Genomic DNA, 72,089 nt, shown 5'->3' on the forward strand with positions numbered 1-72,089 from the left:
AAAGGTTCAGGTTGGGGGCAGATAATTCTGGAGAAGGTCTATCTGTGTTGTTGTTAAGAGTTAACTTGATGGCACATAATCATTTAAAATATCTTTTAAGTATTATTGTATATTGATCTTCCCTATCTTTATTTAATATGACATGAATAGAGGAAGCCATCTGACAGTTTGGAGTTTGGTCTCATCAGTACATACATACACACACACACACACATCAAATTTGTCACTGCCCATCTCATTGAAATGACTCTGGGCAGTTTACAGCAAAGATAAAATTCATTAAACTACAATATAAAAGAATCCTAATAATAACTTCCAAGAAAGATGGAGAGTTGATGAATAACTCAAGGAGTGTCGTCAGGGCACTAACCGCCCCTGGGGGACAGTTAGAGCTCATGTCACCCATGTACACTGACAGGTCCTTAATCCTTTTCAGAAAGCCGGGATGATAGGGGCCCGCTGCACCTCTGGGAGGAGAATATTTCAAAGGGCAGGGGCAACAGCAGAGAAGGCTCTCCTCCTGGGCCCTGCCAGCTGACATTCTCTCTCTGACAGTGTCCGCAACATGCACTCTCTGCCTGACCAGGTGGGACCAGTTGATGTAATGGAGATGAGGCAGTCCCTAAGGTAACCTGGACCCATGCCATGTAGGGCAATAATAATAATAATAATAATAATAATAATAATAATAATATGCTAATAATGTCCACTTATTCATCTCAATCCCAGGCCATCTTGGAGAAGCACTGGAAGTCTTGTCTCAAAGTCTAGATTCTATAAGATTCTGGGTGGGGAGAAACAGGTTAAGATAATTCTAGCAGGATGGAGTACCTATGGATTTAGAGGTCAGCTGACTCTGAGACAAAATCAATTCTATTTGTGGTTGTGCTCCTTGGGCTAGGTCATAATCAGGATGTATTTGCCATGCCAAATTAATACCTATTACATTCTGGAACCATGGTAAGTTCAAAGCTGTGGATTAAAAGTTATATCCTGGAACTATGGGAAGTGCAAAAGTTTTAGAAGTTAATCTTGTTTGCTGGAGTGACACCAGACAAGGCTGATAATTGTAATTGTCAATGACATAAATATAAAGACCGAATGATTAGGGGGTAGTGAGGGGCAGTATGATAAACAACCACAAATATTATCTGAAAACTTAAGATATAAAAATGTTTTTATAGCTATTTGAGAATATGATGAGGAACAGTAGAACACACTGGAAATAAAAGAATTTGCCATGTCATTTTCCTAAAGACATAGTTGTACATAAACAATATGATCTATAATTGGTAATCTGCAAGGCCAGGGTTGGGCTATAGTGACCTTTGATAAAACACCTCATCAAATGTTTTAGAATTAACACCACACTGACAATTAAATTTGTCTCGTACATCCGTAGAGAATCACATTCCTGGGCTTCTTGATTGAGGTGTCAGAAGGTGTCTTAATTAGTAGAGAATATAAAGGCTGATAGTGGCAGATAAACCAAGAGAAAGAAGGAACAATATCTCAGAAGAAAGCAAATAACTGGTAGAGGAGAACTTTCTCCCCAAAAGTTATATAGCAGGCATTCAAAGTTAGAGAGTAAGAAGGCAGAATAATGTTGAAGCAACTATTATTTTTCATCATTAAGATTCCAGGCACAATTTTTTACTTTTTGAAAAAGTTAAGCTCACGTGAACGCAAACGCTATCCACCAGGACCTTTTCGGCTTCCTTTCATAGGAAGCCTGTGGCGGCTTGGGATTAAGCTATCGGAGAATACTTTCACAAAGGTACGTCTTTCTAAATGCTTGCTCCATCAGGAAGCAGAGGAGGAGGAGGAGGAGGAGGAGGTGTAAAGCTTTGTTTATTCTTTTCATTGATTCCATGTAGATGCTGCTTTTCTACGATAAAGCACTAAAGGCAGCTAAGAGTCACAAGGAAAACCATATGAGAAAGAATCAAAACCAATCCGTTCAATACTTATTAATCCATTTCAGAAAGGCTGTCTGAAGAGAAAGGCTGAATGTTAGAAAAGGCTTCCTAAAGCCAGAGCAGTCTGACCTTATGATTGCTTAACTAGAGAAAAGATGGGCTGGTCTTCATTGGGTGTGTTCTAGCAAAATTTGAGAGCTATCTGTCTGAGATGCTTTAATCTGGATTCTACACTGAGGAGAGGACTGGATTCAATGGCTGGTCTGACAACAGTTTGTGAAAAAGTAGATTTCATAGGTTGGGCTTTCTCTGTATATCTGAAAAAATAAAAAATATGCAGAAAAGCAGACATATTCCTAGCAATAAGAGGAGTTTGAGAGTGGAACTACTTACCAAGGGAGATGGTGACTTTTCTAGTGGATGTTCTTCAGGCAGCAGGTGGACAGCCATCAGGGATACTTAAATTCTTCTTGAACTGAGCAGGAGGTGAGACTTCATGCTCTTAGTGCCACTTTCCCACTTCAGGTAGCTGAGTTTGCACAATGTGCTCTGTTATCCCTCCCTCGTGATGGAATGGGATAGACTTCCTGTGAAAATGGCTAGGTTCTTCTTTTTTTCCTTTTTATTATATTGTTATAAATCTTTATACATTGTATTGTTTCAATACAGTGATGCTCATATGATTATTAACATTCTATTATTTAGATTGCTTGAAGTATTGAAAATAGAGAAAACAAAGGAAAAATTCTATCAATATTAATTACAATTTAGGGTGTCAACATTGCAAGCATAAATATTATTTGGCTTTTTCATCCAAAGTTAAATGTAGCATTAAAAAAAATGCTGCAACTCACATCAAAGTATTGATTTTATGATAATGTTTTCAATCTTATGCTAATTACTTAATATTAAAATCTCCATTGTACTGCTATTACATTAAGAAGAAGGAGGGAACTCCCCCCCCCCGAATTTGAAATGCTTATGCCAAACCAGCACCACCTACTAAGGTGCATATAGAAACTCTTACTTAGATATACAGAGACAAACAGAACAAACAAAAAAATGGATGCAAAACTTTAAAGAAACAGTTACAATACAACAATGGAAAGAATTATGGAAAAGAACTATGTTCTGGCTGTTGGAATTAGAGGGTGATTCTCACTTCATTCAGAGACAATTCAGATTTAAAAGGAGAATATCCTCATCTGGTTCAACATCATTATGTAGGTTACATAGATGGAGATTATTTTAATTTATATTAATTTAATTTATAACCCTGATGGAGTTGGATTCTAGAGAGTTCTGAGAATCATCCATCATGTTGGAATACACATGTCTGAATATAGTTTTATTCTGAGTGTAGTTGCCATTCCAGTACTGACGGTACACTCAGGCATAAGCTACTAATCTCATTTTATCTTAGTCTAAAGGATGGTGTAAACATGTTGTCTGTAGCAGGTATCCTATTCATTTAAACTCTATGATTTGAATAAAGTAGAATCTGAAATGTAGGTTTTAAAAAAAAATTTAGATGATGATGATGGTTTGGCTTTTGTGAATTTTAAGCTTTTTTGCAAGAGATAAAAATGGAATATTTACTTGGCAGCAAGAGAAAATAAAATAGCTTTACGTACCTAATTACAGAGGTTTAAAAATAATTGATCACGAGGTTCTATCTTCTGTGGCTTCAAGAACAACTACAAAGACTACCTACATATATTAATCAGCTCATTACATTTTGTGCGTTGCTATTGTTAATTAAGATAATAATCACACTTGTATCACGTGTATTTCACATACTGCTGATATTCTTGTTTACAATTCTTCCTTCTCCTCAACTATTGGTGTGTTATCTCAGAAAAATATTCCATGTATCTGGTGAAACAAGTTACATGGAAGATTATGCTACAATGATTGGGGGAGGCATTAATAGTTTCTAATATATAATATTGATCGTTGCGGATAATGCCTCCTGGATTTTTTCCCTTTTATTTTTGTGTATTATAGGTTTTAATTGTATATTTATTTATTATTTTAATGTGTTGTGAGCCACCCAGAGTCCCCCATTGGGAGAAGATGGGCGGGAGACAAATTTAATAAATAAATAAAATAAATAATAGCGACCAAGGCTTTTTGCAGCTGCAGGATCTGTTAAAAGCTAAAAGGTAACATTCTGCAATTAACAGTAATATCTGTTTTAACAAATCTGACAATTTGATATTTTAGTGCCCAGATTCCAACCATTATAGATAATAGGCAAAAGTGGAATCTGAACTTCATGAGCTCTGTATTAATTCAGCCTGCTTAACCAGATTACAAAAAATGATATACTCCCATATCTTACCACTCTAGGTGATTAACAATAAATACAACAAAGAGAACCAGCCAAATAATTCCTCAGCCCCAAATATCCACCTGAAAAGCATGTTAAAATCTCTGTTTGAAAGTAAAAAATAATTAAACAAACTGACAAATAGGGAGAGCGTGACCGCCAATTAGGTTCTGAGCCCTCAGTGAATCAAAACTATGTCCAATGGCTTCCAGACCCACAGACATGGTGGAGACACCAAAAGGGTCACTTCATGGACTGTGGGCACACGGAGTATCCCCTCTCAGATGAAGTGCACACATGCACACACACACACACATTTATGAGGGCTTTTGGGTTCATAGGATTTGATCCAAGATGCAGCACGCTCATTTCTTGTGATTCCCCCTTCCCCCTTTTTGCTTTTGCATTAACACAGCAGAGCAAAACAGGTTTCCGTTCCAGGCAGTGTTTCATCACAGCATCTTAACTAAACAAGCCAAATTCCTTTCTCTCTCCTCTCCATCCTTTCTTACTGATAAAAAGCCAAGCGCCAATAAAAACATAAAGCAATATAGAACCAACAGATAATATACAGTAGTTGCCAGAAATTGAGAAGCAAAATTTCTTTTCTACAAGCAAAATGAAGCTTCCTTCTTCTGGTAAAGTCTAACTTGTCATGTGTGCAGTCTAGAATGTTGGCTAAATCTGAGCATTGGTACTTCTGTTCTGTATTCCTAGTTTGTACTTAAGAAACAAGTAAAGGGCTTATTTGCGGTGGCTGGCATTTTTCTCCTTTGGGTTGCAAGTTGCTTTCTCTGGTTGGCAGGATGTGCTTGCCCTCTATTTTCTGGCCATCAGCACAGCATTCCTTTGTCCCATGTGGGTCTTTGGACCTTCCCTTCACCATCAACTCAACAGTTTTCCCTTAGGCAGCCCCAGAAACATCAAACAGTCAATAGCCAACGCTGGCGAGAGACCTTATTGGTCAGCCACCCAGAGCACTGCCACCTCTTCTCTTTCTTCTTTCCAGAAGACTTTTATTTAAGTCACCAGCTTTTTTCTCCTTTGCCAGCTCAGTAATAGCCCTCTTTTCTTATTGCATAGTTTATTAAAATGTGCTATATCTTTCATGCTCAAGGTTGCCATAAACTAGAAAGAACAAGAAATCTGTCTGGGTGTATAAGTGACAAGAATTTCATTCATTCATTCATTCATTCATTCATTCATTCATTCATTCATTCATTCATTCTATCAAGTTTATATGGCTGCCCATTTCACAAAATGTGACTCCGGGCAGCATGCAACAATTAAGGAAAACGATAAGTATAATGCAAACAATCATTATTAAAAATATACAACAGTCATTATTAAAAATTACAAACCACCAGGCAACAGGTGAGAGTAAATATTAATCACAACGATGGAGCCATCTTAGAATGTCATTGGCCCCTGGGACCCTCAGGCCTGATGACATAGTCAGGTCTTGAGAGACTTTGGAAAACTAACAGGGATGGAGCTAACCTCACTTTGGGGCAGGGTGGGAGGAGAATGTTCCATAAGGCAGGCACCACGGCAGAGAAGGCCTGCCTCCTGGGACCCGCCAGGTGTAAGTCCCTAGCAGATGGGACCCAAAGCATACCCTCTCTGCCGGATTTGATGGGACAGGCAGATATAATCGGGGAGAGACAGTCCCTCAGATAACCTGGGCCCATGCCATAAAGGGCTTTAAAGGTTAAAACCAACACCTTGAATTGGACCTGGAAGCAAACTGGCAACTAATGCAGCTTGTGGAGCAGAGGTGTGACATGTGCTGTTCTGGAAGCTCACATAACTGCATTCTGCACCAGTTGAAGTTTAGTTAACCTGGAACCATGGGTGATTGTATGCTATCACACATACAGTATGCACACAAAGTACATGAAAAACCAATACATATGTACCCCAAACATCTCAAACACAAATGCACCTAGAATACAAGCAAAGGACCATTATCTCTCACTACATGTGTGGTGGCTAAATGTGATGCATCCATTTATATTTTCTAAGACTGGAAAGAGAACTGCTATCATCTTTCTTCACAGTATTCTTTCTCCCACGTTTTTAAAAAAAAGAGAGCAGAAAGACTAGCAGGTGCCAAAGGAGATGCCCAAAGAGACATAAGTACCTAAGGAACCATATTCATCATTAGTGAGAATAACACTGTCCCCAGCCAAATCTAGATGAACCCCACTTACTGCACTAACAAACCACCTACCAAATCTTCTTCTGTTTTCTCTGGAACAATTACAAGTTATGGGCTCTCTTATAGTCTATTAGTCAAGGACTGTTGCATTCACATTTGCCCAGGGCTAGGTAGGATAGAAGGGAGCCCAGCAAATATAAAAGTATGGAGAGTTTATGTGATGTTGCAGTGCTGTGGTTAAGATACATGGTGGTGTTGTGAAGTACGGCCTGTTTTATTTATTCAATTTTTATTTAATATTATTGTGAGTCACCTAGGATTATCTTGGGGAATTTCCCAATGATCTAATAGCTACTGTACACTGGAAATCTGATGGATGGCTGTAAGAGGGAAGTGGCCAAGGCTTTCAACATGGTTTCTCTTGAGTAGCCTTTTGCTATTGGCTGATTCCAGGGAGTATCCCTGGTATACTGAGGGTTTTCAGGAGATGAAGCAAGAGAAGATATGCATACAGAGTACTGGTGGAGGAAGATGAAAAGTGAATCTGACTGAGCACAGGTACCAGTTGATGTTTGTTTATTTCATTTATTTACTTCAAACGTTTATAATGTTTCAGCCTATGCTGTGGTGGTAAGAGCAGTGAAATAGGCATACTTCTCCATTCTTATTGCACCAGAAGTTTGCCATCCAGCAGTCTTCTTCAAAGTTGCCTATTCCCTCTCACAGAATCCTAGGAAGGAAGAACTACCATCTGATTGATGTGCCCAGTTAATGCAAAATTTTGCTGATAAAGTTGCTATAATATTGATTCCTCATGGACAGAATGTGATATAGTGCCTGGAGTAATGTTTGTAATGGCATGTGAGATTCCTTTTGGCCTCTGATGAAGTAAAAAGGGTGGTCTAGTAAGACCTCCACCACCTAAGGGGTTGATACATGCCTCTTCTGGTTCCTTCAATGGGCTGGAGGGGGTGTGATAAGTTGGATCAGATAATTAGCCTATGCTTCAATGGGGGAACCGGTATTCTCACCAACCTTCCAGAAAGCCATCTGCGGACCTGACATTTTAGATGACTATTGCTATCAGGGAAGCTTGTTGAGAAATAGTGTGGAATCAGCTACAGAGCATTATCTTTTTTTTACAAATATAATTTTTATTAGGAAATTTAATTATAATAATAAAAACTAATAAAAACTAAACTTAGAGAAAGAAAAGAGAATGGAAAGAAAGAATAAAACGTGAAAGAAAGAGAAAGAAAGAAAGAAAGAAAGAAAGAAAGAAAGAAAGAGAAAGAAAAGAAAGATTATATATATATAATCAATCCCTTCCCACCCCTATGGGTGCTATGTGTCTACCCTCAAACTGGTAGAGGCCTCTGGTAGAGGACCTGAGATTGAGGAAGACACATAGCACCCATAGGGGTGGGAGGGGATTTTTTTTAAAACATGACTTCCAACCTTCATCACAAGTATAAACAAATTTAATAACTCTTCACCCCTTATAATGAATGATATCTCTTCATCCCATCTCCCATCTCTTATTTATAAGCAAATCCATAAAAGATCAACTTTTCAATCCTAGTGTCAGCAAAAAGTCCATAAAGGGCTGCCAGAACATTGCAAAATAATGTCTTATTTGAACCTTGATCAAATAAACTAACTTTATATTCCTTCCTTTTACTTCTAACAGTCTTAAACTTTATTTCAATCAAATATTGTCATAGGATTTTATTTCTTTTCAATTCTTATTTATCCCATAGCACAGATTTATTCGAGGCTTTAACAAGCCTCTTTTGTAGATCCAATAAGAAAACATTTTCCAGGTCATTCTCTTGGTTTATCATTTGTATTTCCTTTTTAATTTTTAAAACTTCAGCCAGTTTCTTTTGTATATCCAGTAAAGTGTCCTTTTCCATATCATTCTCTTAGCCTGTCATCTGTAATTCCACATTCTGGACTTTCTCTGTGTTATCAGATAAAATTTGTTTCACATCTGTCATTCTTCATTAACATCTTTTAGGCATAGTCTATCCATAAAAGCAGACTTCATTACTGAGAGTGTTGATATTGTAGTTACTAACTCCTGGCTTCATTCTTCAAAGATGTCCTTTAATATTTCCACTGTTATAACATTTTGTTATCATTCTGTAAGTCCCAGTATTAACTAACATCAGGTTTTGTATATTTTTTCTTCTGCTTTAGTCCTCTCTAATGTCTAGTTTCTAAAATCATCACTTATCTTTTGTTGTCGCTTGCAATTACCAGGAAAACCAAAATAAGTCTGTTTCCCATGAGAAGTTGTTTATTTTTTATAGTTAATTCCAAAATCTTATAGTAAAAGTCAATATTCCAAATGTATCTGGACCCTTAATCCATTTATAACTTTCTTAGATCAAAATCTCATTTAGCTTTTTGCTGTTTATTTTAAATTATATAAGTTCTTAAGCTTGTATGTAGTTTTTCTTTTGTTCAGAGTTGAAGATAAACTCACCTGATGAAGACTTTTTAAACCTGTCATTCCAAAGGTCTTTAATAGCTTTAGAATAATCAATTGTCAATTTCCGAAAGAGATTAGAAAGTGAGGGTTGCAAAGTTAGTGTCCTTTAAAAGGTTCCACTATGGTTGCAAGCAAGATCTTGTCATCTCCTGGTGCTCAAACCCATGGAAAGCCGCTGTCCTGTGGTCTCCTCGTGAGAAGCAGCCAGCCAGAGCACATGTGGCTGATCTCCCATCCTCTCCTTATCTGGAGAAGCTCCAAGGAACTGGTCTACTCACTGGTTCCTTGGCCTTTGCTGTGGCTGTCGGCTCCGCTTTTGCAGAGCTGCCTTCTTTGTCCCCTCCCAGCTACAGAGCATTCTCAAAGAATCAGATTATATAGATCTATTTCAGCTTGGATTTAGATCAGTCATAGGATGAGAACAGCATTAGTTCTTCTGGTCAATGACCTGCATTGTGGTCTCGATATGGGAAGTGCACCACTCCTGCTTCCCCCCCCCCAGACATCTGCATGGTGGATGATGAAATCAATTATAGTATGCTCCTATACCTCCTGTGAGGGTTGGGTGTTGGCGGCATGGTGCTTCAGTGCTTTTGCTCCTACCTGAGTGGGCAGTATTAGTTGGTGGTAGTGAGGGAAGAGAGGTTAGCCTGGTGGGCCTTCACTTGCAGAATCCTGTAGGATTCAATGGTTTCTCTCTAATATTTAACTGATAAAGAGGACATCTACCTCTTTATCAGACACTCAGCTATTTCTAACCTGGCCCAGTCCAGTAAGGCTGCGGAAGTCCTGAACCAATGTTTGGAGGTTCTTCAGTTCTGTATTGAGAACAAAAAAGCTGAATCTGTGGTCAAACAAACTGGAATTACTGTTTATACAGACGAGATCTCTGTAAATTTATTTATTTATTTATTTATTTATTTATTTATTTATTTATTTATTTTCAGACTTGTATGCCGCCCATCTCCCCCAACAGGTGACTCTGGGCGGCTCATAATAATAAAAAAGAAGAAAAAACACAGGTCTCTCCAAACATGGATACAATCTATAAATAATTAAAAAACATATATTAAAAATGCCCTAAAAACCTCCTATGATTTTAGCCGTAAAAAACCTGTAAGATGCTGGGGGCGGGGGGGACAACCCATCACCCCACCAGCCATCTCCACAGGTGCGGGTCCCCCTCTGGCCCCCAGGCCTTCTGGCAGAGCCAGGAATTAATCCCTTTCCTGAAGGCCATGAGGGAGGGGGCACACCGCACCTCAGGAGGCAGGATGTTCCATAGGGCGGGTGCTGCAGCAGAAAAGGCTCTCTGCCTAGACCCCACCAATCGAAATTCCTTGACTGGTGGGGTCTGCAACCTGCCCCTTCTGCTGGACTGAGTGGGGCGGGCTAAAATGACCGGGGCGAGGCGGTTCCTCAGATAACCTGGTCCCGTGCCATGAAGGGCTTTAAAGGTGATGACCAACACCTTGAATCGGACCCGGAAACAACCTGGTAACCAATGCAGCTCACGCAACAGCGGTGTTATACGTGCCCTCCTAGGGGCATTAAGAACTGTCCACGCTGCCGCATTCTGCACCAGTTGTAGTTTCCGGATACTCTTCAAGGGTAGCCCCATGTAGAGCACATTACAGTAGTCCAACCCGGAGGTGACCAGGGCATGAGTGACCGTGCGGAGGTCCTCCTGATCCAGGAAGGGGCGTAACTGCCGCACCACATGAAGTCGTGCAAAGGCCCTCCTAGCCACGACTGTGTCAGGCCTAGCCCAAGGAATTCCTGGAGACCGTGTAGGTTCAATCAGCAAGGTTTATTAGCTAGCGCTTATTTACAGAATCTTTTTAGACTGACCAGTAGTTCCCAGGCAGAACTCTCTACTATCTTCTGGAATGTTTAGGGATGCGCCAGCTTCCTCCGCTTATCTCCAGAGCATTGCTCTGGAGATGAGAGCACCATTTTCACCCCCCTTCCTCCATTCCAGTCCATCACAGACTGCCACCTGCTCTTTGAGCAGGAGTCATGAGTCCAGGAGAACCCCCAGATTACGCACCGGGTCAGTCTGGAGTAGTGCAACCCCGTCAAGAACCAAAGATGACAAGCTCCTAGATCTTGAGGCTCTCCATATCCACAGCCACTCCGTTTTATCAGGGTTCAGCTGAAGCCTGTTGTCCCCCATCCAGGCCCCCACAGCCTCCAGGCATCACGAGAGGGCAGTCACAGCGTCACTTAAGGCACCTGGGATGGAGATGTATAGTTGGGTATCATCAGCATACTGATGACACCTCACCCCATGGTGCCAGATGATCTCACCCAGCGGTTTCATGTAGATATTAAATAGGAGCGGTGAAACCACTGACCCTTGTGGCACCCCACAAAGTAGGGGCTGGGGGCTGGACCTCTCGTTCCCTATCAACACCGATTGGGTTCGGCCTTGGAGAAAGGAGCTGAACCAGCACAACATTGTGTCACCCAGCCCCAACTCCTGCAGCCGACCCAAAAGGATACCATGGATGATGGTATCAAAAGCCACCGAGAGGTCAAGAAGAGCAAGGATGGATGCACTCCCCCCCTCCCGCTCTCGCCAGAGATCATCTAAAAGTGCGACCAGTGCTGTTTCTGTCTCATAACCGGGCCTGAATCCTGACTGATAGGGGTCCAGATAATCCGTTTCCTCCAGGATCCTCTGAAGCTGCCGCGTGACTACCTTTTCTACCACCTTTCGTAAAAAGGGGAGGTGGGAGACTGGACAAAAATTGTCCAAGAGGGTGGGGTCTAGCAATGGTTTCTTGAGGAGTGGGTAGACCAAAGCCTCTTTGAAAGGCTTCGGAAACACCCCCTCCTGCAAGGATGAATTAACCACTGCCAGAACCCACCCTAAAGTCACCTCCTTGTAGCTTTAACTAACCAGGAAGGACAAGGATCTAAACCACAGGTGGTCGCACTGAGAGCCCCAAGGACCCTGTCCACTTCCTCAGGGGCAACAGGATCAAACCGTTCCCAGATAACTGGGCAAGAACGCTCCCTGGGCAACTCCCTTGGACCTACTCCACGCTTGGCTTCCAACTGAGAACGGATCTGAGCGATTTTATCCATCAGGTGTTCAGCAAATTCCTCTGCACGACCCTCCAAGTAGTCCTCTGCCCCTCCTTTTCCCAGGAGGGCCCGGGTGACCCTAAACAGGGCTGCAGGGCGACACTCTGAGGATGCAATAAGAGCAGAGAAATGTTGACATTTCGCCACCCTTACTGCCACTAGGTAGGCCTTAATAGCAGCTCTAACCCGTGTTTGGTCTGATTCATCCCCAATTTTCCACCAGCAGCGCTCTAGACATCTCTTAGCCCTTTTCAGCTCCCTCAGCTCCTCTGTGAACCACGGGGAGCACCGGGGATGATGGGCCAAGAGAGGACGCACAGGCACGATCCTGTCCAAGGCCCCAGCTGCCTCCTTGTTCCAGGCTGCGGCCAGAGCCTTCGCTGGGCCATGCAGCAAGGCCTCAGGAACAACCCCCAGCTCCCTTTGGAACCCGTGCGGGTCCATCAGATAAATAACTCTTGAAAATGAGGTGCTCCTCCCCTCAAAGAAGGAGGTAGCAACTTGGGGTTTTTCCTATTTCATGGCTATTGATAGCCCAACAGAGGCTGTGTCCAGTGAATCTTTGCCCAAATTTGGGTGGTGTGCTAATTATGGCCCAGTTGGTGGGGCACCCTAGCCTGTGATGGAATACGGATTTGACTGAAAAATTGGGAAGGACATCTCAGAAGATGTCTACTGGGAAAGTAGAAAGCATGAGAAAGAAACTTAACACAACTTGTCCTTGATTATGTTAGATGTAAGTTGAAGTAGAAAGGAGCATTAACAGGCTTTCCAGATTCTGTTATCATGCTTTAAAGGATATGGTTGTTTGGTCTGTACAGATTAATATTGGATTTTTTAGGCCCAGACATACACTATGCATTATGATCATCATCATCTTAGGTTTTTATTGTTGTATGATGTTTTGTTGGTTTTAATCTTCTGCATGCCACCCAGGGTCATGGTCATACCATAGGTAGCTATATTTAAACAAACAAACAAAGTCTCCTAGCAACTCCTGTTTCTTGACCTTGCCTACCTTTGGAAGGATGACACTAACCACTGAGATGTCCTAAAGTTCTTATCACCACCCATTTGACTTACTCCAATGTGCTCTATGTTGGGCTCCATTTGAAGATCACTTGGAAATAGCACAACATACTTTCCTGGGTCAGTCAGAGGCCTCCTGCCTACATTTGCACAGCTTGCTAAACTTGATTATTTATAATCTTGATTGCTCTTTTGTGGTTTAATATGTTGCTCAGCCCAGGCTTTAGTTATTTCACGTGTTATGCAAATCCAGAAAAAGGATGGGTTAATTTAATAACCAGATTCAATGTATCAAGACTCCTGGCTATACTGGGATGTAGAGCACTTATAGAAGCTGAAAAGCAGGTTTTAATTTATTTATTTTTAATCCAGAAGAAAATGATGACACATCACATCCAGATATGTTGCCAGAAAACTTCAGGGTTGCAATCAGCAAGAACCAAGCTTGACTTGAGGGAGTCCTTTTTCAACACTTGCTCCTCTCAGTGCTAAATATATTGAATTACTTCAATCTTTGTAGGACTTAATTCATGCTCACCTGAGCAGCCTCATTGCCACATCCACACAGCTGCTTTGCCATACTCCCCTCCTTTCTCTGAATTAGCAGGAAATCATGGCATCCTAAACCTTGCCGTCCCCACAGTGAGTCATTACTGTGTCCCCAAAAAAGGTCCATGCTGTACTGCTCTCCATATATCTTTAACCTGAAAAACTCTAATGTGCAATATTCTAAGGGCCATAATTAGTAGTTCCTTCAATTGAAATTCTTGCTTTGCATCATCCACAATGTGAAAGTTCTCTTCCACTTGCTGTACACAATGTTTTGGTTGTTCCACACACTGTATTTTTTCCCCATTGTACCATCCAACTGTTTGACCTGTTGAACACTAGATGGCATCAATGTGTTAGGCTTTATTTTTTAAATCTACAGGCTCCCATCTAGTGGCCATTTGGCTAGGTGCAGCTGAGATGCAGCCAATGGAGACATGCTGCTAAAGATCTGGGACTTAGGAAAGTCTTTACCGGTGAGGAATCTGAGTGGGATCTGTAACATACCCGAAGGACATAATGTGAAGAGAGGAAATGAGCAGGCGGGGCTTCCCTAGGAGCAGCTGCTACTGGGAAGGAATTCCCTTTTAGGCAAGCTACAGAAGCACTAGAGCTAAGTCCTTTCTGTAGCACTTTCAGTTACTTCTGTTAAGTCAGGCATGGGCTGATGAATTTCAGGGCTTCACACTCTCTACCTTGACCAGTTGACCAACCCATTAAAAAACAAATTAAAGGTGCTCTGGAAGCCCGAGTTCTGAGCATTTTTACAACTCAAAAGAGGACTGAGGGGTGAGTGAAGAGGTCAGGGGCCAGATTGAAGTCCCACAGGAAACCAGCAGAACGAATTGGAGCTACAACATTGCCATCATGGAGCACATCATTTTAGGCCACCATCTTGATGTGTATCAACACCCCCCCCCCCATTGCTTGCATGTGGCATCTTCAGCTGGGACAGTAGGGAAAACATCAGAATGAGGCACCTTAAGCTGTCCTTAGTCTATTTCAGCTGGGGGGGGGGGGACGCTGAAAACCAGGAAGGTGCAGGCAGAACTGTGCTTGGAAAATGGGTAGTGGGCTATTTTATCCCGGAATAAAAAAGCAATGTGGATTTGCCCTTAGTTCCTGGTATCATTACTATCCTCACTGCCCTTTCCTGAGTCCCTTAGATGAATCCTTCTCAAAGTATGGGGTCCACATCTGGACATGATATTTGGAGTGGAGCCTGGCCAATGCAGAATCATTTTTTATTTTTCTTTTATCCACGTCTTACTGGCAAGCACATCCAACCTGGTAGTTTCCCAAGGGTTCAGAAAAATAATTGACAAAATTCTTCAGGTATGCTGTCTGGGAATTCTGGAAATTGTAGTCCTAGCCCATCCGGAAGGAAACAGTGAGGAAGACTGGTATATGGTAAGCACCGGTTTGCTCACTTTCACAAAGTAAACAACAGAGGTCCTGGGCTGGACTTATATATTGCACTAAGTCCTTTTTTGCTTTAGTGGTTTACTGAATAATTATACCAACAGCAGTGTTGGCATCATGTGCTGCTCCAAATGTAATGCATTGCATTATGATTTAATGCGATGTGTGAACTCAACCTCTGACTTGGGCTGCACCTGTTAAGTGGAAACCATCCTTAAGGAACTCAGGTGGGACTTATTTCTCTTTGGGGCATGAGTGCTACCTCATCCCAGTAGGTGGCAGCATGTCTGTTCTCATCTGGCCTGGGAAGCTATGTACATTAGGCCTAGTTAATAGTTGGCTGGGAGACATCCTAGGAACACTAGGGATGTAACTGAGATGGGAGTTCCAAAATTACCCTGCAAGAGGCAATGGAAAATCACTTCCACTTTGTGGCCAAGGAAGTGACCTAGATAAATCCATGTCTACGTTTGCTTCAGACAAAGCAGATATTCCCTTTTTGATTGATGAAAATGCTATCTGCATATTCATCCTCTGAAATCCATTTGATTTTGTGGTGGTTGTTGTGTGAAAGTGATTTTGTAAAAGTAGAAGACCTCCAGGAAGAGGGAGCAAGTGGTTATATACCTCTACTTGGTATACTGGCATGGGGGTCCTTCCTTGCCTTGCCTGTGAACTGCAGCTAAGCCATCTCAGAAATGACTTCTGGATCAACCTCCAGTTACTGAATTACACCAGATGGACTGAATTGGGTGTCACTAAGTCTGCCCACTGGCAAGAAATTCTAGTGCCAAAGAAAAGATGATGATGGTGATGATGATGATGATGATAGTTGTCATCTTGGGAGGGCCACAAATGTAGTGCTAGGCAAGGCCAGATTAAGAAATGTTCAGACTTAAATTATGTGAAGCTTGAAGCTGCACAGCACTAAAAACATTCTTCCTACATATACTTCATGAAGATGCAAAAAGCCCCCTAATAATCTTACAAAAGCAGTTATCTTGCAAATCCAGCATGATTTCTTACTTACAATTTTCAAAGATTCTAATGTTCAGAACCACAGGTGCTGGAAAACCATTTATGTGGGATGGCACTACAGTTGGATTAGAAGGTCTCCAAAGTCTCTTCCAACTCATTGATTGTATTGTGTTAGCCACATTTTATGACAGCTCCCAGCATGGACATTTCAGGACCCTCTGTGCTTGAAACAATGGTTTGTGCATCACCTAGCACCCTGTATCCAGGTCCTCCTTCAGCCTACCAGGGTGTTTCCCTCCTGAATTTAACATTGTCTTTCAAGCAACACTAAGTTTATCACCACAGTATAAACCACATACTCTCAATGATATTTACTTTTTCTTTATTTTTTCCAACCAATTATATAAAGCTTGACATTCAGTCATTTAATATTCAGAAGCCCTGTGTAGTGTGATAGTGTGTGTCCCTAAGCTGCTAACTGTAGCTTCTTTAGCTTGTTCCAAAATCCAGCACCAGTGTTGCGAGTCACACATAGCTGTGGACAGAAGTTTCCCAAGCCTTGATGTAAGAGAAGGAAAGGAAGATGAAAAGTCACAAGACAAGAAGCTAGAATGGAAGGTTTACTATTAAGCTGAAACTCTGTTAGAATAATATAAAACATTTCTTTTCTCTTTTTTCCAAACTGCAGCTGGCAAAGCAATATGGGAACATTTATTCTCTGTGGGTAGGGAGTCATCATGCTATAATCCTCTCTGGATACCAAACTGTGAAAAAAGGATTGATTGACAATTCAGAAGCCTTTGCTGATCGTCCGCTCACACCTTTTATTTTAGCTGTTACCAAAAACAGAGGTAAGTCATGGTCAAAACTGTAGGATATTACTGTGTTCTCCCTTGTTATGCTGGTTTACCATTCAGAACCAGTGTGACCAACAATCAGGGTTTGAATTAAAATATCTGGTGATTAGAGAAGGCTATTCTACAGAAACATGAAGGGTAGCACAAGTTTTCTCTGACCACTTCATCTGCTGACCAGTTTTGCCAGCCAGTTCTGCAACTGCCATTTCCCTGAATTTGTTAACTACATATGTTATGAGGCAAAGAAAGTGTCACATCATCTATTCGGTAGGGCTTACATAAATCAAGAAAAGTGATAGGAAACTATTCTTAAAAGGGAGGTTATGCGATGACTTATATGAGGAGCCACTCCATGAAATGTGGGACTTCTGATAGACTCAAATCAAGGCACAGCATATCTTATACGAAAATGAATATGCAATTTGAAAAATCTAGCCAGCCATTTATATATTATTTTAATTTCAGGATTTCTGCTGTAACAGATAGTTTATATGTGCTATCAGGAGGAATCTGTCTAAAACCTTTAAGATAGAGCTAGTAACCCCCCCGAGGTCAGCCATGACCCCAAATCTCTCACATAATCTGGGTGAACTTGTTTATATTATCTTTGTAACAATCAAGGCTTTCTATGTTATTGAAGACCAAGATTTTCTATGGCTTTTTCTAGGTAGAGAAACATGATTTTTCCCTCTCTTGATTGCATTTTTTAAAGCCTACACTACTATTCTTCTTCTTCTTCTTCTTCTTCTTCTTCTTCTTCTTCTTCTTCTTCTTCTTCTTCTTCTTCTTCTTCTTCTTCTTCTTCTTCTTCTTCTTCTTCTTCTTCTTCTTCTTCTTCTTCTTCTTCTTCTTCTTCATCATCATCATCATCATCATCATCATCATCATCTAAATTTATATCCACCTGACTCCTAATGTCTCTGGGCAGTTCAAAATATAAAGCAGGGATTGGATTCTTATATGTAGGAGCAGAACATTATAGAGATATTTTCTAGGCTATCAACCCTAATATCTTTCTATTAATTTTGGTGAGCAATGATTTATGATTGTTCTTTAATGGCTTCAGGTATTGGCTTTTCAAACGGTCATGTCTGGATGCAGCAAAGACGGTTTGGTGTTGTTACCATGAGGAAACTGGGACTGGGAAAAAAAGGTTTGGAATCCCAAATCCAAGAGGAGACCCAACAGCTAGTGGAGCTCTTTGCACGTACAGAGGGTATGTGATCATTTGAGATGATGGTGGATTGAGTCTCAGTCTGCAAAAATCTTTCAATGGTCTGTCACTATTCACTTATGACTAAGTTCATTCAGCACCTTCTATTGTGTCTCTAAGCCTCCCAACTTTCCACTGTTTCATAGACTCATATTTTTGAGGAAAGAAATAGCTTCTATCAGGTGGATGTTCTTGTGAGATTTAATGTAAGATTTTGAGAACTAGTAAAGTCACGAAATCTTGTAAGATTTGTGAAAGTATTGGTTGCAAAAGAACTAACAAGTCAAAGGTTTGTTGTATATGCATGCATGCATGCATGCATGCAAGAAAAAAAGAAAAAGAAAGAAAGAAAGAAAGAAAGAAAGAAAGAAAGAAAGAAAGAAAGAAAGAAAGAAAGAAAGAAAGAAAGAAATATGAGACAAGATTTTAAAGAACTTGCAGGATATTGTGATATTTATATGATCCTGCAGGATTTTTGAAGTTGCTGGTTGCAAGATCCTACAAGAAGTAATAGTGATTGTCAAAGGTTTCTTCTTTGAAAGAAAAAAGCTAAAGAAAAAAGAAAATACCACTCAAACATACAATGGGCCTATTCCTGCAACATGCTGAAACATAAATTATCCAATCCAATTTTATTATAGTGTTATGCTAATCTATCCATAACATGTATATTTATATGTGTACACAAACATAGAGAGAAAGCATGTGGGGAGAGATGATTCTAACACTTTATAACTGGCCATTTTGTGATGTAATGGCTAGTTAAGTGTGGTCCGGAACATATTTTCAAATTCCAAATGTGTCCTTAGGTTCAGAAAAATTAGGGTTGTTCATCTAGCATATATTTTATAGATGCTTCAAATACTTAATTTTTATGGTTATGACCAAATGCATAAATTTCACAAGAAGCTTACCATCAGTGTGACCCCCCCCCAAATCTCATTATGTTTTTTTACTATACATGACCCCTTCTTCTTCAAGCATATAATAGATAAACCAAAATAGAGGAGGTGGACCTGAATATGCCTGAAAAAAGCTTATTGGCAGGAAAGGAATTTCAGATGGAGATATTATTCAAGGACATTTGATAAGTTTTTCCAATTTTCCAGGCTACACCACAATGCATTAAAGCTTCACTCTCAACAGAAAGTTAGAGACTTTAATCTAATAAACAGTAAATAATAATTCCAACTTCTTTTGTTTACTTCTAACAAGCTCAACCAGGGCATCCCATTTTTGGTATTAACAGAATTAATGTGAATAGTAATGCAGATCCTTTCATTTTCAGGGCAGGCATTTGATCCAGCACTACCCATCACAAATTCAGTGTGCAACAACATCTGTGCTGCAGTTTTTGGACATCGGTTTTCCACTGATGACAAGGACTTCCTGGAGTTGATGGAAGCAATTCAGGTTTCCTTAAAATTTGGAGGCAGCTTCTTCCATGGTGTGAGTATTAGTACCTCTGCTTCTCCTTCTCTTTTTTTTCCTTCCCAGCTTAATCAGTCAATTCAAGATTTACTGTATAAACAGAAATTCACATTTTACTGAGTTTTGTTTTCTTATTCATTCCTGAATATCACTGCAATGATTGTTGTACACCTTCAAATTAGTTGATCCTTAAGCTAAAAGTTGGATGTTTTGGAGTGAAGATAAAAATGAGAAAGAATGTATGTCCATGAGGATTGTTGACAAGAGACACTATTGTCCAGGTGGCAACTTTTTCTCCAGGGAGATGCCCTCCAAATGTGTTGAGATTATAACCTGGAATTTTGGGTGGTGTCATTTCAACATGCATGGAGAGGTCCAGGAAGGTGTAGAAATGCTGTGTATATGCACATACAGTGGTACCTCTAGTTACGAACGCCCCTCCTTATGAATTTTTCAAGATACGACCAGCTCTGGCCCCAAACATTTACCTCGACATGCGAACTCTGCCTCTACTTACGAACCGGTTCCGTGGCCATTTTCCCTGCTGCCACGCGGTCGCGGCTTCCTGTGGGCGAGATCGCGGTAGCAAGGAGACATTCGGTGAGGCTTGTGGTGTGTTTTGTGGCGTTTGGAAGGTTTTTGTGGCGTTTGGAAGGTTTTTGAGGTTTAAAAATAAAATGCATATGTTTCAGAACTGTTTAGCCGTATTTACATTGAAGCTTATGGGGGAAATTTACCTCGGGGTGCGACCAAATTTGGAGGGCGGATTAGCCGTATTTACATTGAACCTTATGGGGAAATTTGCCTCATGGTGCGACCAAATTCGGAGGGCAGAACGGATTGACCGTATTTACATTAAACCTTATGGGAAGCTTTACCTCGACTTGAGACCAACTTGAGTTGCAACCAGAGTCACGGAATGGATTAAGTTCGTAACTAGAGGTACCACTGTATATGCACATAACTGATGAGTATGAGAGTCTGTTGTTAAGAAACAAGACAAACAGTTTCCCTTGTGGATTGCCTAGGTTTCCCTGTGTCCTAAATTTCATGCAGTTAGGTTCAAGGAAATATGGTTGAAGTGATAATCCATAGGAGTTGGTTTATATATGAAAACATTTCCGTGTTGCAACAAGGTTTGCTTTTCTTTTCTTGTAGCTCTATGAAGTTTTCCCACGTATCATGAAACTTCTGCCAGGCCCTCACCAGACTGCCCTGTCTGCATTTGAGATGCTTTTTTCATTTGCAAGGAAGCAGATTAAACAGCATAAGGAGAACCAGAACCTGCATGAACCACAGGATCTCATTGATTTCTATCTGTTTCAAATAGAAAAAGTAAGCTTTTACATTATATGGGAATACTGATTGATGGAGAAATAATTGCATCCTTCCTATGTATGACTAAGGATGTCATATGTAGATCCACCTACAGTTTATGCTCCCACATTTCCCATTGCCTTTTTTACACTTCTGGAAAACCTTTTACAAAGTTCCTTATCCAAGGCTCTGGATTAATGTTAGCAGTCATGGAACAGGAGGACCTGTCCTTTCTGGATTGCTAGCTGGTTAAATAACAGGAAGTAAGTGAAAGGAGTAAGAGCTAATACTATGCATGTTTGACATCCAAAAGGAAAATGGAGTATCATCATTCATGGACTTTCATAGATTTAAGAAAAGTCAGTTTTAACCATTTTAAAGAAGTAATAGAATTCCATAGATGGAAATCTTTAGGTCAAAGGGAACTTAAAGTTTTTCATTGAGCTAAGAGGTGAAAGAGGCATGTATAGGAAATGGAAGGTAGGTATAATCACCAAGGAGGTGTATCGGCACGTAGTTACTATCTGCAGAAAATTAAAAAGGCTAAAGCATTAGAAGAATTTATGCTTGCAAGCAGGGCTGGGTTCAGACATGGTGAAGCCCTACCCTATGGGAAGTTGGGGAGGCTTTATTTGGCAAGTGATAACCGGAAATAATTTGAACTGTGGTGCTGGAGAAGACTCTTGAGAGTTCCCTGGACTGCTAGGAGGTCAAACCAGTCAATCTTAAAGGAAATCAACCCTGATTGCTCATTGGAAGGATCGATAATGAAGCTCAAGCTCAGATATTTTGGTCACCTAATGCGAAGAGAGATCTCTTTGGAGAAGACCCTGATGCTGGGAAAGATTGAAGGCAAAAGGAGAAGAGGACGGCAGAGGATGAGATGGTTAGATAGCATCACTGAAGCAATGAGCATGAAACTGAGCAAACTCAGGGAGGCAGTGAAGGACAGGAAGGCCTGGCGCAATATGGTTCATGGGGTCACGAAGAGTCGGACACGACTTAACGACTAAACAACAACAACAACAGGAAATAAACACATATAACAAACTGAACCTGGCCACCATGTAGCTAGGGTGCATAACAAACTCATGATGGGTTGGGTAATGTCCCTCTTTGAACAGAAAATGTGAATGTATTGTCGAAGGCTTTCACGGCTGGCATATGATGGCTGGTGTGGGTCTTCCGGGCTGTGTGGCCGTGTTCTGGAAGTTTTTTTCCTAACGTTTCGCCAGCATCTGTGACCAGCATCTTCAGAGTGCAGGAGCACAGACAGGAGCAGTTCTCTCTGTGCCTAGGATGATGTGACCCTTTTGTGGGTATTTATAGAGATCGGAAGGGGGAAGGGGGATTCGGGGTTGGGTTGGGGGGTTAGGGGGTGGGGGGGTCTGGGTTAACGAGTGGCTGCTTGTTTTGGTGTCAGAATTTGTGTGTATCTTCCTGGAGTTTAGGTAGGGTTTTTTCTTCTATTGAGTTGTTGATGAGTGGCTGCTGAGGGTGATTAGCAAGTTCATTGTGTGAACTGTTCACACATCCTGGTGGTTGAGCTGAGTTCGTTGACCTTTTGCAGGCTGTATTTTTCAGGATTGGTAGCCAGGTTTTGCTGATTTTTAGACTCTCCTCTTTTTTTTTTTTTATTGAAACTGTACTGGTGTTTGTGAATCTCAATGGCTTTCCGGTATAGCCTGGTATAGTGGCTGTTGGTGTTGTCCAGTATCTGTGTTTTCAAATAGGATTTTGTGTCCAGTGTGCTTGAGAGCATGTTCAGCTACTGCAGAATACACAATTTCCAAACAATCTTCAGACCCACCAGAAAAGTACAAGTGCTAAAATCAGCAAAAGACAAAAGGGATCCCCTCACCGCCGCAGGAGTATACCGCATACCATGCAGTTGTGGGCAAGTATACATCAGGACCACAAAATGCAGCATCCATACCAGGATAAAAGAACACGAAAGACACTGCAGACTACAGCAACCAGAAAAATCTGCAGTGGTAGATCCCCAGAAAGATACATGCATATGCTGATCTCCAAAATAAGCAGCCACTCATTAACCCACAACTCCCCCCCCCCTTGCAGGCACCCTCGCTTATCTCCATAAATACCCACAAAAGGGTCACATCATCCTGGGCACAGAGAGAACTGCTCCTGTCTGTGCTCCTGCACTCTGAAGATGCCGGTCACAGATGCTGGCGAAACATTAGGAAACAAAACTTCCAGAACACGGCCACACAGCCTGGAAGACCCACACCAGCCACTAGAAAATGTGAATGTTTACGATAACTTATGCATACATATTCACTAAGAAAATGTGAAAGCATATCTTAATTAATTGAGGGCCATGTGAGCCATACAGGAGGGTTTAATTTCTGGAGGCTTTCATAAATGAAATTACAACTATAACAAATGTAAAAAAGTGAAAGTTTGAGAGGTCCCTTAAGATGGTGAGGCATAAACTGTAGTTTGCTTAGCTGACGTCTTCTCAGAAGAGAAGCTAAAAGCCACAAAAAGGATTTTTTTGGCCACACCATTAGTAAAAGGAAAAAAAAAGAAGGCATGGGCCCACCGCTAGGAGAAGCCGGTACAACAGTAACAGATGATAGGAAGAGGGCAGTGCTCCTCTCCCCCTATTTTCCATCACTTTTCTCCCTGATGGGAAACTGTGTCCAAATGGAACTAAGAAGAATAGTTAACAAAAGAGGAAGTGGCAAATGTAGTTCTTGTCTTCAAAAAATGTGTGTGTGGGGCAGGAGGTGGGGGGGGAGAGGATTTGGGTAATTTTTAGAGTAGTCAGCTAGATTTTGATAATAAATGAAACTTAGGCAGAGATTATTAAGTAGTTGGTTTGTGAGTGTTTAGAAAAGAAAGTATTGTGTCTCAGGAGTCAGCATGGGCTTATCAACAATAAATCTTGCCAAACCAACCTGGTCTTTTCTTTCTTCAGCCTAGAAGAAAGGCAATTTATGAGGGAAATGATGGATTTGTATATAACCACACATAGTTAGCAGAAAATGGACAAGGATAAGTTTTCTTCTTCCCTTTAAACATTAGAACCAGGAATCATCCAATAAAGCTGAGCAGAAGAGTTGGAAGAGGTACAACACATATTAACCTGTGGACATGGTAAAAGCCACCAATTTAGCGCTAAAAAGAGTCTGGTTAAATATGTGCAAGACATATCAGTCATGGGTTATTCATCTTGAAGATTCTGTATTATCTTCTCATTGGAGCCAGAATGCTTCCAAATACCAATTGCAGGGGAATAGTAATAGGAAAGGGATATGTCTACCTTTTCCTGATTGTGAACATCCCAGAAGCATCTCATTGACCAATAAAATGTTGAACTAAGATGGGATTTGGTCTGATCTACCCCATCTGTATTTGGGTTCTAATGTTCTTGGGTCCAAATCCATACAGGGAGGACCAAGTGCATGAGACCATCAAGGAAGCCCCCATTTACTCTGATCTTTTCTAACATTGCCTACACAATTCTTTCTCCCACTGTTTCTGTATGATGAGTAAAGTCAAATATGTCTCTAGAAAGACCATTGGTGCCTTTTCATGCTGCAATTTTTTTTTTTTTAAAGTAAAAAGCAGCCCCGGTTCAGCTTCTTCACTGAATGTAAATAAGATTTCCAGTCAATGGGGAAGGGTGAAAGCAGTTTTTCCCAGTGGGAAAGTGCTGGGGGGTTGGCTCAGCTTCTCCGGTGAACACTTGCTACATGTGGCTTCTGGCCATGGATTGTAAATCCCTTCATTCAGTGCCACCGTAACTTCGAATGGTCACTGAATGAATGGTCATAAGTTGAGGACTACCTGTATATCACTTCCATGATAGCTTGATAATGCAATCCAGATGTTAACATCACTAAGCCTGAAGTTCTCAAACTACAGCTTACACTCTATTATGTCCCAATATTTATATTCACCATCCCCAGACTCATTTTGGACAACAAGCCTATTCCCCTCCCCCCCACACACACAATATGGCCCATGGACTAGAACAAGAGAATGCTAAGTTGGGAAAGTATGGGCAATAATAGAAACATGCTTATAAATACCACTTCACCATACTTACTGTTAAACACAGAGCAAGAATGATCCCAATTCTACCTATGATGAAGACAACTTGGCTCACTGCATTGCTGACCTCTTTGTTGCTGGGACAGAGACAACCTCAACTACTCTCCACTGGGCATTGCTGATTATGGCCATTCATCTGGATATCCAAGGTGAGACCAATTGCTGCATGGCTGACAGTAAAATGGGGTTATTATTATGGATTAGAATTCCACAGTGTTGTCATACTAAGTTGCTTGCTAATATATTTATGTACTGGGTCCATATATACACTTCTTGATATGATTTCAGATTATATCATGGTCCCTCTGCAAGTTGCTTTTGGAAGGCATCATCAACATCCCTGTGGATGGGAGGGCAATAGAAGACACCAAAAACAGTATTGCTTTTAATTTTCTCCTAGGCCAATTCTTCCTCCTTTTCTGTTGCTTCTGTTCCATCTGCAGACTATCACAGTATCTTCTGGTTGCTGTAGTCTAGTTATGTGAATCATCCCACCAGGTATCTGTTATGCCTATTAATTATATTGGCCTTCAATATTGACAGCTGAAGCTTGTTTATTTCCCATATTATGAGCATCAGTGTATAAACAACAGAGGCCAAGGCCTTAATAGTCTAATGCTTTTTTTCCCCCTGAATTTTCTTTTAATATTTTCAGAAGCCCCATTTCAGGAATACTCCAACTTTCTACTGTGCAGAAGTCTTTATTGGAGATCCTTGAATTAGGGTTTTCATTTCCACTCCCACTGGATTCAGTTTAAAGCCTTCCAAATCAAATGTCCCATACTTTGACCAAGCAGATTTTTACCAGTCTTTTTGATGTGCAACTCATCTGGTGCCAGCAGTCAAGAAAATTAAGTGATGTTTGGTCTCGTGCTGCTCTAGTATTTGACTTTTTCTTTAAGTACTGCTGCAAGCTTGCTGCAAACATATCACAGTTATTGTCAAAGGCTTTCACGGCCGGCATACGATGGCTGATGTGGGTCTTCCGGGCTGTGTGGCCATATTCTGGAAGTTTTGGTTCCTAACGTTTCACCAGAATCTGTGACTGGCATCTTCAGAGGACAGGAGCACAGACAGGAGCGGTTCTCTCTGTGCCCAGGATGATGTGACTCTTTTGTGGGTATTTATGGAGATAAGCGAGGGTGCCTGCAAGGGTGATGGTGGGGGTTGTGGGTTAATGAGTGGCTGCTTATTTTGGAGATCAGCATATGCATATATCTTTCTGGGGATTAGGCAGGGTTTTTTGTGTTGAGTTGTTAATGAGTGGCTGCTGAGGGTGATTAGCATGTTCATTGTGTGAATTATTCACGCGTCCTGGTGCTTGAGCTGAGTTTGTTGACCTTTTGCAGGCTGTATTTTTCAGGATTGGTAGCCAGGTTTTGCTGATTTTTAGACTTTCTTCTTTTTTATTGAAACTGTGCCGGTGTTTGTGAATTTCAATGGCTTCCCGGTATAGCCTGGTATGGTGGCTGTTGGTGTTGTCCAGTATCTCTGTGTTTTCAGATAGGGTTTTGTGTCCAGTGTGCTTGAGAGCATGTTCAGCTACTGCAGATTTTTCCGGTTGCCGTAGTCTGCAGTGTCTTTCATGTTCTTTTATCCTGGCATGGATGCTGCGTTTTGTGGTTCCAATGCTGGCGAAACGTTAGGAACCAAAACTTCCAGAACATGGCCACACAGCCCGGAAGACCCACATCTGCCATATCACAGTTAGTTTTCAGAAAGCATTGCTGATCACAATTTCAAACTCCTGTTCATCTTCACTTACGTTTTAAATTGCCCTGTAAATATTACAATAAACAGCACCTTAGTTGAAAACACCACTGTATGTGTATGTGGGATGTGCATGTCCCTTTCCCATCCTCTGACAGCATCACTAATAGAAAGCTTCTATTTCTTCTTTCTTTCTTGGGCTTTCAGGTAAACTAAGTACAAATTCTTGGATGGAGTGAATGTTTTAGGAACTCCTCCTAAATCTCTTATCCGAAACTCCTCTCCAAATTTTTATTAGGTCTCCCTATTGGTTCACTCAGTGAGAATATGTTTTCTCACCCATGGTCTATGAAAATATTTAGAAGACAACATTATAAAAGGTATTTCAGTTAAAATAAATCCATTGAAGTTGATGGATTTAAAGGAGCGTGCTCTTAAACACAAGCATATTCACTACCTCTGTCATCCATTGTTCACAACAAACCACATCCTACATTCTGTCTTTGTACCAGCATTTGCCCATATTAACATTTCTCCATCTGAGTTCTCATCTTTTTCTGGCTGTAATTTTTCAAGCTTCCTTTAGAAAAGGCTGAAGAACATAAGACATTATTGTTGAAGCATGCTGGATAAATAAGAAAAAGAATACTAAAAAGAAATCAGTATGTGCTTTATTGATTATAGAGAGACCTTAAGTTGTGTCAATCATGTCAAGCTGTGGAATGTACTTAGAAAAATCAGAATCTCAGAACATCTCATTGTCCTCATGCAAAACCTACACTATATACAGGTCAGACCAGCATAGCACAGACAGAAGACAATGAAATAGACTAGCTCCAGGTTGGCAAAGGAGTGAGACAAGTCTGTACACTCTCTCCTTTTTATTCAACCTATATGCTGAATATATATTAAGGGAAGCTGGACTGGAAGAAGATGAGCATGGTTCTAAAATTGGAGAAGGAAACATCAATAACCTGCACTATTGACACTTTTGAACTTTGGTGTTGGAGAAGACTCTTGAGAATATCATGGACAGCCAAGAAAACAAACAAATGGATAATTGAACAAATGAACCCAGCATTCTCACTTGAGGCACAAATGACCAGGGTCAAATTAGCATACACATTATGCACAGACCTAGCTCTCTCGAGAAGGGTTTAATGCTGGGAAAGGTGGAAGGAAAGAGAAGAGGAAGACCAGCAGCAAGGTGGATGAACTCAGTTACAGTGGTGATGGGTGCACCATTGGAAGACCTAAAGGACCAGGTTAGGGACAGATCATCACGGTTAAAATCTGTTTATGTGGTTGCTAACAGTCACCATCAGCTTGATGGCACATAATAAATCAATCAATCAAATTATTTTTTTTAGTAGTTTTCTTCTGTTGTGTTTTGGTTTCCATTTCTTGTGTTTAATGTATTGAAGTGGACAGCCATATAAATTGTTTAAATAAATACATACATAAATAAATAGTAAAAATTCTGCTAAGATACACAAAATTAATTTACAGGTAGTCCCGTTTAAGAACAAGTTCTGTTCCCAAGGTCTGTCCTTAAGTCGAATTTGTATGTAAGCCAGAACAAGTATAATATTGCATAAGTAGTATTGTGTAATTAACTCGAACCATTGTGCATTTAACTCAAATCAGTGTGTATTTAACTCAAATTTTGCTACAGTAAGGTCCGTTCTTAATTATAGGTTGTCTGTAAACTGGGCATTCTTAACTTAGGGACTATCTGTAATTGCTCCAGGTTTGTTTTTTTTTGCCCTTTACCTATAAATAGCAATTGTTCATTTAATTTTCCCTGTCAAACCCAGCTACTTTAATCTTTGTTATACTTATTTTCATCTTGATATGTCTTATACAGACTTACCTCTATTCAACATTCTTGCAACATTTATGATTTCCTTTCCAACAATTTTTATTGGACACTAACAATAATAGCATTTGTTTTGTTTCACTGCCATTTTCATGCAAATTATTTACAATTCATGTTTTTCAAACAGCAATCGTATGACATTCTTTCACATGGAAAATTTCCCTCAATATTTGTCTTGTTTGTTTCCTAAGATAAATTGCAGGGTGTTCAGTAACACTCCCTTTCTTACTCTTTTTCTCAGATAAAGTCCACAAAGAAATAGAAGATGTTTTGGGTTCATCTCACTCAATCTGTTATCAAGATCTAAAGAAACTGCCCTACACCAATGCTGTGATTCATGAGATCATGCGAAGCAAATACATCCTTTTATTTGGGATACCAAGACAATGTGTGAAGGATGTCTATCTGGATGGTTTTCTAATTCCCAAGGTAAAGAATGTTAACTTACTGAATTTCTGGAGGCTGCATCTTCATATAGGAACTCTTTGGCTGAACTTTCAGTTGTGCTGGACACAAGGTGCTGGGTTGGTTTTGGCTTAGCATGTTATATGAATCCAGCCAATTAGGGTTTATTTAATCAACCATGGCTAAGCAAGTGATACTTAGCACAGTGTATGAACCCAGAAAACGCATTTGAAAATATGAATTCTCAAAATTCTTCTCATTTCATGAGAATGACCATAGCAAATTCAAATATGTGGTTCTGAGATAAATTTTATGGGTATTTTCAACCATCTGTAGGCATGACAGTTAATCTAAGTTATATAGTTTACAATAGTCACCTCAGCTACATTTACTTGTGTAATAAGAAAGGGACCCTCAGGGTCAAACCAGCCTGTCCCTCTGAGGTATTTTGGTTCTGAGGTAACTGACATCTGGGGGTGAAAATTAGCAGAAAATCAGCCCCCTTTGTTGCTGCCACCTCTTTTTTATCAACCAGTTTCTCCCTCACTCAAAAAAATCCTACCACAATTCTAATTAAATGACTTTCACATTTGCCTGAGGTAACCCTCTCCTCCAGGACTCCTGCCAATTCCCTCACATAAGACACCCAAAACTCTTCCCGCCAAAACCTGACAGACACCCCCTTCTTTTCTTCTATTGGCCCTAAGCGGTCATATGACTTCCTCCAGCCACATCTGGCTGATTTTTGATTGAAAGGGCCAGCTGCTCCCCACTACAACTTGGCACTATTTTTTGCAAATATTTAAGTGATTCTGGACAATAAACAAACCCATTTGTTATATATTGCCACAGAAACTTTATTCCCAATTCTCAAAATGTTAGATTTATTCCAATTTATTATATAGTCACAAAATGTATTATATTATAAAACTTGGTATCCAAAATCTGGATACAGACCTTTAAGAATTGCCAAGAAGAGCCAAAATGTCAGCAATGTATATTAACAACCTTTGTTCACTTCTAGCACCTGTGTAACTTGAATGTCAATAGATTGTCTAGTAAGACACGTCAAGGGTTCCAAGTTCATTATGAGAAGAGACAGCTGGCATCTTGGAAAAATTCCATAAAATGTCTTAATTGATAAGGAGATAACCCCATCTGTAATAATTCAAGCAGAAGGATTTCAAATAATACATTTTAATCTAAGAAATAAAAGTTAAAGGATATCCATTTTTGTTATAACATGTTATAGAAATGTAATCTGTGGCATTTCAAAAGCTTGCTTATTTATTTATTTATTTATGCAATTTATGTGTCCAGTAATCTCATTCCCAGAGTTCTGGGTGGTTAACAATACACTAAAAATTCAACATAGAAAAAACAACAGAAATTAAAGAGAATTATAATGGGAATAAAACAATATACTGTATAACATACAAGGCACCAGAACCCATTAAAAATTTACATTTTTTACTCAAACCTCACAGGCGAGACTTACGAAACATCCCAGCCCCAGTGCCCTAGGGCTTTAAGGCCTTCTTAAGGGGTAATGGCATTGGGGGCCATCTGAATCTTGGATATAATGCTGTTCCAGAGGGCAAGCTCCACAACAGAGAAGGCATGTATGCTGGGTCCTATTAGATGCGTCACAGAAGGCACCCAGAGCATGGCAGATATAATTGGATGAGCAGACATAATTTGTGCCATGTACGGCTTTATTGATGATAAAAAAACCACCTTGAATTGCACTCAAAGTAACCTTCAATTGGGCAAAATGATGCATCATAGGGCAACAATTTTTGAGTCAACGTACCTCAAATGGGCTAACTTAAAGAATCTGTCCAAAATCCAGGACCCATTACTCCTGTGGAATTGAAATTTGGCAAAAATTGTTATTTCCAATGCTCCCTGACAGCTTCCCACAAATCAGTGGGGAAGCTGGCAAGAAGTGTGAACACTTCGGTGGTGATGACAGAACCATACAGCATTGTGGTAAAAAATAAAAAAAAAAATAAAAAAATTGCCAGCCTAATTATGCTGCATGGAAACAGGGTGGTGGTGGTGGTGTCATGGTCAACAGATGACACCAAATGTTGTTGGGAAGCAGCAAGGAGGAGGAGAGAACAAGAATAGGATGAGGCCAGGGCCGCATGACTCCAGGATCAAACAGTCAGGACATATAACATGAGAGAAGGAGAGAAAGAGGTATTTCTCTCGCTATGTACCTTTCTTCTTTAATAAACAGATGTTTTCTTCTTTAATTTTCAAACCAAACTAATAGCAATCCACCCACCATCATTTTGTTTCTGTTTAGGTAAGGAAATATTTCTGAAATGATGACCCAGTGGGTCATGGGTTGTTTAGTCTATATACTACTAAAGCTCTCAGTCTGTAACCTTCAGCTGGGCAAAATGGTGCATCATAGGGCAATAATTTTTGAACCAAGGTACCTCAAATGGGCTAACTTACAAAATGTGTCCAAAATCCAGGACCCATTACTCCTGTAGGATTGAAATTTGGGAAATTTGTGGCTGTGCTGCTGTGCTGCCATGATCAGCCCAGGTCACATGATCATCATGGGCATATCCCTGACCTCTTTCCTGCCTTCCTCTGTCCCCTGTGGTCAATCAGCTGGTGGCAAGGCCTGACAGGTGAGCAGTGATTGGTTGCTTTGGAACTGAGGCAGAAATTTGAAATCTCTTAACAGCAGTTGGCTGTGAGGGAAGGATGAGGGAGAGATTTGGATGCCTGCCAGTGAGGTAGGGCTGGCTGGGGGGTGCTGGCGGTTGATGGGTGAGCCCTCTTCCTCCTTTGAGGAATGGGGCCCTTGGGTACACGGTGGGATGGGGAGCGGGATGCAGTTTTTCTCATGGTCTGTGGCTCCCTTTGCTCCATCTCCCCCAAGCAAAGTGGCAGGCAGTTCTGTGGGTCAGCTGAGGAGGAGCAGGAGGAGGAGGCTTCACTGAGGTTCTCTTGAGGGTTGTGAGGGGAGGGCAAATGGCACAAGCACTTATGTAAGCTTCACGTTTGGTCCATAAGCTGTTAAAGTGTGACCTGTTTTGAGAAGGTAGAAGACAGACATTGACCAATAGTAATAAAGTATTATTAAATTTTAGCAGCACAGGCATTACATAGTGCTCCATTGAGTCTAACTGTACAATGTTTGAATGTAGCTTAGTTGGAATTTGTATACTTAAGCCACCACACAATCTACCTCATCCTACTCCAGGAGCTGCTGCAAGTGAGAAAGATGTATACCCACTTATAAACAAGCTGTTATCTAGCAGGTTTCTTGAAGTAGGGGTAAGTCAAATTCAGCAACATAATTCATGAAAACAGAGTCTTTGGATTTAGCATTCTAGCCTGCTGTATTCCATGAAAGAATTGTTAGGGCTTTAGAGGTATCCAAATGTCAGTCTGAGTTCCTAGTAGTGACCATTGTAAGAGACAGATCCTCAAGAAAAGTGGGAACATAAGTTGGTAATACTGTTTGGTGTTAAAATGAACTGTCAGAGAAATGGGTGTATTTTGGGTGCCAGAGAAAACAATATCAATAGGCAATTCCAGGGATGGCATGAGACTCAAAGCCAGACTTTTGTTTCTGAGTAGTTGCTAATTGCTGCAATAACAATACTTCTTTGTCAGTTTGATCTTCAGCATCCCCCTCTAGCCCCCACAATGATTTTTTGGGGGGGGATACAATTGGGGAGTTACACTATAAGAGGGTATTGGTGTTAAAAGCATGTCTGGATCTGATGAAAGCAAAAAATGAGCCTTTTTCTCAGAGTCTGTGTACTTTAGATTCTCTAATTAATATAACATTTTGTCAGCTGCAGATTATCGGGGACTGAGTTAGACATAAAAGATACTCCATTGATGGTCTGTGTGCCTGGGCTTTTTGTTACTATGGCGTCATTAACAATTTGCTGATTGAGTTTATTGCCACAGTCCTGAGTACATGGTAGGACTAGATTAATTAATCATTTCACTGTGGAGTGTATCTTCTTGTCCTTCATCCAATCCCTTTTTGGTGTCTGCTTGCTCTGAATCTGTCAATGCACCAAATTAGTCAATCAATTTTTCTTCCAGTGAGTCCACAGCAGACTCTCTGGCTATAGATAATGCAGTTTGTTGATTAGAGCTCCTCTTTCTCAAGGTCATTGCTGGTGAAACATTCCTGAGGTTATCTGGGCTCAAATGGTTACTCTTAGATTTTAAAGGGGTAAAACCGTCTTTGGAAAACTGATCCAAAAGCAGGCTAGCTTTCTCTGAACAGAAGACATGTAGTGGGAATATTGAGCTCAGGGAGGGCTTCATTTTGAAAAGCACGCTAGGGACTGTAGATTGCTTAAATGTTGGCAGAATTTGCCTGCAGCCTCTTCTAGATGGCAGCCATTTGGCATGAGGTAGATTTATCCAAGAGCTTTTGCAGTGAAGGAGCTTGCTGAAGGACAGAATAACTGCCTTTTTGAAGTCCCATCGCCCTCTGTTCTTTCTATTGTTGGAAGTATGCAGAGTGATCTGATTGGTCTGTAAATAATTGCACTTACCTTGTCTCTGCCCCTTTTCTGTTTAAGAGTTAAGCCCTCCACAGTTATCTCTTTCTCTCCTAGTAAATTTTGGAGTGGGGTCAGCTCTAAATTCCCTGTTAGCTGCTTGTTGGTGTAAGCAGCATGTGTCTTTACAGCTTCTGCTGTTCTATTTGGGTGACTCTCAGTATACTTTACAAAGGGCTCCTTTGGTAGATCAACCTTATTTTTGAGTCAAAAGTTTGAAGATCGAGATCGCCATTTGCACTGTGAGCAGGCATTGCCTAGCTGTGAAGTCTGTTACATTCTCCCTTTTTAAGTTCATATCATCCCCATCTTGCATAAGCAATCTAGGGAGATACGTATCCTCTACCAGGGAAGAAGAAAGTTCCATAAGCTGTTGACTTTCAGCTTCTGTCTGTAGATTCCATTCCAAAGAGTTATGAGTGTGATGTCTACCTGGAGAGTAAGTAGGGTCAGAGTTACTTACTGAACTTGTCTGTTTATTGTATATTCATCCACTTTCTGCTGCTTCAAAGTCTTGGGTGGCATCTGTGTTGTGGAGTGCTGTCTCTTCTTCCTTTTTCCCATTCTTGAGTCCTGTTTTATGTTTTACTAAGTTGTAGCTGGAGCAGATAGATGACATCCCAGGTGTTATACTTTATAAAAAGTAAATTAAAAGTATATAAAAATGAAAATAAATTGAAAGATAGAATAGAATAAAACAGAGAGCATAGATTAAGAGCTGCTCACCCATTGCCATCTTGAGGCCACTCCCAATTAAATAAAATAGTAGAAATGCCTTCCAAATTAAGTGCATGTGATGATTTAGACTTAGTTGAAGAAAGCAACTAATACAAAAAGGATAGCTAGAGACAAGAATTATGCTTGTCTAGATTGATGAGTCATTTTTTTTTTCTTTCTTAGGGAGCTGTTATTGCTCCAGACCTGCGTTCTGTTCTTTTTGATCCTGAACTTTGGGAGACACCTGAAGAGTTCAACCCCAACCATTTTTTGGACAAGGAAGGACATTTTGTATCAAGAGAAGGATTTGTGCCATTTGGAGCAGGTAATCTTTAGTTGGGGTTGAGGTTTAAAAAGGAAAGAAAAAAATGTTCCATGTCACCTGGGGATTTGGAAAATAGTAGAATTAAGGTTGTTCTTCCCACAACACTTAACTGGATGAATGGGACTAGAGGTTAGAGTAGCATAAAAATTCTAAAAGGGGTTCCCTGAGCCCAAGAACTAACTCACATCATATTAGATTAACCTCAGGCATTTGGTAATGAATGCAGCTAAGCTAATTCCAACTGCTTATGTTGTAGGAACTCCAGACTAAAAGGTTAACTTTCTTCTCCTCAGATGGAAGCAAATGTCCCAGGGGCACCTATAAAAATAGGGCCCTTGTAGGCCCTTCATCGTTACGTATTTTGGTTCATTTCTTTCTCCTTAGGCACATAGAAGGGTCGAAAACAAAGTATAAAAAGGTGGGAGGTGAGGAGGACACCTCTGAATCTTTCCACACTGGCCTGGATCTAGTTCCTCCTCCATGTATTTCTTAAAAATGATTTGCTTCAGCTTGAGGGGAAAAGAAAGGAAAAAAAGAAGTCAGTCAGGAAGTGAGAACTCTTAGGTATCTCCACTGAAAATGGAAGAATGATAAAACTGGCCATAATATTAGATACTGCCAGTGTGTGATGAAAACAGCAATGACTCAGAGAGAGGACAGCTGGCTTGCATCATAGGAAAAGGGCCAAGAAAGAGCCAGTAGAAACTAGCTGAGTTTTGGGCAAAACATGGAATCTCTCAACAAGTCTATCCCTGTTGTGCATTGTAGGGCCAAAGGGCAGCCCCCTGAGGATGGGAAAGGAGTCAGCAAACCAATCCCCAACTACTGCATTTTAGGGGAATTAATGTATCCCACATATTAGAATTTTCTATGCAAGAAATAGCTTATCTTCATTGTTTGTAAATGTTGGAATGACAATATAATGTGACTGTGTTATGACCAGGAATATTTTGTAACTCTAAATTTAAGAAAAATAGAAAGTGATCCATGTGCAAGAATTGGAGAATATATGTCGGCATGTTCATAATTGTGTATGGGTCCAGGGAAGTCAACAAAGATGAAGTTTTGGCTCACCAGCATTGATTCCTTTCTCAGGATTAAAACCAATTGCCAACTGAAAAAATGGTTAAAGAATAGCCGGAAAAAGAGGACATCTTTTGAGATGGCTGAAACCATCTCAAAAGACCACATGAGATATCAGTAGGAAATATTTTACTATACAGAAGCCCAACATGTTTAAAGAAAATCTTTTGCCAAAGGTTCCTTTCTTGTTAACCAAAACATTTCAGTTACAAATTATTAATGATAAGACACATTCCAAAATGTGTTGGGCTTCTGTATTGCTCTGCCCGCATCCCAGCAAGGTTGGGCCCCAGGTTCTTTTGGATTCAGAAGCAATAACCACACCCATATGAGTACTTAAGCCTTTATTCTGAGACAATATAAGAAAACAACATAATAACATAACACAAGACAGAAATAAAAGAATATTGAAGAATATTAAAGAATATTACATAACCCATGATCAAAGAATATTCAAGAATACGATAAGACAAAGAAAGATCTTATCCCCCTTCTGATAGTCAGGGAACCTCAAAGAAATGATGGCAGACAGACCCTTTCAAAGCCAGCCAACATACAGCACTGCCAATTAAGTCTGCATCCAAGTTTCTCCCACGGGTTTTTTTTTGACTAGCTTATATAGACTCTGAGCCACCATTATTCACACCTGTAGTTGATGTTCTCTTGTCACTGGAGTTGAGACCAAGAACAAGTTCATCTTATCTTGTGCTTAGAATGCTTTGCTTAGTTCTGCCAAAAATAAGACCATGAAGGTTAAGGAATATTTGTTCATGTCAGGTGGTGGTGAGACCATTTCAAAGTTAAGGAGTATCTGTTTCCTTATTGATGATGATGAGAACAATCATCCTACTCCACACAGATGTCCCACCAAGGACAGGGAAAACAAAGTATAACCCAAGTATAACCCTTTAGTGACTAAAATAAATATTTGCTTAATTTTCTATTATGTACTCAACCATTACATAGGAATATAAAGTTGTATTTACCATGCACCTAAAGGAAAGAGGTACACACAACAATCTGATTCCTCCTCACCAATCTTCCAGTAAAACTATAAGTGCTACAGCTTCTATACACTGAAATATTTCTTACCTACACTTGAGGTATCCTTCCCTTTTTAAAGAATAGAAGGAAAGGAATATTACTGACCTTCTGCTTTTCCTGTATTTTCTATGCAGGAGCTCATGTCTGCTTGGGGGAACCCCTAGCAAAGATTGGGTTACTATTGATGTTCTACTTTTATTTTCTCTACAGGAGCTCGGGTCTGTGTGGGGGAACTCCTTGCAAAGATTGAGATCTTCATTATCTTCACCAGCCTGCTGAGGATATTTAGGCTGCAGATCCCAGAAGGAGTGAAAAAGTTCAGTCAAAAATACATATTAACAGGGCTTGTGCAGCCCTCTCCTTACAAGATTTGTGCTCTTCCTCGTGCCAAATCATCATAATAAGTGCAAGCAACAAAGGGGCTTCTTCATATCTGTACATCTTACTGTCTCTTTCTATTTCCACAAATTTGCATGTAGTTCTGTTTCAAGATTGGCTCTCCAGATGTTAAAAGCCATCTCCCAGCATGCCTTGAGATTGGTCAGCTCCCTGCCTACCCTTGGCAATGTAAACATAGCTTTCACACAGTGGTGAAAGCTGCCTACCTGACCAATGGGGAAGGGACTAATGAGGAAATGAAGCCTTGCCAATGCTTTCCTAGTGCAAGTGCTCATGGGATACTAGACACTTCCTAGGGAAAGCAAGTGGGAATTGTAGTCCCAAAACAGTTTATGTACTGTCACAGTTACCATTAAGGAAATCTCAGTTGACTAATAGTTGACTAGGTTCAGTAAGTTGAGGGAATAGGAGTGATTATCATGTGGTTTCAGGAAGTTCTGCCCTGTTCTGGATGGGTTTTGGGTGTGAGATTCTAAATACACATCCTGCATATTCAGGCATACCCTTTATGGTATTCCCTTTGGGCTGGAGCAATATTATGCAATGTTCAGAAGAAGAGTGGAAAGTGGTAAGCAAAAGGAAATAAAAAACAGGAGATAAAAGAAAAGGAAATCAAACTCAATCTAGTTTACACCAATACCATTCACTATGCTTTTTTATTCTTGCCATTCATCCTGGCTTTCACCACCACATACGTTCTCTCTTATTCTTTCAACTTCTGACTCTCACTTTCAGGATCTCATTAACTCAACTGAAGCACAACTTTCTTGGTTTTCCCCTTGCACTTAACTCATTCAATCTTCCTTCATATATCTTATCCCTCTGGGTCATTTTGGGATTGCCTTGATGCATTCCTAATGCTGCTATCTGCGTAGAATCTGGAACAGTCTCCTCAGAAGCTTGGTCTTGACCTCACACAATCCATTTCTGATGTTCTGTCGAGCAGCGATGTGTCCTCTGATGCTGGTTGACAACATTTGCTCCAGATGAAGAGAAATGTTGGAGCCCATTCTGTCTAACATTGAAAGTTTGGGATGGAGTTCTTCAAAGAAACAGAAATTTGATGTTATGGTGTTTGGTGGTAGGAAATGATAATAAAACATTTCTTCTGGCAAAATCTCTCTCTTAGTCTTGCATTTCTCAAGACACTTTGATCTCCTTTGGGGCTTGTTTTCTATTGTAATGGAGGGGAGAGTTGCATGAGTACCTAGTCAGATGAGAATGGTTGACACAGTGGATTATGTACACTGCCAATTTTACAGAGCTACTCATTCTGTTTTATTACTGCTGCTTAACAAATTTCCCTGGCAGGGGACTTTTTTTTTTTTTGCCATTTTTTGGTTAAGGCTTATAATATTAGGAGTCCAGTGTTTCAATTTATATGATCAATTGTAGAGAAATCTATATACTAATAAAAGTCTCATGTCTTTAACCTTCAACTGGGTGAAACGGTGTGTCACACGGCAATATTTTTTGAACCAAGGTACCTCAAATGGTCTAACTTACAGAATGCATGCAAAATCCAGGACCCATTACTCCCGTGGTATTGAAATTTGGGACATTTGTGGCTAGTTCAGCACTGCTATGCTGCCACGCTGCTGTGGTCAGCCCAGGTGACATGATCATCATGAGCATATCCCCAACCTCTTTCCCACCTCCCTCTGTGCCCTGCACCCAATTGGCTGGCAGCATTACCCAAACCAACATGATCCAGCTGGGGAAATTCTCACAAAGAACCTGGGACTTCTGATTGGGTTCTTTGTCCTGATAACACTGCCCCTCTATGCTTAGATGTTGCTAAATTAACCTGGCAGGAATGGTAATTTTTCCTTGACATGGAAAGGTCAGTATCCTTGCTGGATATGCGTTTTGATCAAATTTGGCAATCTGGATCATGGCTTCAGACTTTGTGGTGTCTCCATAATATCACACTAATTTTCAGAGGACTCTGGAAGAAGTGGATTATCTAGACCCCTTTCAGTCAGGATTCAGGCCAGGGGATGGGACCAAGTTGGCTTTGATTGCACCTTGGATGACATCTGGCAGGAGCGGGATGGGGGTGGTACATTCATCCTAGCTCTTCTTGACCTTTCAGCAGCTTTCAGTACTACTGATCATGGCATCCTTCTGGACTGACTCCAGGAGCCAGGGTGGGCAACACTGTATTGTGCTTGTTCTCTGTCTTCCTCTGGGGTCAGTGCTAGTCAGTGTTTATAGGAAGAGAGAGGTCTGGCCCTTGGTCCCTACCTTGTGTGGTGTTGCAGAGTTTGGTACTCCCTCCCTTCTTGTTTAACATCTATATGAAGCTGCTGGGTGAGGTTATCCAATGATTTGGGGTCATTTGAGAGATGCTGTGGAAGTTCTGTTTCAGTGCCTGGAGGCTGTAGGGGCCTGGATGGGTCACAACAGGCTTCAGCTCAACCCAAGCAAGACTGAATGGTTTTGGGTTTTTGGACCTCCTTGTTCCAGGGACCCTCCCTCTTTGGTTTTGGATGGGGTGGCATTGCCTCAGAGAGAGTCCATATGCAATCTGGGGTTTCTCCTGGTCTCACAGTTCCTGCTCAAAGAACAGGTTATAGCCACGGCTAGGAGGGCCTTTGCACAGCTTTGTCATTTGTACGTCATTTGTGCCCAGATTGGCAGGCCCAGCTCACAGTCACTCATGCCCTTATAACCTCCTGATTGTACTACTGCCACACACTCTATGTGGGGCTGCCCTTAAAGCACATTCAGAAACTTCAGCTGGTGCAGAATGCATGGTGCAGGCAGTTAATGGCATCAGTTATTTGGCTCATGTGACACTTCAGCCCTGAGAGCTGCATTGGCTACCAGTTTGCTTCCAATTGCAATTCAAGGTGCTAGTAGTTATCTTTAAAGCCCTATATGGCATGGGGCTGGGTTACTTATGGAACTGTCTCTTCCTGGTTGTTTCCCGCCATCCTACCCAATCCAGCAGGAGAATCATGCTATTGGTACTGTTGGCCAAGGAGCTGGGGAGGGGGCTATAGGAGAGAGTTTTCTATTGTGGCACCCACCCTCTGAAATATCCTCCCTCCAAAGATCAGGTTGGCCCCAATTCTGCTGGCCTTTCATAAGGCTTTGAAGGCCTGGTTCTGTGCTCAAGCCTAGGGTCTCAGGTGTGTCATAAGGCCTGTCTCCTGGTTATGCTGATGGCTGTTTTTATGATTCTCTGGCTGCTGTGTTTTATTCTTTGCTTTATTTTTTGGTATTTGTGCATGTGTGTGTATAGGTTATTTTTGTGTTGTGAGCCACCCAGAGTCATGTACTTGAGATGGGCAGCCATGTTAATTAATTAATTAATTAATTAATTTTAAAAAAAGATGTTTTGGTTATAGTTCCTGCTTCTCTCATGGGCTCCCCCTTACATGCTGGCCACATTCCTGTTCCTACTCCATGATATTTTCCCATCAGGAAGTTATGTCAAGATCTCACCCAGCCTCACCTGAAAATGACACCACTTCTGTGCTGTTTTGCTGACCAGTATTAGCACAGATGCAATGGATTCCTGATGTTAGTGGGATTACCTGAAGGTTACAGGGGTGAGCAACTACAAAATACCCAGCCAAAATCTATATCTGTCTATCCCATAGTATACTGAAGATCGCACTAGCCATCTTTTCAGGCTGAAATCCAGCCATTGAAAACATGTTAAACTTTGCAATACATCCTGTAATTGTTTTCCTTATAACTGTTATCATGCTAATTCTTTTAGTTTCTACCTTGTATTTTTTAGTTAATTATATGCTGAAGTCTCTAATTTGTTTTAATAGACGCCCATGAGGAAAAACTAAATTGTCATGTTGTTGGAAATACAGTGAGATTAACACTTCATTTAAATGTACGTTTATACAGTTCTATAATTGTTCCTTTTGGGAGGAAGTAATTACATGCATAAACTCTACGGTGAGATAAGATCTAATATTTTCAGATGGTTATAATCTGTTGAACTACAACTGTATCACATGACATAGGAAGAAAGAGAATTGCCCACACCCTACTTATAGCTAAAAGACTTATTCTTCACATATGGCCCCAACTACTCAATGTTTTGCAGAGTTGCTCTTATTAGCAAGATACAAGTGAATTATTTACTGAGGTAGATTATTTATAGATTATAGTAATGAAACTGGTTACCATTTATGGAAATGTTTATGTAGAATTTTCACATAGGTCTATGGGTGCGAAATCTGTTGTTTTTGTTTCCTTTGTTATAGTTTTCTCTGCTTTATTTCTCTTAAAAATAAAGAATACACAAACTTTTAAAAAATCAAATTATTAATAATCAAAAGAGAATACATATTAATGTGGAGCGCTAAAGCTGTAAAGGGGAAAGAGCTTGTCTGCTCTGGTAAGGCTTAGCTGATACCCAAATGGCTTTTTGCTCCATCTGTAAATTGAATTAAAACAAAAACTGGAGGTTATGTGGCCTACCCATATCAACCAAATTGTTGAACCCATGTCTCTGCATTCTCAGTGACAGCGAACCATTGTTTGTATTTAAAGAAAGGTTAGAAAAGAAAGAAATGGGTAATTTTTCAAATAGAAACAGGAAGATTTTAGTCTGTGAAAAGGCTGGAAGGACTAGAATTTTCCCTTTGGTCTTTGACAATGAATACGATGTTAAAATCTCAATATATGCTGGACAAGAAAAAACACACAGATGGAGGAGAAGATCAGACAGCATGAGATAGAGCCAATAACAAAACATCAGAAATGGTAAGTCCAGGAGTGAGTGATTCTGTTTTTGTACCTCTACGACTGTCAGCCTTAGGAGGTAGATCAGACAGGAAACATGACCAGATGAGCCAATTCTACTTTATTGCAAAGCTACATTAACAGAATCATGCAAGTCTGAAAGTACATCTCTCCTCCCATCTCCTTTGTAGCCCAAGAACCTGAGCCTCTTGCCTGCTCACATTCCCGCTAAGGGCTGAGCTGCCTTTTATCTAACCATTCCCTTGGCTGTGTCTCTTTGCTCTGTCTCCTAAAGTCATTCCCACATACTATTACAACAGCAGTGTTTCTCAACCTTGGCAACTTTAAGACGTGTGGACTTCAATTCCCAGAATTCCCCAGCCAGCATGGCTGGCTGGGGAATTCTGGGAGTTGAAGTCCACACGTCTTAAAGTTGCCAAGGTTGAGAAACACTGCTCTGCAAGGTTCAGAAGCAGTCAAGAATATACAGAAAAGCATCCCAGGCTTTTATAAGAAATACACCATTTCAAAAAGTAATTGAAACATGTAAGAACCTTACTTGCTCTCGGTCTAAATATTTGCCTTATCACTCACTATTTTCCATGGATTTATAGCACACTATTAAAGACTCTCAGACTGAAGATAATGTTCTGCTGATCAGAAGAGAACAATTTGTTTCTTTCTCTTCCTTCTAAGCAGAAGGTAAAAATTGTAATAACGTCTAGATTTGCTGGTTGGTGACTACCTATCAAAAAAAAAAAATCCTCCCCAGACCGAAGAAATATAGTAAATTTCTACACATAAAATACACAGTACATAAACATACGCAAAAATATATACAAATATAAAACTAGACATCCATCCTAAAAAATATACAATCCACTTCTGCCTTTCACTCTCCTCACAGATTCATTAACCCTTTTTTCTCTTTTATACTGTTATACTCACAATTTACATTTTCCCTTATCTCCCTTTATTTAATCTGTAAAACCCTTTATCATTAAGCTGTTTTTCTCTGCTCTTTAAATGTAATCCATACATGGGCTCCAGTCTTTAATAAAAGTCTCTATAGGTTTCTTTCTCATTAGGCATCTCCAGCAAGTCTAGAACTTTAAATATCCAGTTTTTGACATTTGGAGCTTCTTTGTTTTTCCATTTTTGTGCATGTAATAATCTTGCCGCTGTAACCACATACTGTATTAAGACTCCATGCTTTTTACTCAGTTCTTCCATAAACCCTAATAAGCTGAGGATTACCCCTGATAACTGACCATTAACCACTCACTTGGCTGCAACAAATGAAGGATACCACTTCACATCTAACCAGATGGTATCTGATGCTACCATAATTCTATGTTATACCCCACATTGGACAGCAAAACCTTAGATAGATTAGATGATAGATAGATAGATAGATAGATAGATAGATAGATAGATAGATAGATAGAGTCGGGCAGAGTGATAATCACAAACACTCCCGTTTGTGCAGAGCTCAGCAAAAACTCCAGGAAAATATTAGCCATGAAAGCAAACACAGTGCAATGTCCATTTCTTGTTTCCCAAAGAAATCCAGTCAGAAAATATATACTAACTGGTGTTTATTGATAAAAATGCAAAAACTCCATAAAATGCAAATATCATACAAAATATATAAAAAAACACAACTTCTCATTATATTGTAGCATCAAAGACTTATTAGCAACACAAGCTTAACAAAATCTCTAGCTACAAACTCTTAGAGAAGAGGTACACTACTTGGTACTTTTTTACAACTACGTAGCCCATAAACCCTACATAGTGGCTAACACTAAAACAACTAACAACTACTCAGAGAGAGTGAACATTTTCCTCCCCTTGTATTATAGCTCTATGCCAACCCCACTGGGTAACTAGCATACACACGCCAATAGGTGGCAGTAAATAGCACAATACACAACACACAATACCAGGTGTTTTTCACATGATCTCTGTAGCCAAAATATTATTTTTTGTTGTTGTAAAGATAACGGGATGAATCCTTTCCCATGAGAATGGAAATCCTGACAGACAGACAGACAGAGAGAGAGAGATGAAAGGCCTTGTTTGTTTGTTTATTTTCCTGAAAGGTGTAAGGTATGTGGAAGAGTGGCCTGCTTGGCAAAATTGCAGGTATCTGCGCTCCTTCCTTTCCCTTGCATCTGAGCCTTTTTGCCAGCATCAGCATGCCAGAGTTGCCAAAAAAACCCAGCAACCTTGATCCAGGTGTGTGGAGAGGAGAGGAGAGGAGAGGAGAGGAGAGATGTTGTTCTGGACCTCTGTAGCCACCAGCAAACAGAAGTCCAACAACGTTTTTCCTTCTGAAGAAGCAAAACGTCCAGAGGCCAAAAGTATAGAAGCTCAGGGAGGAAAAGCACAACTTGAAAAGGTGCAAGACCTCCACCTGCTAGCCACTAAAAGCGACAACCGAGAAGAAAAAGTAGAGGAAGTCCCAGAGAGAGGAAACAAGACAGACAGAAGAGGCTCTGTAAGAAAAAAACAGAGAACTGTATTGTAGAGTATAGAGGTAACAGTAATAGTATGTATTTATTTATTTAGCAGATTTACATAGCCACCCATCTCACAGTCATGTGATCGCCATTGGCAACCTTCACAACCAGCTTACAATAAGCAATGCGGAAGCTGGCAGGAAGTTGTAACTCATGTTCACATGATGTTGCGCTTAACAACCAAAGTGATTCACTTAACAACCACAATCAGAAGTGATGTGCGAAACAAGCACCACAAATCTCTCTCTGGGTTAGTCAGAAGTAAAGTTTTATTGGAAGCGTTTGCAAAGGCTGGTGGGCTTCATTGCAAATAAGAAGCCACGCCCACATACACACTCCGGCCTAATTATATACATTCCCGATCGCAAGTCCCTCCCCCTTTCCCCATTGGCTAAGGTACTCAGGGTGTACAGTCTTTCCGGCCGCTCTATGATTTCTTCCTGGTCCCTCCCACCTCATTCATTGCAAGTCTATGGTAATTTGCTCAAGGTTTCAGCTAATTGCATTATACTGATAAAGACTGCCCCAGGTTAAATTAGTTTTTATTTACATTGTCCCACACAAGGAGACAACTTCCTCTCCATCTGCCACTATTTGATAACCATAACACTACTTCCTTATCTCTCACACAGCTGCACTCTTAGTATGCTCAAGCTACTATTTGTCAATAATAACATATTTTATCCATCTCTCACAGTGATGTTGTAAGTCAAGCATGGTCGCGTGATGTTTCACTTTACAATCACATCACTTAGCAACAGAATTGCCAATCCCAATTGCGGTTGGTAAGTGAGGGCTACCTGTAAATGAAAGTAACTGTTATGAGTTGTACCTTTCTAATGTGACTAATGGACATTTATATAAGTGAGAGCTGCTGAGAAGAGGCAGGGCACAGGAAGGTGAATAAGCCAGATAGGTAAATTAGCTCTGGATGCTGCAACCCAAACAGAAACTGGGAACAATACATTAAATTGAACTGGGGAAGATATGCTTCATTCCAAAGGATTTTATAGCAATTCTTTCAAATAACAATGCTGGCTGTCCTGGCTCTGCATGGTAATGATTCAATCCCCAAACCTTTATAGGATACTCTCATCTGATGTTGTGGCCCAATGCTTGCAGGAAAAATCAGGTTTTTCTGGGTCTTAGGGAAGCCTAACAAGTCGGAGCCATCCAAATCTTTTGGAGTGTGCTGTTGCAAAGCATAGGAGCTGAGACATTAATTCTATCCCCTGGAGTAAAGATCTGAAGAACAGCCGGCATTCAGTTGGCAAGATATTGCACAAGCGTTTAATAAATGTAGTTGGACTTATCTGTTTTTATCATTAAAGCATATGAATTGGGAGGTAACTTTATACGAACAACTTATACCATGATACCAAAGCTAATTTCAGATTATGCCATTTATAACCCCCCTTTATTTAATGTTATAAATCTCTTTGATTCACACTGAATGTGGGACAAAACAAAAGATGCTCAGCTGCCAAGAAAGAGCAGCGTGCTTACGTGCATAGTATGGAGAGGAGAAGACAGGACATGCTTCTTGGAGCTCTGAAGCCACAGGTATCGCAATGAGCATGTGAAAGCCCAAAGCCCAGCAGTCAGAGCCAAAGTCCTGCTGGGAAGGAGGCAACTGGAAAGGGGGCAGAGATGGAAAAATTGGGGTGTGACAGGCTTCCCCCACCAGCCCCCTTTCCTCAGACTGGGAGTGAGGCCAAAGCCCTCGTAACCCAACAAACAGAAGGCATTTCATTGAAATGGTGGGGGAGCGCCACCTGCTGGCTATTGGTGGCTACAACAGAGCAGAGGAACCGAAAGAAACCCATAGAAAAACATAAAACAGATTGAACTCTAGGAAAAGAGTATACAGGTAGTCCTCGCTTATCAACAGTAATCAGGACCAGGAATTCTGTTGCTAAATGATGCGGTCATAAGGCACGAGGTCACATGAATGTGCCAACTTACAATGGTAGTTCCAGGAGTCACAGTTGCCAGTGTTAGGCAAATCCTGAGCGGTCGCAGCATCCTGCTGTCACGTGATCACCATTTGTGACCTCCTGCTGGCTTCCTCATTGACTTTGTTTGTTTGTTGGAAGCTGGCAGGGAAGGTCACAAATGACAATCATGTGATATCGTAATTGCAAGCTGGTTACTGAGTGCCTGAATCATGATTACATTATTAGATGCTGCGACAGCCGCAACTACAAGGACCCATCGTAACTTCAAACAGTTGGTGAACAAGTGGCTGTTAAGTGAGGACTACCTGCAGACCCTTAGACAGTAGCAATAGGAACCTATAGAAAGTAGAACCAAAGATATTTAGGACCCAAGAAATACAGTGCTAAACAATACACAAATATATTTGCCCTTGAAGAGTATCTGGAAACTTCAGCTGGTGCAAAATACAGTGGTGCAAGCAGTTATGTGTATTTCTAGTAGAACACACATCACACCTCTGCTCTGTGAGCTGTGTTGGTTATCATTTTGTTTCTGGGTCCAATTCAAGGTGCTAGTGTTGAGCTTTAAAGCCCTTCATCACATGGGACTGGGTTGAGGGACCACCTCTCCCCAAATTCATTTGCCTATCCTACCAGATCCAGCAGAGAGGCCATGTTACGGGTTCTGTTGCCCAGGGAGCTACATTTGGCAGGCCCTAGGTGGTGGTCCTTTTCTTCTGTGGCACCTGTGCTGTGGAACCTTCTTCCCCCTGAAGTGAGGTTGGCCTTATTACTTTTGAGCTTCTGGAGGTCCCTGAAGACTTGGTTATGCCAGCAGGCTTGGGGACTCAAGGGACTAGGGGATTAGTGAGGTGGCTCCCTTATTTTTAACATCCTCTTGTTCTCTGTTCTATTTTGATTTTTATATTTATTGACTGTTTTTAGCTTTGTTGTATGCCACTCAGAGTTGCCTGTGATAAGATGGGAGGCTATATAATTGGTTTAATAATAATAATATTGTAGAGATATAGAATAGAATAATATGATGTATGAAATAGGACTTTAAAGGCATAATGTAAAGTGAAATAGGACTTTAAAGGCATAGTGGGCTAGGACTCTGTCATTCAATGGGCCATTCCCTCCAAACAGAGAGATCACAAAAAACTACCTGCAAAGCAAACTTGTCACACAAGTGCCTATGTTCCTAAGGCCACATCCACACAGCTGATTTTCTGTGCCCCCCCACTCCACCCTGGAGCTGGCAGAAACTTAAGCCATCCTAAATCTTCATACCCACTCTTACTGTGCATAAGTTTGTGTTGTGTTGATGTCCATTGTCAGGCCCAGCCCAAGAACAACAATGAAACAGTCCAGTTGAGTACAGTTCCTTTATTGGCTTACACCTTATAGAAAGAATCTTGCCAAATTAAATCTATACTACAGCTTCTAGTGGACATACCCTGGGAGATTCTAGGGAGTGGCTATCCTGAATCTCTTACTTTTCTCATGCTCCCCCTGCGAACTGTGTTGTCTTTTGCCTCCTCCCTCCTCCTGGAATGCACCCCCTCCTTCCTGATAGCCTTGATCTCCCACATCACTCTCCTCCTCATAGATACATCCCATCACATCCCTAGAGCTTTGACATGCAACCTATAAGGGCTGCCCCTTTGCTAAAATTCCAGTTCCGCCCAATGCCATCTAGCCCGTGAAAACCCTCTTCCAACTGACATGCACAGCACTGTGTTGCCTGCTGTTTAGTGGTCATTAAGATTTATGCAGCCAGCAGATAAGTTCTGCTGAAGAGCTGGAGTTTGAGAAAATGGTTTAGCTGCAGGGCTCAGGATGGGAGCTGTAAAGTACCCTAAGAACATAAAGTGAGGAGAAGAAATGAGGTGCCAGAGGTAGGCAAAAAGGTCAGGCTGCAGGAAGTGGTCCCATGGGAAATTAGGAGAACTGGAACTACTTTTAGGCCTCTCCTCAGAAAGACCCCTAAATCATGAACCTGCTTCTTCACAGGTAGTACTTGCCTGTCCAGAAAAAAACAAAAAACAAAAAACCACTGGTTTTGATGGAGATATTTATTTTGCTTGGGCTCAACATGTTTTCTCTTATCTAGATCAGACCCATGTATTCTATAGGCACTGAGGCAGAACATCAACACCAGGGTAGTATTGTTAGCCTTATGAGGTAGTCCAGACAAGAAGCGCTCCCAGAAGTACTAGCCCTAACTTGTATAAAGTTACATTAACAGAATCTTGCAAGTCTGAAAGTACATCTCTCCCCCCTTGCCTTTACAGTTCAAGAAACTGGGGGCGGGGGGACTTCTGAGATGTTTGCCACATCCCCCTGAGGACTCAGCTGCTATTTGTCTGACTGTTGCCTAGTCTGCAGCTCTTCTATCTGTCTCCCAAGGTTATATCCACATACCATTGCAAGTATTGTATAACTGGGTATTGTCAACATAATGATACCTCATGCAGATGATCTCATATAGTTAGTTAAAATATAGATGTTGAAAAGCAGGAGAGATAAGACTGATTCTTATAGCACCCCATAAGTAAGGGGCCAACAGGCTGATTTCTCACCTCCTACCAAAAGAAACTGGAACTGCCCACTGAAGAAGGAGCAAAACCACTCTAAGATGGTGCCTCCTATCCCCAACCCCTGCAGGTAGTCCAGTAAGATACCATGATGCACTATCCCCATCCAGGACCTGGTCATGGAGAGTGACCAAACTGTGTCAATTCCAAACCTAAGTATGAACCTGACTGGAAAGGATCCAGATAATTCACTTCTTCTAGAATGCTGTGTAATTGATCCAACACCATTCTTTCAACAACTTTCTGTGATGGACCATTGGATAATATCTGGGAACACAGAGGCAGGAATGGAACATTGCAAGACAGAGGGAGAGACGAAGCATGAGAAAGAAACACAGAATAACTCTGCTTTAACTGCACTAGGTATAGGTTAAGCCAGAGAATCACACTGGCAGGCTTTCAAGATTCTGTTATCTTACCTTATTAGCAATAAAGATAATTCCAGAAATCTAAGCCGTTCTTCTTTCTGGACCTTGCCTACCTCAAAAGGGCAACATCAGTCATGAAAGAGTCACTCTTTCCTCAGATAGGCATTGCATCTGCTGCATGCCTATCTGATGATTTCTGCTGCATGCCTAGATGATTTCTGCATCTAAATCATGGATACATATCCTTGAGCCATGTCTTCATTGCCAGAGCAAGTTGGCAGAGCAAGGCACTTGTGAAGCACAGGCAGCAAGTAGGTGCATAGATAAGGAGCTTGCACAATGTTCCTGTCATTGAAAATAATGATGCCACCCTGAACATTTATCAGGATTTTATTCAGAAGTTTAGAGCTGCCTTTGACGACTTTGTCAGAAGAGACATTTCTAAGTTCTGATTAAGAGGACACCACCTTCATGTGTACATAGCAGAATTTCAGTTGTATGCCTGGGGGTGGGGTGGGGGGGGGTGTTGGATGCCTTGACCAAATTGTTTTGGAAAAAACATAAGCAATGGCATTTTATTATCCCCGCTAGCCTTTTCACACCCACAGGGTCAAAAATCTCAACTCTTTTGGACTCTGTGGCAATGGTTTAAGGCTTTACGTTGCCCGCACAATTACTTGAAAAACCTACGCAAGTGGAGTTGATTCCAAAGGCACACCCTTCAAATCAGGTCCCATCCTGTGATGTGAAACTATTCAGCAGCATCAGTCACCACCCCAAACACTTGCATCTGTATGTGACAGTTTCCATGCACATCCCATTGCTTTGGGAATAAACTAGCTGCAAACACATAATCCTTATATCCTCTTGGAGCAATGGACAATTGCTTTTTCCTCTCAGTGATGCCCACAGCACCATTTGCAGTGTTGGACTCTTCTCTCCCTTCCACACCACTGTCCTTGTTAGAAAAAAATATGCAGATGGTGCCAATCTTTGGGGTGGGGTGGGGGGTGCGGGAAGGAAGTGTCTACTTTGCTGCTTTGTCAGGCATGTAACTATAGTATCAACTTGCTACCTGGAGCTCAGATCCGAGCTAAATAACAAAATCCCATCTCCTGAGAAGTTAGCAGCTTTTAAGGAGCTTCTGGATGACAGCAGGAAGAAAGAATTTATTTGTGCTTCTTCATCTGCATCTGTGAAAAGAAAGATAATTCTTCTTTCAGACCAATTTATGACTGTAGACTTCTCAATTTCTCTGACATTAGAGATTGTCAGGGAAAATTTGAGGGGTCCAACTCAATACCCTGCAATTAAAACAACTGATTGCTTTGATTAGTTTCACCCCAAACACAGTGATTTAAACACTTTAGTTCAAATCTCGTAACTGGGCACACAGCACATCTCTAAGACCATGCTCAGGTTTTATTGATTTCCAAGTTCATTCCTCATTATTGCTTCATAAACCCATCTCTGCTTTCCTGTAATATCCGGTACATGTTTACAGAATCCCAGGTTACATTTCTTGAACCGCCTGTGGCTAATTGTGACGTCTGTAGTGCACATTGATTCCAGGGTGGACTTGGTATTCGGAGGAGCTCCAGAACATGAAGAGCCAGAAGAGTGCTAGAAGAGTGTTGGAGACCCAAGAAGAGGCACTTCTTGGATCTTCAGATGGACCATAGCTGATGAGGGGGGAGGGGGATAATGTGGAAAAATGACAAAAAGATGTCATGATGTTGCAGTGCAAAGTGTGTCTCTTTGTGCATTGTAGTAATCACTGAAGTAATCAATGTGTAGTTTAATGGAGTCTAACCCTAACAAATTATATTTTGAAATGCAACGGCAAAATATGCACGAGGATTGGCTCTATCTGGAGGGAGATAGCAACTATCATAAGGTTATTTGTTTATTGGATAAGACTATAGCTACCTTGGATAATAACGTGCAAGCCACATGTAATGAAATGAAAAACATGCAGGCACAATTCACCAAGAGCTGAATGTTCTAAAGACAATAATTGCACCTTTGCATGAACCAAGACTGAAGGGAACTGAATCTACAATTCAAACTCATGTAAAGGGCATAGATCTGCATAATAAAGCTTTGATTAAAATACAAGGCAATTTGGCTTGTAGATCCTTGAAGATACACTGCCTATCTCTTGATTCTGAAAGTTCTTACTGATTTTTTGGAGAAATACCTAAAGAATTACTTTCACTACCTTCTGATTTTGATTAGGAAATTGACGATGCCTATAGATAAAATGCTAGAGCAAATATTCTAAGAAGGGCTTCTCCTATTATTGTAAAGTTTGCCAGAATTGCAGTTCGGAACAGAATTTTAAGAAAAGCACAAGAGATCTTTACGCTAACATTTAAAAGTCACTGTCTTCAAATCTTTCCAGATATTTCGCCTTTGGTGATCTCACTGAGAAAGCAGTTCACTCTTGCTTTAGGTCTGGCAAGAAAAAAGTTTTTTTTTTTCCTGTTTTTAGCAGTTTTTTTTGCATTTCAATTTCTGATCAGATTAAACAGTTCTTTGCTCCAGATAAAGCTGTGGAATTTCTTATTGCACAATAGATTATACTCAGCATTTTATTACTTGGCTTACACTGGCCTCTGCTGAACTGTGTTAACATTTTTTTAAATGCACATTTTCCAATACAAAAATTATTTTTATAATCTGGTTGAGGGGGATTATGGTTGGTTAACCTGTCGATCTTAGAAGTCATTGTGTTTACTTTTTTTAAAATTTGGTTTTCTTGCTTTAATTTTGGGGATTCTATTTGCAATTACTAGTTTAGTTATCAATTTAAATATATCCATTTGCATGTATATGTTATATATCCATATATGAATAGTCATACCATTTAGTTATTTAGAATGTTATAAATATACATTTATTTTAAACTTGGTCTTATCAATGTTAAACGTAGGAAATTGAATTGGCATATGAAAGCTTTGCAGAATACTGTTAAACATAGAACGTTATTTAAAGCGATAAGCAGATATAAGGTTGATGTCATATTTTTTTCAAGAAAGTCATATTTTACAACTTGAAAAATATTTTTTGTCTGAAATTAGTTGAATGGGGTCATTCTATATTACTTGCAATAATATTAAGTCAGATAGTGCCATGTTTTAAATTAATAAATATATTAATACAGAAGTGATTCGTGAACATTGAGACACTGCAGCTGTTTGATTTTTATTTGCTCATGGTTCCTTGTTATGGTCCTACAAAGAATAATCCTGAATTATGTCATTGGTGTTTCATCTTTCTTTTTTAAAGATGAAGTTTTTCAATTATGATTTCATAATTTGTGATGGTGCAATATCCAAATACTCTTTGGTATCATCCGCATGTTGCCTCTATGCCAGCAGATGACTTCTGCCAGTGGCTTCATGTAGATGTTAAACAGGAAAGGGGAGAGAACTGAGCCCTGGCCCACCCCATACTGGAGTGCCTATAAACCTGGCCTCTCTATTCCCACCACCACTGACTGGACTCATCTGCTCAGGAAGGAGCAACATCACCACAGAACATGCCTCCTACTCCCAGCCTTCACAGATGGCCAAGAAGGATGCTGCTGGTGACAGTATCAAAGGCTGTTGAGAAGTCAGTGAGTCAAGGATGGTGGAGATCCCACCATCCAATGTATCAAAGCTTTCCCCCAGTATTTGAAGATTCATTTATACTTCCAACCATAATTCTAAGGATTTAATAAGCAATTATCTTCCTCTTTCAAAGTGGCTAACACCTTTGCTTAATCATCTTGTGAAACTATAGACAGGATAGGTCTGGTCAGTATACTTATTGGTTACTGCAAAAACTGTCCAGACCTTGCATGATTTAATCTCCAACATTTCTCTTTTCAAAAGCCTTCCTAAACCTGATAGTGATTATCTCCCCTTGATACTTCTTTACAATTTCTCCAGCTCTTTACTACATAGAGTAGACCATACATGCTCAGCTGCAATCGTAGGCCCCACAGCTGCAACTGATAAAGCTGCCCTACTAAATGAAGCCATCAGGTGAACTGTGTTGTTGCTAAGTGGTTTGCCTCTTCAGATAATATTCAGTTCAGTCTAGTCTTCCAGGAGTGATACTTTCAGCCATAATATGAAATACATAATATAATCCATAAACCATAGATACAGGAACCTTATACCTTACTTATTAACAAACTAGCAGCCTTTCTAACCAGGATCAGCAATAGTAATCAGAATTCTTTAAACAATCCTGCTAAGACCTGGTTTGATCAAGACTGTTTTATCTAGTGTGAAAGTATTTCATATTTGAACCAGAAAGTAGCCCTTCTGCCCTGTAAATATGTTTAAAGAACTGTTACAGGAATTTGCGGAGAATGCTGTATATCCCATGTTACTCTCTTATCAGTAGCCCATTGATCCCATACTTGTTTTCCTTTTCTGTATGGCAGTAATAAATGAGAGAAAAGCTATTTAAATTCCTGATGGATAACCCTGAGAAGGGAAGGTAAAATGGAATGCTATGTCTAAAACTGGAAAAGAACAATTTATGTATTATAAAGGGAGGAAGCAAGAAAATGAAGCAGTGTCTGTAGTTTTGCTTAATTTTGATACCTGACAGTATACATGTTTACTCTCTTATAGTAATGTTCAAAATGTAGGACACCTAGAGAGAAGCAAGGAATACCTTCTCATTCTTCAGCTGAAAATAAACTGTGATTTTACTTTATAAATTGGACTCAAGAGTTTTTCTTCTACAAAGCCGGAGACAGTGGTTTCTAAGATGAACATGAATAGTTTTCTATGAGCTTCTTTCTTTAAAATTATTAAGGGCATTTCCACCCAGGCTTTTTGTGCCAATTTAGAATCAGCTGTGGACCAGTCCAATATTATGATGTCATCTGAAGCAGGAGTTGAGTTGATTGATTCAATATTTATCATTTAGATTTCTAAGTGAAGCTGCAGTGTATCCATAACTGTAGCAAGACCTTTTTTTGTTTGTTTGTTTCAAATATTGCAGGTCCGTTCTACCACTGATGGGGACTCATGCCTCACTTTGCCCCCTGGTTTCTGGGCTCAAGCCAGCCACTCATTTTCTCTGTTCCACACTGCAACAGCTGATCTATTCATCCAACAGGCTTTCCAGATACATTTTTTGCCTGATCACTTGATTTTTGACCAAGGCCTACTCTTCATGGCATGTTTTTGGAAAGCCTCTATTTCAGTTGTTAGCTATAAAGTTACCCCTGTCCTCTGCCCATCATTCACATTTGGAGGAAGAAATAGAACAGTAACTTTGTTAGTATGTAAACTACCAGGAAAACAGTTGGCCTGACTGTAATTGAATCACATGGGAAGCAAAGCAGGGTTGGGCCTGGATAGGACTTGGATGGGAGAACTCCAGGGAATCCAAGAGCTGTAGGCTAGACTGGGGAATCAAACAACTTCTAGAGAAACATAATGGGTTGGTGAGAATGGTAGTCCAAAGCAGCCAAAGAGACCCAGGTGGGGAATGTTACTTGGTGAAGGTATATTTTACTAGGACTTTACTCGCTGGAAAGGATCCTTTTTTGTCTTTTGAAGGAACAAGGTAACTTTTAAAAAAGGTGTAGCTTTAGGCTTCTCTTTTTCTTTGGGAGTTGAATATGGAATCTATCTTCTTCCATGAGAAAACAAACAAACAACTGCAAGCAAGTACAATGAGGGCAAGATATTTATTTCTACAGAAAACATAACCAAAGGCAAACGTAAACAAGCTTAGTTGGTTATACACAAACGGCCAGTAGGATAAAGAAGTTTTAGGATAGAGTAAAAATAATGAATTTCAAGACAGGACAATTTAAAAATAATGAACTTCAAAGCAGGACACAAAAATCAGTTAAAAAGAAGGAAGGAAATATTTATAATACTAAACAAGTGTAATATTTTAATGGATTTTATGGCGCTGCATGACGTGGCACAGCGCAGATTTTATAAGGATGTGGATTCAGTGTCATAGATGCTATAGGTTTGTCATCGAGTTTTTTCACTCCTGGCAGCTGGAAGCGGAAGGCCCTCAGCAGGCTGGTTAGGAAGATGAAGATCTCCGCTCTTGCCAACTTTTCTCTCAAACAGGCACGCTGCCCTGTGGGAGAGACAGAAAATGGAAAATAATCTGTACTGAAGTTCCAGTTCTCCACCAAGATGAGTCTGTAGGAAGTAAATAAACAAGTGGTGGACACTTGTTAGAGATTTTCTAATTCATCCCTAATGCGTTGGTAAATTGGGAAAAGCATTTCAAAGCAGCACATGCTCATGGCATTTCAATATCAAAATACATCTGTAAATGGCCAGAACAGAACAATCTCTGTCTTATATAAATCTGGAAATAGAAATGATGGGAGGCAGAAATGTTTGCTGTCTGGAAATGCTCAAGGGTTGGTTAAAGACCTAACAAATGCAGCACGCATCATGCCAACCTTTGACTTTGTGTGTGTATGGATTAGCATGTGGTACAGTCCCAACCCAACTGGTTGGTTTATGGTTCAGTGTATAATTCAGTGTATAACTTATGAACCTCTCAGAATTCTATGATCCAAGCTGTTTGTTTCCAGGAGCCTCTGTGGTCTTAGCTAGTCATATTGTTAAGCAAAGCAACTGAGAGAAGGAGTCATTAGCAGAAATCTCCACATGCACATGGATTTCCTTCAAGTTGACCAGCTGCCAGTTCACTCAATTTATGCTTTATCTCAGACAGCCAAAGTTTTCGGGGCAGCCCTGGATAAACCTCTTATACTGGATTACTAACAAGAAGCCTTGAATTCTTCAAACTACCTCACAATAAATACCCAAAAGAGAAAAAGAGAAGATTACCTAACTTGGCAGTAGTATTTGTGAGAAGGATCTGGGTGCTCTGGCAGAACACAGATTAAGTATGAGCCAGCAATGTGCTGCAGCTACCAAAAGAGCCAATACAAACTTGGGCTGAATCAAGAGAGGTATAATGTCAAGATCATGGGAAGTAATACTTCCACTGTACACTGCACTGGTCAGACTACACCTAGAGTATTATGTCCAGTTTTGGCTGCCACAATACAAGAAGGATGCTGAGGAACTGGAAAGAGTGCAGAGAAAAGAAACAAAGATAATAAGAAACTTGGAGGTTAATCCTATGAAGAACACATAAAGGAACTGGATATATTTAGCCTAAAGAAGAAAAGGCTAAGGGGAAGACATGGTAGCAAACATCTAATATTTGAAGGGCTGTCCGGGATAGAGGATGTGGATGCTTCAGAGTTCTTCAGGGTTGGACAGGAACCAGTAGTTGGAAGTTTTACATAGAGAAAGTCAAAGTCAAAATAAGGAAGAATTTCCTGACTGTGACAGCTGTTTAACAGGTGAACAGACTGCTTCCTGGAGTCATGGATACTCCATCACTGCAGTTTTCAAGAAAAGATTGGATAGTCATTGGGGTTGGATGGTCTCAGGATTCCTGTTCTGGACAGGGGGTTGGACTGGAAGACCTCCAAGTTCTTTTCCAATCATTTGTTTCTATGACTGCATGATTCTATAAAATTTAGAGAGACAGAAAGGGAAAGGAAAATGCTAAGCTACTGATTCTTCTGCGGTTCCACTGAATTGTTACATAAAAGAATCCTCATTCAGTTCTGCTACTGAACTGAAAGGAGGGCAATACCAGCCTACCAGAGGTGGGATAAGGGGAGATCTGGTCATCAGGACAACCAGATGGAGGAATGTCAGAATCTGACATAGTCCACCATCACCATCACCACATCTGATGGCTTTGGACCCCTCTGCCATTAGCCACCTAATGGTTGCTTTCTTTGCTATGTTGGCATCTTGCTTTTCTTGAGAGATGATGGATCCCTGTGAGTCAGCAGTACAAACTGCCTCGTGTTGTCTGAGGTGGGAAGAACACCCCCATGTTGCCTAAATAAGTGGGTAAACTTCCCTAAGGTCAATAGATATCTAGTGTCTTCCCCTTGATGATATCCATATCTTGCAGTGGTTGCAGACCCAATAATTTGGGTCTTGAGTTACAAACTTGAAATTTTCATATCTCATGCTGTTCTTGGGCTCACAGAATAACTGCCTTATGGAAAGGTGTCAATTTGGTTAGCACTTCCATCATTTGTCATAAATTCAGATTCTGGAAGGGGCACCTGCTCCTCCTCCTGACCTTCTCATCCTCAGCCCTTGGCCTAAGGTTCTCTTTATGGCATTGAACTCACAAACAAACCTAAGGGGAAGAATGAATCATGCCTCAAAGTAAGCTGGTTTTATTTGTAGGGAGAAGGCTTTTTCCAGTTTTCTCTATCTATCCCTTTTTCTATCTAACAAAACCACTGCCCACCACAATAAACTGAATTAAACTGAAATTGATAAAAAAAAACCCTAATAAACTAAAATAAATGGAATATTAAGATTGTGGATTGCATCAGAGGCACTCAGCCAGTCAGGTAATTTACCAGCCCACCACTCATAAGCCACAGAAGCATCAGTGCAATCCAGTCTTCTGGGAGAATCTAGCAGTTTCTCCTGTTGTACTGGCCCAGACAAATGGATTCAAAAGATATTACCATTTAACATTCCAAATCACAAAACAAGGCAACATTGGTCAAATTAGAGGAAATAAAATGGAATGACACATCTAGAAGTCTTTTTCAGACCAGAGAACCACACTTTTTGGAATTCATTTGGAACAGGCCAACTTTGCTCTAGATTCTGGTCACATTGATTTCACCTGGTATGTATATTATCCAGATAATGTTACTCTTTGCAGTAAGCTATTCACTTATCCATGATGTAAAGCTAATAGAAACTTCAATCACATCTCAAACTAGGAGAAAGAAGGATTCAGGTGAGACAATGGTTTCAGGTCCAGGCAGCCAATGAAATGGTTTTAGATCATCTGAAAAACAGATCAATAGCCTTGAAACCACCCAGGAAAAAACCCCCTATAAATTACAAACTGAATAGTTGGATTTACCTGCTCCAAATGGCAGAAATGCTTCTCGAGCCTGAAAATTTCCATCTGTGTCTAAAAAGTGATTAGGGTTGAATTCTTCAGGTGTCTCCCATTCTTCAGGATCTAGAAGAACAGAGCGTAGATCTGGCAGAATAATGGTCCCCTTCAAGAATGGAAAAGAAAGGAAAAACTAACCTGAGCTGTTTCATAGCATGCATAAACCAAAAAAGTTGAAAATATTTGTGAAGAAAACATTTGTTGACAATTGACCATCCTGTCTGTCTGTCTGTCTATCTTTTTCCAAACTCCCTTTGAACGCAACAACTGATCTACAGAATAGGTGTCTTTCTTTATCCATTAAAAGAAAGGGCTAGTTTCAAATTTCTTTGTTACTCTTCCCTACCAGGGTGTGATGAATGTATGATGGATCTGTCAATCAAACCATGACAATGCAGAGCATCTCCTCCCAAGCAATATTCCAGCAGGAGGAGGAACTGGAGCAGGGGGATTATGGAGGTGTAGATGGAAGGACAGAGAGACCATGTGGTATAGTGATTAAAAGTGCTAGACTAATAGTGGGGAAATTTGGGTTCTAGTCCTCCTTTAGGCATGAAAACCAGCTGGGTGACTTTGTTGGGAAGCCCAAAACATCCTGCAAGAGAGTACTGGCAAACCACTTCTGAAGATGTTGCAAAGAAAACTTAATGGACCTGTCCTTGTAGTCACCAGGTGCCAAGATTGACCTGATGGAAGGGCAGGATTGAGGGAAGCACAGAGTTCAAGACTGGGACCCACCCTGTCATCAGAGGGACAGGGCTAGGAATATGTCTAACACCCAGATAGACTGCTATTGGTGGGAAAAACAAATTTTGTACGAGTTAACTTTTTTTTACAAAGATAAATATTTCAAATATTTATTTAATAAGGCCCTTTTTTGTCCCTCTGTTTCTACATGAATACAATATCTGCAGCCAGCACTCTACCTTCCCCATGTTCCACCCAGTCATGTTAACGCAGCGATTTAAAGAACCTCTAAACCAGAAAAGGGAGTTGTTAGTGTGTAGGTGACATCATGTAAGATTGACAGGGAGTTAGTGGTGTGGACCCCTTCTTTCCCTTTTACACATATAACATATTGCTCTGTAGAAAGGGTTATTTAGCCAGCTGAGGATATGTATGTGTAGTTTACTAAGCTTTGCATTGCAAATTCCTCCACATGCACATTTAGTAAAACTTAGTTGGCAAGCTTTGAGATGGCATAGTTCTATTCTAAATCACTGTCACCTATGAACCTTTCATCTATACTGCTATTTGGAACTATTTTTGTTACCTGCTTATAACAATCAAGATAAGGAGGACAACAAGAGCCCCCTAATCTAACACCTGCTAAAGAGGGGGAGCAGTGGCTGTACACAAGAAACAACCCCCCCCCCAGTAATATTCTTAGCAAACAGTCACTTTTTGGGGTTCCCAAATTACTGACCAGAGATGTCATCAGACCATCGGCAGGTGTTGTCTTCTAAGGACCCCTCTTTTTTAAAACAATATCCCCGGCATTTGCTCAACTGCAGTTGTGACCAACTCACTGACAAGATGTGCTACCAAGCCATTTCCAGGTGTTATTGTTTAAACTCCCTGCCTCTGAAGAAAAGTATTAAAAGGCAGCAAAAGCCCACAAAACCTGGAACTCTGGCAAAGACCCAAAGGGTGCTTTGCAACTGCCAGAGCCGGGAGGTCCATCCTCTGCCATTCTTGTGGTTATTGGCAAGCTGAAGGGATGTGGTTCTCTTTCTCTGTGACTCTCTCAATATTTATTCATTCAAATCCTTTTTGGCCTTTCATCCTTGTTTGAGCCCATTGCCTCTGAAACCTAGAGAACCTATTGGCTCCCAGTTGGCCATCAGGTAGCAACACATCGTGGCAGCAGAACAAGGAGATGATAAAGAAAAAGACCCCACAACCATTGAGGGGACATGACAAAGGAGACTAGCCAAGGAGGAAATAGACCACTGAGGACTGCAGCTGTCTTCAGTTCAGCTCTTAATCTCTTGAGCTCTTTCTAGAATAAATGCAAAATGTTTAGGGTTCTACTTTTGAAATTGTTCAGATTTGTGACTTTAAACCCATTCAAAGAAAACTGTATTTGTGTTATTCTTGCCCATATGGTTTTGCACTATTTCACTGCAGCTCTTGAGCAGACACATCTCTGCAAGTGCCATGTTGTGCATTTCCACTCATGATACAATTCTGAGGTGCAGCCTGAACAACTTTTTCTACCTTTGGAATGTGGAAATCCTCCATCTTCACATCCATTATACTTTGCCTAGGAATTGGTATTAATACAACATATTTTGCTCGCTGTAGCTCATGAATCACAGCATGAGTATAGGGCAGCTTCTTCTGATTTTGATAGAAGATTGATCTTGAGGAACCAAAGACATCTTCAATCTCCTTGTGGACTTTTTCTGGATGGAGGGAAAGGCAATCCATTTTGAATGGCATATTTTATGATTGACTAATCTCCAACAGGTTTTTTTTTTTCAAATTATATCCTATGAGCTTACTTATGAATAAATATTTCAGGAGGTTGAGCAGGCTTAGAAGAACTACTACAATAATGCCCCCTCCTATCATTTTCACAATAAAGTGTGATCTTGTATCTATATTACCTGAATGAGTGAAAACTGAATCTTATTTAGTATGATTGAAATAAGTGCTGAAAATTAAGTTAATCTCCTTTTCTAAATACATTTTAAAAGGCCTTAGCATTCATGCAGTTCTATTCTGTCTCACCTTGGATGTTAGGATGATTTGCCAGGAGGAGCAATGCCCACATCAGGGTATTAAAGGTGGTGTCTGATCCAGCAATAAAGAACTCAAGGAGACAGCAAGCCAGGTTCTCTTCATTATAGACAGAGTTGGGGTCATCCCTGCTCTATGTTTAAAATGAGAAATTCAATTTACAATAAATTCTAGACTGCCTTCAATGTTTTTAATGTTATCAGCCGCAAATCACATTCATAACGGTGCATGTTCCCTGCAACATCCTATGCATGTAGTGATTACATATGACATTTTTTTAAAAAAAATAAATGATTAATTGATTTACTGTAGGAGAAAATGTGAGGGGTCCGGTTCCTGGAATAAACAGCATCACAAACGCAGCTATAAAGCAATTAGACCCTGGAAACTGTTGGCTGCATCAAATGTAACACAAGGCTAACAAGGTAATTGAAAGTATTAGCTGCAGGATTGTAAGCCTGGCCACAAACTATTAACAAATATTACAGAATATTGCAATGCGTTCTACATGGGGCTACCCTTGAAAAGTATCCGGAAGTTTCAGTGGGTTCAAAACATAGGCGCGCAGGCAATTTTAGGTGCCCCAAAGATGGCACATATTACACCTTTGCTGCATGAGCTGCATTGGGTCCCAGTTTGCTTTCCGGTCCAATTCAAGGTGTTGGTTATCACCTTTAAAGCCCTACATGGCATGACACTGGGTTACCTGAGGGACTGTCTCACCCCCATTATATTGACCCATCCCACCTAGTCAGTCAGGGAGGGTATGCTGCGGACCCCGTCGATGAAAGAATGTCAACTGGCAGGGTCCAGAAAGAGAGCCTTCTCTGCCTATGGAATACTCTCCCCCAAGAGGTGAGGCAGGCCCCAACTGTCTTGTCCTTCCGGAAAGCAGTCAAGACCTGGCTCTGCCAACTGGCATGGGGTGAAAAAAGGGGCAACCAACCCTGGGGGTGGCTGGCACCTTGAAGATGCTCCCATATGTTAACATCTTACTGACCATCAACATCTTGGAAGATATTATTTGCGTATGTGTTTGGTTTTTATTCTATTTTTATTCTATTTTATATTGTTTTTATTGTATTTTAATATTTATTGCTGTTTTATTGTGAACTGCCCAGAGTCACTTTTTTGTGAGATGGGTGGTATCTAAATTTGAAATATAAATAAGTACATAAACAAACAAACAAACAATTAGCTCTGGGAATTCACAATTTTCAAATAGTGGTTAAAGGATCAATTTGTATTAGGACGGTATTCATCTTCTCCACCACTTACTATATATTCCAATATGCATATGAATTAAGCCAGTTAGTAAGGTTAACCATGTCAATCACATTTATTGCTACATCCTATTGAATGATTCTCTGTAGTTTCCTTATTTAGGATAATTAGCAGAAGTCTATAAAAAGGGCTTGTAACCCCACCTTCTTTCTCTTTTGCTTCCATGTCATTATGTCCTGCTCTCCAATTTAAACATACCCTTTAAAAATTCTCCTTAAAAGTGGTGTTAGCAGTGGGATACCAGAAGCACAGAAACTAGATTCTGCCTTTGTGACAGGTGCCAGACATTTGTTCACATTAAAGTACTGGTTGTAAGACATTCTTCCTTCTCCATGTATCTGTGAGGATACTATAGGATGCCACCCTGAAGGCTCATATTTGTAGCATTTGATGAGTGGAACTCTAGGTAGTTCTCCCTTTTGAGTACACAGATGGGTCAGGTAGATGCCTTCAAGGATTGCAGAGTGGCAAGGTGTGAGGAGTGATGACTTGGACATCCATGTTGATGCCTTGGTGATGTCTCGGACATCCCTGGGTGAGTGAGTGATGCCTCAGAGTGAATAGCTATTTCACCACCCTTGAATAGACGAGGACAAGTGACACATCTGAGCAAGACATTGTCTTGTTGTGGCAGAGCAAGACAGGGGTCCTGTTGCTTGTGTCTTCCCTTAGTGTTTATATGTGCATCCACATAGTCAGATCCTTGTGGTTCATCATGTTTACATTTTTATGGCCCAGCAATGCACAGTGCTCACATCAGTGCAGTCTTCATCATAAACAACTTGCATTTGGTGATGATTTTCAATAGAGGGACTCGTTTGGCAGTCAAAAATTCAATCACGGTGCATTGCTTAGTGCATTGACAAGTACTCACTACAGGCTTCCATTTCACAAACAATAGCAACACAACCTTTTCTCACAGAAACTTCCCATTGACTAAAGTGAAAGAACAAATGCTAGAGAGCACATCAGAGCTTCTAGTACATGAGCACTACCATCTGTTGGTGACTTATAACAATGGAGCATTATTTTTCATTCACCCATCCACTCTTGCAAATAAAGTTTGCAAGACTTTATTGCCATGTTGTAAAACTTTCTGATCATAGCCAGTAATTGAGTGAATAATTAGCCAGAGAGCACTTAAGACTTAAAGGAATACAAAGAGTCCATACATTGCCTTGTAACATCTGTTAGAATGAGAAAAGGCAAATACAATGCCATGCAAGTTAGCTATCCAGGATTTGAGCACTAGAGGATTTCATGAGCCAGTTCACATATCAAACCTAGAAGTGCAATACAAGGAGCAAGAGCTACAGAAATGCATGTCAAGAGTTGGATAATTGTTTCAGAAAGACAACTGCTTGGAGGCTGTTCTTATATAACTCCAAACATTGGCATGGCCTGATTAAGGATTTGGGTGCCTTTCCTCTCAAGGAGCCATGTTGATCTCATTTGCTCAGCTCTTCATAATAGCCAGCATGTTCTGGCTATCTCACTTAGATCCTACCTGCTCGAGCTCACTCTTTCCTGGAGTTGTATCCAGTGCCTGATTGCCTACTGGTTCTTCAGGCTAATGATCTCTGGTCTGCTTCTTCAGCCGTTGATTCAGAGGATGAAAACAAGACAAAGCCCTCCAGTATTTTGCATACAGCCACAAAAGGTTGGGTTCCACAAAAGGTAACAAGAGCTCTCTAACCAATATTTTTCATCTCCACCACCAAGGCCAGTTCCAAGTGTGATCTTCCCATTTCATCTTGTCTCCAATCCTGCCACAGTATTCTGAATGCCTCTTTCCTCCCTTTCTGGACTCTTGACAGAATGATGTCTGGTAATCTCCAGGCCCACTTCCACTGTATCTCCACCAGTTGCTCTTTCTCACAGGGCTCCAAATGGTAATGTCTTCAGATATACCCCTCTGTGGCCACAGCTAATGTAAGTCACCAGGTGACTCAGTCCTTCACAGCCTACTCACAGTCACTCAATACAGCATGATATTAGGGATAACTTTTGCTCTCTGCAATCCTCCATAGCACAGCCAGTATGTCCTATTCCTCCACCTTCCAGTTCAGCTTCCCTCTTTCATTCCAACCAGCCCTCTTGACCCGAATACCTCAGTTTTCATCACAATCAACAACAATCCATATTCTCCAAATAATAAGAAAATTCTGAATGCATTCAGTGAATACATACTTCCAAATGCATACCCCATTATGTCATGAATCATAATAAAATGGGTGGTATAATTTGATAAATAAATAAATACATAATAAACAAAGCTCAGAGAGCACCAAGGACTCCACAGTTCAACCCTAAGCTACATATATTCTCTTTGATTGAAATAAATAATAAAGGTATACATAAATACATAGGCAAAGTACCTTTTCTATCTGTAGTAGATAGAAATCAATGAAATCCTGTGGCTCACACAGGGAGTGATATTGTTTGTGCCTCTCAATTTCCTGCCTTGCAAATGAAAGAATAAACTCTGCAGAGTCTGACCAGTGAGGTCCTTCTGGTGAGGCCCTGGAAGATATTTCATCAACCATGGGACTGCCTCGTACATCTAAAAGCAAAAAAAAAAAGAAAAGCAAAATTACATCACTTTCTAAAGAAGCCTGGTAACATAGTGGCAAAGGGCACGTGACGTGATTATCATAATTTGATTACACTGAAGTTATTTCCTTGTTTGCTTGGTCTTTTGCCCCTCTTCAGTCCCAAGACTTTAAGCAGCTGAGAATTCCAAATGGTAGTAGCTAGAGTTAGGTAGTAATTAAATTTGCATACCCTTTCCATCCTCAAAGGCCCTACAGAATAGCCCAGTCCTAATATGATATTTTCCCCTTCAAAATATGAACAACAGTGCCATCCTCCAGGGGTAGGCTTTTCCAGAAGAGGGTATCCAACATGAAAAAGGTTTTCTTTGGGTCTCCTCTCACTGACACTCCCTTGACATTGAGATCCATAATATGGCCTCCCTATAACCTTCCAGTGTATGGGAAGATTCTACTCAAAGCAGGTGATCTCAAAGATAACAAGGTCCCCTGGTTCCTAAGGGTAGCTATGTTTCATAATTCATATGAATAGCAGTTTGATCCTTCTTTATAAATAGAACCTATGATTTACAAAGCAAGATTATGCTGTTGCTCTAATTATTAATCATATTTAATGGTGTATCATTCAGGGTGAGTTTACATAACACACTAAGCCACCAAAAAAAAAGGGGGGGGGAGTCAAACTCCACGTATCTCAAACTTACCATGCAGTTGCTAGATCCTAAACTCACCCTGTTAAGCATTGCATGAATAATCCAATCTATACGATTTCCAGTAGAGTTCTTCGGAACCCCTCTGAACAAGGAGAGGGTGGAAAATTGCCCACATATGCTCCAGGTAGCTGCTGCTTGTGAGAGGGCTGCAGGACAGCAGTCCCCCATAGGTTTGAGTGTTGGGAGACAAAGGGCTCAATCATCGAGTTCACAGCTGTGGCAGAGCCTTTTAAAGGACACTAAGTTCTCTAACCTCACTTGTAATCACTATCGGAAATTGCCTGTTTAACTATCTTAAGGCTGTTAGAGATCTTCGGAATGTTTCTGAACAAAAGAAAAATTATAAATTTAAGAACTTAAAGAATTTGAAATACATGGCAAAAAGCTAAATAAGATTGTGAACCAAAAAGGTTATAAACGAATTAAGGGTCCAGACAAATTTGGAAATTTGGAAACTTTTACTATAAGGTTTTGGAATTAACTATATAAAATAAACAGCTTTTCGTGGGAACTATAATTATTTTGTCTACTGTAAGTCATAACAGAAATTAGAGTCCTTATGATTTAAATTGGTACTAGAAGGGACTAAAGTTTTCAGGCAAAAAGAAAAAACAAAACAAAACCCTGCTTTTGGTTTTGATTGGGACTGGGATTTATAAAATGACACAAAATGCTATAACATTTGAAATATTGAAGGAGATCTTCAAAGAATGAGGCCAGAAATTAGTAGCCACAATATCACCAATATCAATAACAATGTCTGCTTCTATAGACAGACTATGTTTAAAGGATGTTAATGAAGGAATGACAGATATGAAACAAATCTTGCTTGATGCAGAAATAGTGGAATCAGAAATACTGGATTAAAAAAAAAATGTGGATTACAAGATAGAGAAGGTATTTAAGGTGGAAATACAAGTGGCAGGGCAAGAGAATGACCTGGATAAGGACTCTTTACTGGATATATGAAAGAAGCTTGCTGAAGTTTTAAAAATTAAAGGGGAAATGCAAATGATAAACCGAGAGAATGACCTGGATAATGTCTTTTTATTTAATTTGTAAAAGAGGCTTGTAAAGTCTTGAAGAAGCCTATGCAATGGGACAAAGAAGAATTGAAGAGAATTCAAATCCTACAACAATATTTGAAAGAACTAAAGATTAAGATTTTCAGAGGTAAAAGAAAGGAACATAAGTTTGGTTGATTTGATCAAGGTTAAAATAAGACAAGTTTTTATGAAATTCTGGCAACATAAATATATATAAAGAATCCAAACTATAGATAAATTTGGTCACCTCTTGTTTGTCTATAAGTGCCATGTATCTGCATCCAATGGACTGTGATACAGGAAGGCAAACTAATAATTTTTTAAAAATTTAATATTCACCAGTACTTTTACTGGGATAGACTAATATGCTTATCTCTTTGGAAACTGACTCATCCTATTGGGTGTAATCTATTTACCTTTTTTTTTTGCTGGAGAAGTGTTAATTATGATTGTGTTGGAGATTTGTGTTTTAGTTTGTTGTGTTGGTTCTTCAGCTCTGTGAACTTTGTTTATGAGTCACTAGAAAATTATTATGAACAGTTAAAGCAGTATTTGTGATAAAGATAAGAATTTTCTCCTCCGCAAAAGAGTTAGCATATAGAGGTATAGATACAGATATATGTGTGTTTGTGCATGTGCACGTGTGTGTGTATATATATATTACACAAGCACACACATACCACACACACCATACACATACATATCGAGGACAGCCAATAAAATAAACCAATGGATCATCGAACAAACCAACCCAGAGTTCTCACTTGAGGCACAAATGACCAGGCTCAAATTACCCTACTTTGGACACATTATGCAAAGACTCAGCTCTCTGGAAAAGGTTGTAATGCTGGGAAAGGTGGAAGGAAAGAAAAGAGGACAACCAACAGCAAGATGGATGGACTCTTCCAATGTGTGTTCATTGCCAGACCTGAAAGTCCAGGTTAGGGACAGATTGTCATGCAGAAAATTTATCTATGTGGTTGCTAAGAGTTGACACGAACTTAATGGCACAAAATAGATGATAGATAGATGATTGATAGATAGATAGATAGATAGATAGATAGATAGATAGATAGATAGATAGAGATAGACAGATGATAAATAGATAAGAAAGCCCATTATCTGAAAATTGGGGAAGCATATCCATATCTCACTAGATTCTTGACATACCAAAATGAAAGGACGTCAAGAAAGGATGTCAAGAGTCCAGAGGAATGATGATACTGACTAGAGAAATAAATACTTAATGGCACCTTGTAAATCTGTGTTGCACCAGCCAATTTAGCGCAGCAATCAGCAGATTATAAAAGATCTGAAAGAAAAATTCCTAGTGGAGCCTCTCTGTCCAAGCAAAGGACCATCTGTGTTGCCAGACTAGGTCCTTTTCTGCAACCATGTCCAGTTGCATAAGATGAGTATGGTTTTAACATTGGAGGAAGAAACATCAATTACCTGCACTATGCTGATGACACTACTATAGCCAAAAATGCAAAGGATCTACAAACTCTAGTAATACAAGTCAATGAGCTCAGTGAAAAAACTGGGACTAAAATTAAATATAAAGAAGACCAAATTAATGACAACAGGTACAACAACCAGCCTCAGAATTGCCAGTGAAAATATTGAAGTGATAGATAGTTTCTGTCTCTTAGGATCAACCATCAACAGTACAGGAGTAAGCAGTCAAGAAACATGCTGCAGACAAGCACTTGGTAGAGCAGCCATTGAAGGCCTTGGAAAAGATATTCAGGTGCCATGATATGTCTCTATCTATAAGATCAGCATAGTGCAAGCCATGGTATTCCCTGTGATACTCTATGGAAGCAAAAGTTGGACTTTGAAGAAGCAGTAAAGGAAGAATATTGATGCTTTTGAACTCTGGTGTTGGAGATGATTCCTGAGAATACTGTGCTTATTTTGTGAACCCCAGCATTGAGTTAATTTATCTCCAAGCATTATGTACATTCAGAATAAGGGTTATTTATTTATTTAATAGATTTGTATAGCCAGCCTATTCAACACATGACTCAGGATGGGCGTTACAACAGTAATAACCAATTAACGCCACTTAATAAAACAGAATTTTAAAAAACAAAATCCAAAACAGCAACATGTGAATTCATAATGCTGGGAAAAAACTCATCCAGTGGCTCATATTATTTCTAGACCCAATGCCTGGGGGGAAAAACAGATATTTAATGCCTTCCAAAGGGTAGGCAGGGTCACAACCAATTGAATCTCAGGGGAGATGCTCTTTCAAAGAGTAGAAATAGCAACAGAATAGGCACACTTCCAGGGCCCCAGTAGATGACATCACCTGAGTGATGGAACTCACAACATGTTGACCCTGTTAGATCTTACACAATGGGCAGATGTAATTGGAGGTAGACAGTCCTGCAAGTAACCTGCATCATGAGGGGCTTTAAAGGTAAGAACCAGCTTGTTGAAAGTCACCAAGAGATCAAAGAGGCCCAGCATGGATGCACCATCTCCATCCCAGTCCCACTACAGGTCATCAGTAAGCATGAAGAGGCCATCTCAATGCTGTGTCAGGGTCTGAAACCTGACTGAAAGGGATCCAAATAACATGTTTCATCTCCAACTCTTTAGAGCTGCACCACATCCACCTATTCAACAAATTTCCCTAAGAAAGGAAGGTTGGAGACAGGCTGGAAATTATCAGGAGAGTCAGATTTAGCAACTGCTTCTTGAAGAGGGAATGGATCACTGCTTCCTTAAGCACAGGTGGGACCACTCACTTTCTTAAAGGGTTAATATAGTGACAAGTATTTCTATGATGTAGTCAAAGGCTTTCAAAATGTTGATGGGCCGATCTGGTTGCTTCAGTATAAAAGATAACTTACCAGATGAAAAAAACTACCTGATATTCTTACAATGTTCTCAATGTCTTGCACCAACTTCTGAAAGTTTTTATCTTCAAGAGCAAACTGGTGCCCAAAACTCAAAGCACATATCACATTAGCCACTGAATTGTTAAATGGAAATGAAGGATCAAATGGCTGCCCTGAGGATGAAAATATATTAATAATAATTCAGCTTTCCATGTTAATACTGAGAACTTCTAATGGGATCTCATGGCAATTTATTTTTTATAGAAAATCACATAAAATACATTCATTTTCACTCCAAATAAAGACCACAAATGCCTACCTGCAAAGCAACATGTCACACAAGCACCTAAGATATTAAGACTAAATCCACCTAGTTGTCTATTATACACCCCTCCCATCCTGGAGCTGGCAAGAAATTGTGTCATCCTAAATCTTGCTGTCCACACTTATTACACATCTGGAATAGATCTGGGCTATGCTACTGTCCATCAGCTTTCACAGTCAATGTTCCAAGGCCTATGTATTTTTGCTGTATTCCATCAGCTAAAATTCCAGATCCACCCAATATCCTACAGGACACGAAGGACCTCTTCCAATTGTCATGCATAACACTCTGTTTACTCCATAACCACATTTTTTTATAGTACCATTGACCAATTGGACTTCGTTTTTTATTCCTTAAAATGATGGTCAAGGAATATGTTTGGCTTATTGACCACAGGGTGGCAGGAAAAAGTTATGGATTTTAATTTATTTATTTACTTAAACTTTAGATTTATAAAGGCTGCTCCATTCAGCATGACTCTGGCCAGTGTACAATTAAAACAAATACAATACCTAAAAACTAGAAAGAAGTAAAATGACATAGAACTGCAATATAATGGGAGGAACAATGTACCATAGCCAGGACAATCTATACATCAGATGGACACAACACCAGAGAATATCTACTGTAAAATATGTCATCTGGCTAAGACCCCAAATCATGTAAAGTTGTCATTAATTGTCATAAAAGCAGAATATGATAAAATGCTACTTACTGTTGAGGTGACACTTACCTATATTTATATAGTCCAAGTAAGTGAATTTATCTTTGATATTACAGAGGGAACAGAAGAGTACAGTTAAAGTCTAGTGGGTGCTATGGATTTAGTAGATGTGCCCATAAGTCAGATATCAACTGAGATTGACTTTTCATAGCAATGGTGCAATATTTAGCTATGGAGTAGGTAACCTTGGTCAGGCAGCCTGAGAGAAGAAGAGAAGTGTATACTTCATCTTGTCAACCTGGTAAATCCTTTAGATAACAGAGGATTAGAGTAGTTTAAAAGTCCCTATGAAAGTTAGTGTGTAATAAAACATGACCCACATCCTCAAGATGTGAAATGAGCTGCAGGAGCAGAAAGTTAAAGGATCTTTGTCTACCTTCTGTAACAACTGAAGGGAGGACCTCTAGGCTAGTCAGAGAAGAACCTCTGCAATGGGTAGAGTTTGTCAAAAACTGCCAGCAGTTGGCAGAGCAGGACCTGTAGGAGAGCTACCATAATCTGAAGCCATCTTGGCCAAAATTGATTGCATGTTTCCATTTTGTGTCAAGGATTTTTTGTTTTATGATCTTACTTGCTTGATTTTAGCCCAGTGATTGCAGGGTGTACCATGAGAAGCCATATAGGACAATTTATCCCTAGAATTTGATTTTCACTATGAGTGAAAGCTGCCTCTCATTGGGGAGACCAGCTCAATTGGACTAAACATTAATTTCAGCCAATATCTTCACTCCTGCGACACTCAATTCTAATCTTATGGCAACATTGGAGACACATTTAGGAACCCACAGAATCAATTTTAAAAATCAAAATTTCGCCTGCTCCACTGGAGCAAAATTGGTGTAGGGGCCCAATTGTACACCATAAAGTAGTGGGATGAATTTTCTACCCCAAGAAATGAAAAAGGAATGACTACTGTTTCCTTTTTTCCTTAGATATGTAATCTAGATGAACTTCTCATCTTGAAGATTCATGAAATCTTATACTTAAATAATTAAAAATCTTGCCTTGATCTATTTTGTTGATGTTAATGGACCTATTATATTCTTTGGCTTTTCTACAAAAGCATTACTTTTATTTTCTGGTAATCTATTAATAGTTCATGGTCTTCACAGTAGCTCTGAGCCCTATGATCAAGCATGAAAGGACGATCATATCATCAGCATAGAAGAAGATTAGGATATGCCTCTTGGCCAATTTGATTATTATGATTATGTACCATAAAGTTGTTTTTGACTCCTAGTGACCACAGAGATAGATTTTCTCCATGATGATCTGTCCCTAACCTGCTCTTTCAAGTCTTCCAATGGTGCACTTATTGCCATTGTGAGTCCAACCACCTTGCTCCTGGCTGTCCTCTTCTTCTCTTTCCTCCCACCTTTCCCAGCATTAGAGCTTTCTTTAGGGACCTACAAAGTAGGATAATTTGAGCCTGGTCATTTGTGCCTTGAGTGAGAACTTTGGGTTGATTTGTTTGATGATCCATTTGCTGTCCACAGTATTCTCAGGAGTCTTCTTAACATGAAAGTTTGAAAGCGTCAATACTCTTCCCATCTTGCTTTTTCAGAGTCCAACTTTCACTTCCATAGAGTGTTGCAGGGACCACCATGGCTTGCACAATTCTGACCTTTGTAGGTATAACCACATCACGGCATTTGAATATCTTTTCCAAGGCCTTCATGGCTGCTGTA

The 72,089-nt window shown here is 40.3% G+C and overlaps 1 protein-coding gene and 1 pseudogene across 2 annotated transcripts; one reads left to right on the top strand and one right to left on the bottom strand.

The window, feature by feature from the left end:
- The first annotated feature begins 1,603 nt into the window (after nucleotides 1-1,603).
- LOC107326453 (cytochrome P450 2J2-like) lies at nucleotides 1,604-37,001 on the top strand. 2 transcript variants are annotated; one of them, XM_088131752.1, is made up of 9 exons: nucleotides 1,604-1,777; nucleotides 16,669-16,831; nucleotides 17,904-18,053; nucleotides 19,339-19,499; nucleotides 20,640-20,816; nucleotides 24,889-25,030; nucleotides 28,712-28,899; nucleotides 34,332-34,473; nucleotides 36,811-37,001. In XM_088131752.1, the coding sequence occupies exons 1-9, from the start codon at nucleotides 1,604-1,606 to the stop codon at nucleotides 36,999-37,001; spliced, it is 1,488 nt and encodes a 495-aa protein (XP_087987878.1). The 2 variants fall into 2 exon arrangements, with proteins under 2 accessions (XP_087987878.1, XP_087987879.1); XM_088131753.1 differs by lacking the exon at nucleotides 1,604-1,777 and adding an exon at nucleotides 12,432-12,440 and having other exon boundaries at nucleotides 16,678-16,831.
- Nucleotides 37,002-55,071: 18,070 nt separating this feature from the next.
- The window catches only part of LOC103060983 (cytochrome P450 2J6-like), a 24,087-nt pseudogene continuing 7,069 nt past the window's right edge, over nucleotides 55,072-72,089 (bottom strand).

This window comes from Python bivittatus, unplaced genomic scaffold (genome assembly GCF_059951505.1).
Source record: "Python bivittatus isolate LINGU-HERP-01145 unplaced genomic scaffold, Pbiv_v1 ctg000980_np1212, whole genome shotgun sequence".
NCBI lineage: Eukaryota > Metazoa > Chordata > Lepidosauria > Squamata > Pythonidae > Python > Python bivittatus.

Excerpts from the sequence above, each read along its gene's own strand:
- LOC107326453 (XM_088131752.1), top strand. The coding sequence starts at position 1,604 with ATGTTGAAGCAACTATTATTTTTCATCATTAAGATTCCAGGCACAATT. Across the intron at positions 1,778-16,668 it reads CGGAGAATACTTTCACAAAG|CTGGCAAAGCAATATGGGAA; the intron begins GTACGTCTTTCT and ends TCCAAACTGCAG. Across the intron at positions 18,054-19,338 it reads GCTCTTTGCACGTACAGAGG|GGCAGGCATTTGATCCAGCA; the intron begins GTATGTGATCAT and ends TTTCATTTTCAG.